The sequence below is a fragment of the Coffea eugenioides genome, chromosome 9 (genome assembly GCF_003713205.1).
Source record: "Coffea eugenioides isolate CCC68of chromosome 9, Ceug_1.0, whole genome shotgun sequence".
NCBI classification, from domain to species: Eukaryota; Viridiplantae; Streptophyta; class Magnoliopsida; order Gentianales; family Rubiaceae; genus Coffea; species Coffea eugenioides.
In genome coordinates, this window is record NC_040043.1 from 34,518,281 (window position 1) to 34,590,369 (window position 72,089).

Sequence of the window (72,089 nt, forward strand, 5' to 3'; positions counted from 1 at the left end):
AATTTTTAGCCACCTTAAAGGAACCTTAAAATATGGATTATGTTATCTTAGATCCCACAATTTTGACTTAGTAGGACATTCGGAATCCGATTTTATCGAATATAGAGTAGTAAAAAAAGTACTCGTAGTATGTATTGTTTTCTTGGTAATTGCCTAAATCCATGATTTAGTAAGAAGCAAGGTTCTATATCTTTGTCTACAGTGGAAACTGAGTACGTTATTGCTGGTGTTTATTGTACTCAATTACTTTGGATGAAACATGCTTTACTTAATTTTGATTTGTTATTTAGTTATATGTTTATTAAATGTGATGGTACTAATGCCATAAATCTTTCAGAAAATTCTATTCATTATTCTAGAACCAAACACATTGATATCTAGCATTACTCATTAGAGAATTGGTTCAAAAAGGAGAAATTTGTCTAAATTTTATTTCTTCAAATGATTGATTTGATCGATATTTTCAGTATACCTCTTCCGAAAGAAAGATTTAAGTTTTAAAAAAATAAATTGGAGGATAGAAAATGATGACATTCTTTAAATGAGTTTGGCTAGGCCAATGTTGTTAAAGTTGATGACATTCTTTATATTGATCTCGTGAAGCAATTTTATGCCAATTTGAAGATAGAAAATGATCAAGTCTTTCCCATTGTTAACAATGTTCACATTACATTCAACTCCACTTGGCCTAATACATTTTTTGGCATATCAAGTAAGGGAAATACCCTTTGCGAACCTAAAACTTCCTCTTCCATTATTGATGAAGATGATTTGAAGATGTCCTTTTTTAGGAATCCTACCAAAACTGGCTTGAGATTCTTTAAAATGAATCACTTCACTCCTAGTCGTAGAGTCCTTTATCATATCATGATGTTCTTGCTCACATTAGTGGTCATAAGACGGATGTCACTCACATTGGGCTCCATCTCTTCTACGGACTTTTATGCAATATTATGATCAATTTTGGAGCATTCATGATTCAATATATGTTATTGTGCAAGGAGGATTCAATCAAAAGACTAGCCTATGGTAGAATCTTGACTAGGATATTTGAGAGGCTGGGGGCCTTTTTTGATGGTTTGGTTGGTAAGCATTCTAGTGATTGTGATTATATTGATCATGATGCATTTACAAGGGTCCACTTAGCTTACATTAGAGATAGATGGTTATTTGTGAAGTGCAAGTTTAAATCCCCCAGTTCTCCCAATTTCTTCCAACCTAACTTCATTATAATGATATGCAACTCAAGAACCTCTTTTACATCCCGGATCTAGTGCTAGCATTTTGCTCAAGAACCCACTTCCCAAGCCAGACCTAGTACTAGCATTCATCTTCGAGAACCTTTCATGTATATTCCTCTGTTTTCAAACTCGGACCGGACCGGCCGGTCCGAGCTAACTTTAAAAACCGGGAAATTAAAAGTTCGGTCAAACCAGGTCAAAACCCGGGTTTGACCCCGTTTGACCGGGAAAAATAAGAACCGGGTTCCACCATGCATCTCAGATCTCACGCAAGGAAAGGAAAGAGAGGGACCCGCATCTCCTTGGCTCCATGTGCCCAGCCCAAAATCCCAAAACGCAACCATTTTTGTAATGGGACATGCATGCACAGTTGATTACTGCTGCAGTGCTGCTACATCCTGGCCACAACTCGCTCGCACGTGTTCATACAACATCCATATCTTCTTGTTGCCCCCTCTCCATGCATGTATGTAGATTCTTTTTTTTCTTGAAGGTCAAAATATTTTTAATATTATATTTTGATCCCTAGGTTATTAAAAATTATTAATATATCTCAAATATTTCATACTTTATAAATATTATCTTAAAATTTGATGTTTTTTTTAATTAAATCCATAATTTTAATTCTAAACTTGTTAATACTCATTAAATAATATAAATTGCTACTTGATTGTTCTAATTTCTTTGTATTTTCTTGTTAAATATATTTGAAACATCAAATATATATGAATATACCTTTATTAATATCAATATATTATTAGATATTATATATATAATATTTTAATTTTTAAATAATTTTTATTTATGACGTCATCCGGTTCGATCCCTATCGACCCCCGGTCGAATCCATTGACCCCTGACCCCTGACCTCGGCCGAGTCGCTATCCGGTCCGGTTCTGAAAACATAGGTATATTCCTCAAAATTCTTGGGAGAGTCACCTTCTTGGAGTTCTTCAAGGGTTACCCAACAAAATTGATTCAGTCTCATTGAAGTTTGACAACATGTCCTCCGATTTCACTCAAGACTCGACAACCTTCAACAAAGGCAACAAAGGCTTGAATATTCACATGAGCTTGTCATGACTGATGAACAATTGGATAGCTTTGAAAGCTACTATCAAATGTGACTTAAAGAGGATAAGTGGCACTTTAAATCTAGACATGACTAGTTTCTAGTAATTTTCTTTTCCTTGTAAACTTGGATTCTAGTTCTTCCCAATTAGGATGTTTTTGCAACTTCATTGCTTGACCAAATCTATGTACTTAATTTGTTTATAGTCCTCGTTGGATTTATGGATGCTTGTTATTTTGAATTGTTATTGTCTAATGGATTCTCGGTTGTCCATTATTGCTTAATGGAGTCCTTGCCGGAATATTGACATGATGAATTCTTGGTTGTTGTTTGCCCTTGTCGAACAATTGGGTTGATTGATTGCTTCTTGGGATAAATGCAAAATATTAGGGGGGGATATGTCAGAATTTTTCTAATTTCCTTCACTTAGCCTAATTTCACTTGTTTTTTTTAATGCTTTCTCTTAGGGGAATCCTAGTTTTGATGATACCAAAAGGGGAAGAAATAATGATAGCTAAAGAATGATGTTTTATGTTTTGTATTTTTGTAGTCATGCTAAAATACTTGTTTTATATTTTTGTATTCATGTGCTAAAATACTTCCTGTTAATATTTACTTAAGCACACATTAATGGGGAGTTAAATAAAATCTATTTATCTGATAGCTCCTCTTCATCATCATTGGTTTGTCATCATAAAAAAGGGGGAGACTGAAGACCTTATGTGATATAGGCAACCCTAGGGGAAGACCCTCCTAGAACCTCCCAACCTTGTAATTATCAGAGTTGGATCTTTTCTCCCAACAGAAATTGAACTCGATTGTTCTCATGAAATCAAGACCTCTGACTCACAAAGGTAATCAGCAACCTTAAGCAAATAAAGATGGATGAAGAGACACCACGATTAGGGAACAAACTAATCGATAAAGTCAGATTTGAATCCTAAGCAATGAACTCAAGAATTCAAGAGTAAGTTCGATTAAGAACTTGAAGGAAAATTCCTCACGATTTCTGGTTGTAATAATCTCTCTTTTACTCTTACAAGAGGTGCCTTTTTATAGGCTAAAACTAGGGCAAAATCCGGCCCACATAAACCTGGAAGAGATTCGGTCCGCATAAAAGAGCTTAAAGAGCTAGCTCTTTAAGGCTTTCCGATAAGGCCCGATAAGTAATAAAATACTCAACGCCTAACAACTACTAAACGGGACAGTCTTAAAACAACTACCAACTAAGCTAACAAGTATGAGATCACTCCTTTACTTCAAACGTACAAGTGAACAAAGTAACTTCATGGTCCATCAAATCTTCAAACTTAGCTTGTTCCTTGCTTGTATGGTGAATGATCAAGGCTCGTAAAGCTTCCTTCACCCTCTTGGATCTTGATCTTGTCATCGGACCGCCAATGTGGATCAAAGGATCCTTGACCCAAGGTTGAAGTTAATTATTGCACACCCGTATCCGCATCATTCTTATGATCCTAAATCATTCAGTTTTAATGATTGACAAACAAATGATGAACTGTACTAATGGTTGGCTTGAGTGTTTTTAACAGTACTCATGTCAAACATACAAAAGGATGGAAGATGTATTCTACGAAAAGTGACTGGTGCACAAGAACGTTGAAAATATGAAGAAGTCGCAAGGCATGTAGGTGTCTGCATAATTAGGAGTGCCACCTTAAAAGGCAATCCATGATTGTGCGCAGTGCAGATGCCATGCAAACATCTGCATCATAAATTTACAAAGTAATGGATAGTTTTTCCTAACACATTTTTTTTAGCATTGGAGAGATTTTTGGGTCAGATTTTCAACATCTATAAACACTTTAAAGTCTAAATCATTCAAGAACTTTTGCCTATATTGAAAACAAGCTTTCTAAATGATTTTGTGTGAGAATACCCTCCCCTTGCATGCTTGTAATATTTATGAGGTTGAAAAGCAAGAGTGTTCTTTATTGTAATTGTGAACAATTCAATTGTAGTTTTAAAAGGTTAGCTTGAGTTGTAAAACCTTTTGACTCAAGAAGAGAGTGACTAGTGTGAGTACATAGTGAGTGTTTTTTTTGTAGAAGTTGGTACTACTTCACCAATATTTGAAGTACTTTGTGGATGAACTCCAAACTTGGTGAAGTTTGGGAGTGGATGTAGGTATCAAAGAGGATATCGAACCACTATAAATCAGTTTGAACTTCTTTTTTACTTTATTGCTTTCTTTTGTTTGCTCAATTGTGTGATTTAATTATTTCATCTTTATTGCTTTCTATTTGCGTAAATATGTCATCACTTGGGTTAATTTGGCTATTGAAAAATAGAGTGAAAGTTTGCCACTATTTGTTTTGATTTTTATCAACATAATTTACTCCCTTTTCTTAGGTTGGTTTGGACCTTACAGTATTTAATGTTCATTAAAAAGAATACGCTCATAATAAGAAATTTTTATTACTTTAATCTAATATTCGTTCTTCCTTTCTTTTTTTTGTTTCTTTTTTCCTTTTCTATTTCTTTCATTTCTATTTTTTTGCCAAAACTCCCACATATCTGCATCCATTATGTTAAATAATTGATTTTAGTTGATTTTTTAATCTCAATTTTGTCTGACTTGTCACTTAGTATTTTTGTCTCTGACTTGTGCAAAAAAACCTTGTAATTTTATAATATGACAATCCAACTTGCATTATAGCATAGTTATAAAATCCGGCCCGACCCAGTGGTCGAACCAATCAACCTGATGAACCAATCATAGGATCGGGATGGGTTGCTAATTAAACCAGTTATGCAACAGACCTGACGATTCAACAGATGAATCGGAAAGAACCTTCGGTTGAACCACCAACTTAAAATTTTTATTATTTTTATAATTAAAAATATATTATTATATTATATAATATAAATATAGTGCAACTTGCGATTGAATCGGTGACCTGATGACTCGATCACCTCTCCAGTTGAGTTTCGGACGGGGTTTGATAACTATGCATTAAGGTTTATATGGTTAGCATCATAGATAAATTTGAGTACTTTACATTGAACAAGAAGCATAGTAAATTTTTTGTGAGTGTTGGAGGCTTGGAGCTAGACAAGAGCATAGGTTGGAAATTCAAGACCTTTTCAGAATTGTCTAGTGTAGGAGACTAAACAAAGGTCTTGTAAAACCAGGCAGTTGGCAATCAAAGATTAGGAAGTGTGAAAGAAGGTGATTTTCACACTATATACATAATTTCATTTTCTTTTCTAGTATAACCAAAAGAATTTTGAGCCAGTGTCAACCTCGTTGGGTCAATTTTGAAGTTTAAATAGAAAATGAGCAAGTTAGACATAACTTTGTGAGGAGCTTTCTACAATTATCATAAATTTCAAAGGTAGTTTGTAAAGTTTTCCTTAACACAAATTACACATTTCAAATTGTAAATGGCAAGTGGGAGAAGTGATGGGTCCAAATAGGATTGAAGAATAAGGTCCTATACCCAAGCATTTTTTTTTTGGTAAATGGAAGTTTTAAATTTAGGATCTCCTACTTATAATTCTCCCCCTATACCCAGGCAATCTCATATTAGTCATGAGACCAATATCGACTAGATCAAATATGGGTTAGTTCCATTTTGATATTGGCCACATACTTAACAAATTTCAAGTTACTTTTTTGTTTGTAAACCCCTTTTCTTGTAAATTGAAATTTCTCCAATTTTTCTTTTTCTTTTTTTTTTTGGCTTGGTTTTTATTTTACTTTTGTTTATTTTGTAAAAGCTCTATTTCTCTCTATTCATCATCCAACAAAATTTTGTTCATTATTTTTCTCGTCTTGTTGAACACATTACGCTGATACAAAAATTTTGATTTGAAAAGCTAATATAAGAAAACCATGCCGAGGTAAAAAAAGGAGAAAAATTTATAATCAACAAAAAATGTAAGCTACTAGTCCGCTCTACTACTATAATTTTCCGTTCTTAGTCGAAATATTAGTTGGTAGTTAACATCGGGAAAGTAATGTATTCATTATTAATTATTCACTGATTAGAAACTAGAAGTGAAGAAAAAAATGAAAACTATTGGCATCATTTTCATTTTTTGAGTATTGCACGTGCAAGTCCTTGTCAAGCCAACATGCTCCAAATTGCAAAGATTTTTAGCACCTTATCTTTTTTTCATTTCTTGCAGGGAATGATCAAAGCTAATTACAAATCTTTACATAAAATGGATGATGACAGACCGCTTGGTCCCCCCAAAAAATTAAAAAGCAACTAAAAAAATGAAAATCTTCTTAATCATTATTATGGATCCCAATAGGCTCCAAAGTAATGCCCAAATATTACTATTTTTTGTTAAATATTTTTGAAATTAATATCATTTGAGACCAAATTCAACCCTTAAACTCATCCTGCGCAAAGTCCCTTTTAGTATAAATCGCCTATTGAAATATGGGATTCAAATACAATCAAATTACTTAAGGTCTAGTCTTGTTGCTGGTAATGTATAATTTTCCACATGAATTGCCATCTTTCAATTCAGTGACTCATTGAAATGACTTTCCCTCGTGTGTGCATCTGCGTTACTACAAGTCGCTGATGTGACCACGCTCATGTCTTAGTACTAGTTTTAAATAGACTTTGATAGTTTTGAGTCGATCCACTAATGTTAAAGGAGTACAAGTTTTTTTTTTTTTTTTTGTCCAACGTTAGAGAAGTACAAGTGGGAACAAAAAAATTGACACTTAGGCAATCCAGCCTTTTGGGTCTACTTAAATGCAGTGGAAAAATTCTTGTACTTCACCTTAGCTCTAGCATACCTTCTTAAAACAATTAAGGTGAGATTAATCCGGATTTGGCTCGAGGAGTGCCTGTAGAGTCCGACTCTTATTCGGGGGTGAAAGTTTGGATCAAAACTTTTTAAGGTGCCACATGCAGGAGTTGAACTTGCGACCTGCCGTTAGCATTACCAACTTGCTTATCACTTGCCCTAAGCTCATGGTTAATTAGTACTACTTTTTACTTTCTCAATTCATCTAATTTAGAAACAAAAGATAGACAACTACATTTCCTACATCTTGATTGGGCTTATGGTGGCATTCTTATACTCGTTTGCAGATTAAAAAAAATCTTTATACTAAAATCTAAGATACCAAGATTTGAATTTTTTTTCCAAATATTATTCTACTTTTATCATAAACACAATTGTCAACTATTTTTTTATTTCATACATATCACGTGATAAAAAGTGCTATAATATTAGGTTACATATAATTTTTACAAATAATTTAACTTTTTTATCATAAATAATTTCGTATTCAAGCATACACAATGATTCATAATGTATGCAAATCTGATTTCGTCTTTTTGCGTATAAAGTGCGAAGTGCTTCATTTTGGTCATTGGAAAAAAAAAAAAAGAAAGAAAAAACCCATTGGCTAAAAGCCTTGTACCTTGTTCTTGTCCAGTGGTACAAAGACCAAAGTAACGGACTTAGACAAAATCATCAGTCAATGCAAAGAAAACGGGAAATTTAATACTATAAAATGTCTTTAAACCAAGGCTTGAAAGCCACCCGCGTGTCAAAGTCTGAGACGAAATCCGATTGTTTTTCTTTTACTTTCCGAAAAGAGCCAAAATCCAGACAGACACTCGTATATGTCAAATAATTCTCTGTTTTAGGAAGAGGAAAAACGAGTGAAAAAGGAGAGAGAGTGATATACTCTCTTGCAGATCTGCTGCAAATTGAAATTCAAAGATACCATCAGCTAAAGAAACCCTTTCCTTGATTCCATTCCATGCCATACCATTCCATACCCCACCCCAACTTAGTTCTTAACGATATTGTATACTTATTATCAGTCTAAATTAGCCTTATTACAAAGTTTGCAAGAACCCCTTTTACCATATTTTGGTAGTATTAGTATTTATACTGTCAGATAGCATATATATACCATACAGGTCTGCAATAGACAGAAGAGATAGAAGGGTTCAGTGCATGAGAGAGAGAGAGAGAGATAGAGATTGGTATAGGTATTGATAGGATAGAGAGAGGGGAAAATGTTTGAATTTGTAGTGGGAAGTTGCTATCCAGATGCTTTGGTCGGAGTTTATGTGGGATTGCTTTCTGTTGATGGACTTCTTGCTGTAATTGCATTTACTCAGGTGAGGTTTCACTTCTTTCTTATCCTTTTCTTTCTTTTAGACAACGTGTAAAAGAGAAAATGTACATTGGGGTATTGATGATTAAAGTAACTGGCTTTCGTTTCTGGGTTTTGTTTAAATGGTTGAATTGTCGATTCTGCTGTACTGAGGTTCTTGGAATGGTGGGGTTTTAGTTTTCTTGTGACTTAGTTGAAACTCGGATGATTGGTGATTTCTGCACTCTTTTGTATGATTGTGTTGGATAAGGTGGCAATGTGACTGTAATCTGATGTGAGTTTCACCTTGGATTAGAAATGTGCTTCAAATTGAGGGATGGGAATGGAATTGCAGAGTCAGTTTATTTTGATATCAAATTGTCTTTCATTTGTATTGATGCAGCTCCTGAGGAAGTGTCAAGGATCTGAAATGTGTTAATGTATATGCCTAATGGGATTTTGTTCCTTCATTTCTCCGTTCCTTCAATTCCTATGTTTTCTTTTTTGTTCTTGTATGATCCTGATGATGCACAATTTGTTATTAGTGACTTTGTTTAAAACTTAAGCTAGGAGACGGGGGAGAAGCCTTAGATCACTAGCTTCATTTTTCCATTAATGCAACTAATAGTCAGAGATGCTATGATTGGGTGTTGATGCAATTGATATCTGAAGACACTAAGTCCTTGCATTATCATTTTCTAGTTCATGCTTTACCTAAAAGCATCTTTTGATAGCTGGCAATTTACATTGATAATTGGGGTAATAGCTGGATTTGTCAGCTAATATACGCTGAGGTATAGAAGCTGCACACAACACACGTTTTACGGGCCATTTTTTATGTAACAGCAGTTTAAGCATTGAAATTGTCGTGCCCACGTGTGATTGGTGCAGTGTCTGTTGTGTGCTTGCAAGAGTGTCATTGCCAGTAGGATTGCCATGTCTGTGTTTCAGTTTAAGTCATTTTTTGGTTCAAGATAGGTATTAATATCAAAAGCCTAAGCCATTACTACTGTAATACACTGAGAAGACAGTGAAGATGTTAAGAAAACTGTGGAATGATTGGAATTTCAGGATGAAAGTTTATTTTGATATCAAGTTGTTTCTGATTTCCATTGATCCAGCTTTTGAGGAACTGTCAGGAGTCTGAACATTTGTGTTTATGCCACGAAAAGGAAATTTTTTTGGCTTCATTTCTGCATTTCTGGAGTTTCTTTTTCTTCTTTTCTATTCCCTTACGATCCTAATAATATATATTTGTTGTTGGTGGTAATGTGTTGAGCACTTAGAAGACTGCAGAGAAGCCTTACATCAATAGCTTCACTTTTATGTTAGTGCAATTATTAGCCTGAGAAACAACTATCGTGTCTTGATGCCGTTAATATCTTGGGATTTGAAGTTGCTTGAACTATTTTTCCTCTAGTTCATGCTTTACCCAAATGCAAGTTCTCATAGGTGGCAATTCACATTGATAATCGGCCGAAGTGCTGGATTTGTCGGCTAGTATGCATACAGGTATAGAAGCTGATGCACAAGACACGTTTCATGGCCCACACTTGTCATGTCATAGTAGTTCAAGCACTGATATTATTGGGCCCAGTACATGTAGTTGTTGCGGAGTCTGTCATTTGTACACATGAGTGTCATTGTCAGTAGGATTGCCATGTATTGGCTTCAGTTTAAGTCATCATTACTACTGTCATGCATTGAGAACACGGAGAAATTGATGTTAGGAGAACTGTGGAGCGATTGGAATTTCACAGTGAGTTTATTTTGACGTCAATTTGTTTCTGATTCCATTGGTGTTAGCTCCCAAGGAACTGTCAGGAATCTGAATAGTATCACTAATGGGATTGTTTTTCCTTCGTTTCTGCATTCCTGGAGTTTTTTTTTCTCTTCCTTTTATATTCCCTTGTAATCCTAATAATATACATTTGTTGCTGGTGGACTGCTTTAGATCAATAGCTTCATTTTTACATTAATGCAATTATTAGCCTGAGCTACTCTTATTTTGTCTTCATACCATTAATATCTTGGGATATTGAAGTTTCTTGAACCATTTTTCTCTAGTTCATGCTTTACCTATAAGCAACTTCTCCTAGCTGGCAATTTACATTGATAATTGGGGTAAGTGCTGGCTTTGCCGGGCACTGTGTATACAGGTATAGAAGCTGATGCACAAGACACATTTCATGGCCCACCTACTTGTGTCATGGTAGTTTAAGCACTGATTATTATGCCCAATACACGTGGTTGGTGTAGTGTCTGTCGTGTACGCATGAGTGTCATTTCTAGTAGGATTGTTATTTATGGACTTCAGTTTAAGTCATGTTGCGGTTAAAGATGGGTATCACGGTCAGAACCTTAAGCCATTACTATTCTCATGCACAGAGATACAGGGAAATTGACATCAATAAAACCTTGAAAACTCTGAAACTTATGATGTCAAAAGAAAGTTCTGCTTTATAACTGCTATTTAGTTCATTTTACCGTAATACAACAACATTGTTTATTATTCAATTCTACTCTAGGAAAAGTTACGGAGCATTAACATTTTTCTACATTAGCTATTTGTTTAGACACATTTTCAATTGCCTTGGGAGTGTGGCCAACTGCTATCTTGTTGGATGAAACATTTGTTAATAGTGTTTGTTGTGCAACTCATCTTGATGCTATGTTTGCACTATTATTTCTGATACTAGTCCTTTTTATGAAGCAAATACCTATAGGTTTTTTTATCCCTCTTTACCTTTTGAATCATCATTTAACCACATTCAAAGCAAATATCCATGCATTTTGATTAAGTTTCAATGTTAAAGGGCCAGCTGTCCAGTTAGGACCTTGTAGGCAATTCTTCCTCTGCCCGCTCTTTTGGAGCAACCTCACCTTTTAGAACCAAAAAGTAAAATATTATAAATTAAAAAATTTCCTTTAACTTGCCTTCCTGATTTAGGGATCATTTTAAAATCTTAATCATCTTGAGAAAATGCAGTGCAGAAGAACTTGCTATAATGTTTTGGGAATTTAAAAGTCAAGTAATTCGGGGGTTACATGCCAGAATACGAGATGTAGAAGGAATGAACCATGATGTCTACTATTATACAAGGCTCTGATATTTATATGGTCATTTGACCAATGATCAGTCTAAGGTAATCATTTCCATTTCCCAAGATACAATAACTATGCTTCTAGAATGTTTTGGGAATTTAAAAGTCAAATCATAATGGAATTGCATGCCAGAATGTGAGTTATAGAAGGAAATGGACCATGATGTCTGCTGTTATAGAAGGCTCTGACATTTATATGGTCATTTGACCAATGATCAGGCAGTGGGAATCAATTTCCATTTCCCAAGATATGATAGCTATATTTTACTTTTACACGAAAAAAATCCTAGCAAGCTTCCAAAATGTTCATTTAAATGCTATTAACTCTGTATAGTAGTTGTGTGACATGGAAGCAGCTGGATTGCTCAATTCCAATAACGTAGGGTTATCCTATTGTAGAGCAGTATGAAGTACTACAAACGTGTAAATGGCCCTTTGCCTTTTTCACATTAAGAGGAAAGAGTAAGGGCTCTACTAGCTTGTCACCAAAAAGTATAGCATCTCAAATACTCCAAATTTTGTAAAACACAATTCCTTGTAACTAGAAGGAGAACAACCAACACCCAGTGCATACTTGCTTCTGGACAGTGAAGAAGCATTAAGGGATAACTTCCTCTGTATAGCACCAATTAGGACCAAGCAGGACAAGTATTTCCTTGTCAAAGATTATGAATGGTAAGAATGCTCTCTAGAGATGCTATAAGCTGAAGGAGCTTCCTCCATGTTTAGTAGTTTTATGCCTATTTTTATTGATATACTTAGTGGGTCTAGATGCAAATGAACATGATTTAAACTAGAATTATTTATTGGTTTAGTTCCTTGTTATAACTATCAACAAATATGCTTTGTCATGCCTCTGTTGTTTCCTTCATTTTTGTTTTCCCTTTTTGTGTATCAGTTATTGAGGATTCATTCAAGAGATTCAAGAATCGGCTGGACTCGTCAGAAAGTAAGCAATCAACAGTTACTTTTATACCTTCATCTACCTCTGTTTAGTGGTATCTTAACTGGATCTGGAGTATCATATCATCAGTCTTGTTCAGATTATTAGAAGTTGAAGTAACAGGCCTGATGACTCGTTGACATTTAATCAAATAATTAATTTTCCTGTCGAAGTGAAATGTTATGTTTATTTTAGGGAAAATTGCACCAATAGCCCCTCACATATGACTGATGTGAAATTTTAGTCCCTCAGAATCAAAATGAGCGATTTTAGTTCGTAACATCCGTTGATATAGCTACGGAAGCTACTAGTTTACAATCACATCCAAACCCTCACTCAAGAAGCTCTAATGTAATCATCTCCAAATTATTGAACCTAATGGCTATGCATTACTTGTTAAAAAAAAAGATTTTTTTTAACTTTGTTGATTCTTGAGGTTTACATGGCTGATTTGAGTTATTGATGCTGTGTATTTCATCTGGGTCATTTTGCAAAAAAATTCAATGAGTTTTTGCGTTGTTTTGACAAAAGAAATGAAAAGAAATCACAACTATTTTTGGCCATTTGGACCATTTTTTGTACAATTTTTGCAAAAATTAATGTTAGAATCGGAATTTATGCAAAAAACCAAGTGGGGAGTAAAAATTTGAGACAAATTGTGAACAGGAGATGGTGGTCTGCGGTGGTGCCGCTACCGAAATGCACTATGGCAGCTCATGTGAGCGTTGTAAGAAAATGGAAGGAAGAAGATGATAGAAAAAGGAAAAAGAAAGAAAGAATAGAGAAAATGGAGTTTTATCAAAACTACGTCATTTTAACTAGTTTGGCATTTAGTGAATAATGGTGGATTAGGAAAGAAATGGGCAATATTAATTGAGTTGTCAAATTTGTCCTTAAAAAACTAATCACGTGACTGGCTCGTGATATATTCTGACAAAAATTTGGCCGGAAAGGTAACAAGGGACCAAAAGTGAACATTTTTTAATTGTTAGAAACTAAAAGCGATCATTTTGATTCTGAGGGACCAAAATTTCACATCAGTCATAAGTGAGGGACTATTGGTCTTGTTAACCCTTTATTTTACCAATTTCCAATATTTGGCCATGGACCTAAAATTTTGGTATTAATTGGCATATTTCAAGGAGCAACTTGTTATAGTGCTCTCAAGGTGATATGTTATGAGCATTTCTTCATCTGAAATGTATCACTAGTTGACTACCATCATTAGTGCTTAATGTTAAGAACTATATACAGAATGCATCTTGGTATTTCCTTAACCATCTGAGATGATCGATATCCAAAATTTTTGCAACTTAAAATTTTGTGATACTTGCCAAACTAAAAGATAACTGTTATAAGTTTCATGGCATCAAAAGATGGGTTTCATTGACTATTTTCCATAGTTGTTATGGTTGCCTTTTGTATTATGGAGTTTTATTAATAAAGCTTCTTCAGTAAAGTGCATCAAAAGTTTCCACAAAGACACATTTATAGATTTGACTCATTTGTTCGACACGGTTAAAGTACCATTTACAAGTTAGAGAATCTTCTTAAAGAAAGAATGCAAGTAAATTGCTAAATTGAAAGTGAAGCCTTTTTTTTGCAAAATTGTTATATTTTCGGAATAAAAAATTAAAAATTAAGAAACAAATAAATTGATCCTAAACAGAGTCTGCTTATAATATCATTTGTGTCAGGGGTTAATATGCATTTGTTGTACTGCATCTTGTAATGGTTGACCTGTTAGAGGAGTGTGATTTTTTAGTAAAAGAATCTTTTACATTTTCCTTCTGTGTGGTTTAATTCTTCTTGAATAGGCCCCAAATGTGCCTACTTTTATAATGGTTGTTGGCACACGTTGACTTCAAGGACCATTGCTTGCTGCTGTGGTGTTATAGTGAATTACTACTTAATTTAAAAACTTAAGCATCATAAAGAGACCATGCCTTCAATGAACATATTAAGTCCCTTGTTGTGCACTTGTGTATTCGTTGTGTACGATGGACTTATGTGGTTCTACCTATTGTTTTCTTTGCTTGTATTGCTTTCTCCTTGAATATTTAGGCTATGGCTAATGAAAGTCAATGTTCAATTGCAGGTTTTTCATCTAATGATTGGGTCCTCTAATGCAGGTAAGGAGCAATGGTTCTATTTAGATGCCTTTGGTTTACAGCGTACTATGTTCTTCTTTTTCATTTTTTTTTGAATATTGACTTATTGCATTTTTTGACAAAAGTCGTATATGATTTACATTCTCGTATTGTAAATGTGTTCACTTGTTTAATACCAATTTGCTTGTGTGTCCTTGTTGCTACTTTCAGGTGTTGGTAATCTTTGAACACAAATATAAATTGCACTTAACTAATTTTGTACGCCACTTGTTATAAGAATTGCGAAAATATAGTCTATATCCAGCAATTTTTTTTCAGGATACAAGATTTTACTCTTCTTTTTGAGAGCCTGGGAATAAGTCAGAAAACATGTACAAGCTGTTGGCTTTATGTATTTTCCCTGAATTAAGAAATAATTGGAAAATAATCTTGGCATTTGTGCTTCACAGTATTAATGGTTCCACTTTATTAAAAGTGGTTTACAGTATGAAGTTAAAAGATACTGATAACACCGACCACAACTCTAACAACTAGTCAAAATATTTTAGAGCATTTGCTCTGTAGCTTTTGCTTTTACTCTTTAATGAAAGAAGTGATGTAATGGGCATGTATTTTTAGTTTTTTCATTGTGAGGTTTCAGAAGTTGAGGTGTTCCACAAAATCATACTGAGGATAGTGGAAGCAGAGAAAAATGAGGGAAAATCATTGGTGACGGATAGTAATTATATAGCAAGGGTTCTAGTGGTGAGAGTTTAGAATCAAGTACAACAGAAAGTTGGAGAAAATTTTTACATATTTTATAGCTTTAGTTATTTAACTAGATTGGTTGATCCATTTAGATTGTAGAATCTATTAGTATAAGGCCTTTTGTTTTTAAAAAAAACTTTTATCATATTGATGATTCTACCAAAAACAGGTTCATATAAATCTTGATATGATCTTTCTTTGCATATAATATAGTGGTTTCAATGGGTATCTTCTTTTTGAGGCTAATGTGACCTTGTTACCGACTGGCAGGTTGTTTTGTTTACATTGTATTGACTCTTGTTGCTGCTTGCAAGGATTGGGCTTGCTGGTCAGATTCATGTGGTTTCATCACTATGGGTAGGTGAATTGCCTCTTTTCTTTACCTATACTTTATGAGGTGCTCAAGATAAGATCATAGCAGCCAGCTAAACTACAAATTCTCATCTGCAGCTTGCCCTCAAATTATATTTTTGGCTGCATTTCTTCTGCTTCTTTCATTCTGGTAAGTTTCTCTTTACTTACAGGATTTTGAAGAAGTTTTCTTGTGAAACTATCTTTACTATGTACTTCAAATTGGCAGTTCTAGCTTCCTCATACTATGAAGTTCACCTGTAGATTTTGTGAAATAAAGATAAAAATCCACCCTTAGCAGTTAGGCCTTATCATTTATCACATAGAAATTAGAAGAACTCATGATTTCTTTAGTATGTGTTCTGATCACCCAATAATTTGGGGATAAGTGTTTGCCACTCTGACTTTTGATCTGCGTGACTATCATGCTTTGTTGGTTTATGATACTTTTCTTGCTTCATTATTTCATTTTGAAGGATCTGCAGTCTGGAATTGTCGTCATAGACTTTCTTATTCCCAATATTTGGATATTACAATCTATTTTGAACCTGACATAATTATATTAAGTGTTTAGTATGCCGACTAGAGAGATGCTACATAGACATGGTGCAAGTGTCAGCTGGAAGTATGTATGTGGGGTGTGATCAAATTGTTCAAGTTTTCATTTGTAGTTGAGAGGATATTAATCAGGTAGAAGCGTCCATTTGAGACATGTAAAAAAAAACAACTAGCCTGGTAAGTTAGAATTAAGGAGAACAATAATAATACCGATGTTACAATCAGGTCAAGTGGTGTTATTTGCACATAGTTTGTATTGAAATGCTTCTATGGTACAAGTTGTGAACATAGGTTTATTTTCTCCTAATTGTGAACTGGAAATATTCTAAAGATCTCATGTATTATTTAGGGCTGCAAGTTAATCAAGGTGGCTCCATCAGAGCTCCAATCAAGCTCAGGTTTTTTGTGAGCCAGCTTGGTTTTACTGTGCTTGAGCTCAAGCTCAAGTCTACTTAGCGAGTTGTCAAGTCAAGCTAGTATAGATATACTCAGTTTGTGGGCTTGTCGGGCTGTCTTGATTCTATATATGTTAACAAATTATTATTAGTAGTGAAATTACATGTACATCTCCAATAATTTTATTATTTATTAAAGCATCTTGTTTATCCATTTAAAAAAATATTACAATTGTTTTTCTTGTTTGAGCATAATTAGGCTCAAACTCTTCTCGATTAGGCTCAAACTGGAGTTTGAGCTTGAGCTTGAGTTTTACATTGGGATCTAGATAAGTACGAGTTCGAGTTTGAGCCTAGTAAAATTGGTTCAAGCTTGGCTTGATTAGGCCAAATCTTGACTCAATTCGGCTTGTTTGCAGCCCTAGTACTATTATTGACCTTGTTAATGATAAGTTGAATTACCATACTCCGTTCGTTCAACCTGCAATCATATCTCAATCTTAAATATATAGCAAAAACTTTATTACCTTTACAACTGGAAATTGGTCAGCATTCTGCTTTGATTTCATATTCGTTCTACAATAGTTATGTGTTTCTTATTCGGATGATTTGCCAGGGTTGACCTATGCCACCAGTCTAACGACGAGGATGACGAAGATGATGGATACAATCCACGGGAAGCTCTGTTGGAAAAGATGAATAAAGAAAATGCAGCTGTTCATAGTGGCAGAAAATGTTGCTCTTTTCGAGCAGTTCATGTTGGTAGCCGCCAAAAAATTGTGATTCTGGTACATTGGGCAAAAATATTCTTCTATGCATGTATTATCTATTTCCTATCATTTATCTCGTGCATTATAATTAACGCATCTTGTTGCTGTGTATTTATGCTGTTGATTCATTTGAAACACTGTTCCTCAGGTCATTGTGCTAATTTTTGTACTAATGGCTGTATCTGCTGTCCTAATATGGATTGGGAAGGGCAAAAATTCTTTAAATTCATCCGTGGTTGCTCGGGTATGGATGTGCATATGCCTTTTTCTTTACTTTTATTCTTGTTATTGGTGATTGCTTGATTTGACTAGGAACTCTAGATCTAATGATCATATGTCTGACCATGTCACCAAATCATGAAGGTGAAAGAATATCTGTTATTCTTTGTGAATCTTGGTTACATTCCAACGGTGCAGTGGAGGTTCTAGGAAATAATGCATTGCAAAGTATCCTCATATCACTACACTGCTATAAGATCATATTTTATACTCTATATAACCCTTCCAACTCCTCCTGACTCACCCCCCAAAAACTAATGGAGACGATAACAAAGCAGAATATTGTTCACCTGATGGAGGTCAAATGAATCATATGCACACCAGCCTACATTTTAGGGAGAAGTAATTTGATAGTCAGGTTATATTTTCTGTAGTTAGATGTTGTTTGCAGTGTGAGATGCATTTTTGCAGAGCTCCTTCTTTCAACTGTATTTCTTAGTGTTGTATCAACTTCCTCCTCCTTTCTATCTTTGGTGCCTTTTCATGCTGCTCATGTATGTTGATTTTTGGAAAAAGTACAACTTTTGAATATTCAAATGCAATTTTTATGTGCCTTAATAATCTTTCAACGCAATACTAGTCTGAGAAGGTTTGCACAGGAAGTGTTTGACTGTTGAAATGAAGCACTTGTTGAAAAATGGATGTAAGGTTGTAATAGCTTAGGAGTATTCCATAGGCTGGGTAAATATCATGACTGTGCCTGTCTGTATTTGTTGAGTAATTTTACAGGTGTGCTTGTGTGCAAAGCGCTTGTATATATATATATATATATATATATATCTCTCTCTCTCTAATTCCTGAGTCATGATGGTGATATTAGTTGTAATGCAGGTCTATGTAGATCTTTTCGCTGTTGCAGTTTTTTCCCTTGGAGGAGCATTGGCATGTTATGGTTGGTTGTCATTATTTAGATTAACTCTGTCTTATTTAGTCATTTCACAATATCTGAGTTGGTTTGATTGGTTTCCATTACATTTTGCTAGTGGCATGCAATGTGCTTGATTGTCAGGCATTAGAGATTTGTTATTTCATCTATTATGATTATTGTCAACGACCCAATTGTCCCTCTAACAATGATTTTAAATATGGATTAGAGTAAACTAAGATAATTCAGTGATTATATCTCTAATAGTTTTATGTCAGGTTACACAATAAGCAGCTAATGGTTTTTGTTTCTTACATTTATTTATCTATCTATTTGTGTTTCATAAATAGTGACTGAATTACTTTATTTTTTTAGGTAGTTTACTTGAACATAAATGAGAAACTAATTACCCTGACAATTTCAAATGCAAGTGAAATTGTAAATTTCTGATACTGAAGATGGTTGGGATGTAATCTCATGTTGGCTTTAAACTCACTTCCAAGTATTTCCTCAGCCTTCATTTGGGTTGATGTCTTTTCGAGTATGCACTTGGTTTCTTTGTTCTTGTAGGCTTCCTCTATACCTGCATGTGTCAGTCTTAGATATTTGTGAGTCTGTGTGAAGAGAATTGAGCTATAGTGTACATCTGTAAACTAGATATTGCAGTTTGAGAAAGGGGTAGCTTGTGTCTATGGCTCAATCGGACTTGTTTATTTTGTTTATATAACAATAGCTAAAATTATACCTCCGCAATAGGAAATTATCATGAGTATACTCTTTTAACTCATTGTATTATAGGCTTAAAGAATCAGAGAACGGGATAGACATAAAATGATACTTATTGGCTCCATAATTGAAAAGCTTTGTGAGAGCCTAGAGAATATTTCATGCTGAACCATCTGAATTTCTGTTCCACTCTTGGGCTAAAATAGTTATGAAATGGCACATTTATTAGAATAATCACATATGCAAAGAAACGTGCTTATGGCTGTGCAAGTATTATCTAAAAATTTTGACCAAATATCTGTTGATTGGTAGCTTCCTTCAGCAAACGCATGTTTTCTCTTTGGTACTCATCAAATAAATTTCCTACTCAGGCCTTGTATTGTTCCTGAAAATGAGCAAAGTTAGATCTGAAAGAGTCGCTTCAGAGAAATGGAAGGTATTTGCTTCATCATCCTACAGTGCAAACTGTGTTAATAAATTAGCTGATAACCTTGCTTTTTTTCTCGTACTTTAGATGATGTCTTCTTGACCTACTATGTAATACTTGCTGTTTAGACTTGGGAGCAAAATGAACTGTCTTTTAATTCTTTCACTAGTCTATAAGCCATTAGGGCCATAAATGATGAATTGTTTTCTTTACATGTATACTTCTACTGATCTCAGAGATTTTTTTTTTTTTTTTTTGCTTTTGTTAATCTTTGACATTTTGATTTTAACCGTCTTAAGTACTATTCTGCTGGGTGCAGGTTGCTGGACTGGCTATTGTCTCTGTTGTATGCTTTACTTCATACGCTCTCGTTGGACTATTTACAAATATACCTGTAGGTTCTATACTGGTTTCTTGAATGATTTCTTTGGTTTCTGTTTTGATTTATTGATGTATCTCTAAGCATCAACATTGCCATTATTGCAGCTTCTTTACAACTGGAATCAAGAGACAATTAGGGGCATTTATACCTCTGTTCTTCTGGTTTTCTATTACTTTTTAGGTACTTGTAGCTTCTTTAAACTATGCTTTTATATTTTGTTTTTCCTTATTGAAAAAAGTACAGTAATTCTTTTACCTCATTTATAAGCACTTCTCAATAAATTATTTTAGGGATTAAAATTCTGATTCAAAATAGCTCGTGAAAAAACACACTAGGTATTCATATATCGACTAACAGGTGCCCAAGAATACACACACACACACACATTGACTAACAAGTATTGGTCTTTACTGTGGACATGTCCCTTTAGGAGAATTACTGTCTCCATGCTCTGAAGCCCTTAAAGTGCACTTGATGTCATCTAAACTAGTTAATTAGGAATAGACTCTTATGACGAATATAGATAGTCTGCATGCATGTGTTGTCATAGACATATGAGCTTTCCACACCTTAAAATATTTAACTCCTATGTATACTGTAAATTTTCGATTTTTAGTTCTAAAATATTTCATTGCTTGAAATATCAACTTGGAAAAACTACTTCCTATTTTCTGTTAGAAGTGAAGTAGCCAAGTAGAATTGGCTGAATTTTGGTGAGGAGCTCCAATGCATGATTCTGTTGGAAGAACTTGGATGCCTCTTTATGTATTTCACCTCCTCGACTTAGCTGGACTAGGCCCTGGCTTTCCAATTCAGCATGATAGTGCAACATCTGATTATTAATGTGCTTGGACAAAAGCTGGGCTAGAATCTAAATTTTCTATGTGCTCATAGTTTGGTAACACTTGACTTTTACATTAGGCTGGGATGTGAATTTGGACTAGGTTGACTTCAATTAGTATTGATATTACCTTGTGCAGTAATGTTCTCGAACTTCTGTTGTGTTTGTTGGTTAGAGAGGTAAACTACGGTGGTTGTGGGTGTGGAGCACACCAATGAATTATTTTATACGCTTCAGTTAGCAGATTATGCAATTTCTCACAAGAAGTTCAAAGAGTGATAGAACTAAGTTAGGATAATTGGGAACTCAGCAGCTTCAAAAACTAACTGATCAATGAAGTTTTGGTGGTGAATGTTGAAGAAAGACTAGTTGAATCTTTCAACTATGGGCTGTTTCCTAGTGAGTTTCATAAACCTAGTGCTCGTTGACTGAGCACAACTGGCAACTTTAGTTTGTTTATCTGCAGAAATTAAGTCAGGGTTTTTACAAATTTTCGAGTCAACAAATCTGAATGTTTGACTAATGGGCAGTTTACAGAAATATCTTACAAACACAATTTCTTTCTTATTTGTCTGATATCCTGATTTTTGTATTATCTGAAGAGTCAAGTTTCAGAAAATAATATAGGGATTCATTGACGGGAAACCGCACATATGAAAAACGAAGTTGGTGAGCTGAATTTGACATGATAACATGCAATCTAGGGCTACATTTCTAATGTGTGCCAGTGGTATCTGATGCGTATGTTTTAAATTTTATATGGTGATTCCATCAAGATAATGCAGGTTGCTTGTTGGTATCTTTCCTCATAACTCCAAGAGTTTATTCCCATTTGTTATATTAGCTGTTATTTTGGTTAGTTAATGCACTCAAAATTCTGGGGAAGCATTCATTTTTAATAGGATATTAACTTAACATCCTGATTAAAGAGTTTTTGCACGTTAATATGCAGAGTCTGCTCCTAAGTTCATGTTTAAGGCTATGAGTTTCAGTCTAATCTCTTGTTGCACACAAACTCCAATACATATATGTTGTCAAATTATCGACACATGGTACCTTTAGTTGATTTGGAAGGGAAAAAAAATTATTGAGATGACCCTTTAAGAGCATAGCTTTTCAGCTAGAGTTTCTTCTTATTACCTTATCTGGAAGAACTGCTCTTAGTTTAACGAGATGAATGAGTAGTAGTCGTCCTCCAGTTGATAATATATCTTCTTGGAAAAAAGTGAGTCGGTTGCAAATCTATTGCTGATGCCTAGCCCTAGTGAAGGAATGAGAGTAATTTGTTGCATTAATTGTGCAACTTTTTTCCCACTTATTTTTCCCGAACAAATGACTGGAGTCCAAATTGATATGTTAGTGACTGCAGGTTCATCTATACCGTCTGCATTTTTATTGTGGATGATGAGAGAGTTACCAGCTCCTCTTGTAATTAATAGAGAGCAAGAATCAAGAATAATTGCTTTCATTAGTGATAGCTCAGTAACAGTGCATCCCCAGCGCTGGACGACGACAGCCAGTTTGCAGAATCAGGTTAGCACCTCTTTATTTTCATTTGCAAATTTTTGTGATGCTATTGATGTTCTTGATGAGTAGCATTTGCATGGGGAGTATCTATCTGTCTCTATATTTGATATTTGATCCTATATGATTCGAGTTTCAATTTGCCATTTCCCTCCATTCAGTCAACAAACATGATGCAAAGTATCTCCTGAATGTATCATGTTTCAAAGACTCTGTTCTTCCAGATTAAGAAAAGAAAAAAATACATGGATAGAGAATGAGAAGATTCAGGAATTGAGGGCAAACTATCCTATCAGCCAAGTAAAGATCACAAACTATTCCTTTCCTGTTTCTTGGAGTATTTGTCTACCTAATACCAAAGATACTGCAGATGGAAAAGATGATAGCTCTACTTTATCCAAGTAGCACAACCACTAACTAAATGATCCCTATACATGTATTAAGTAAGTCCATCATGAACTGTGCACATAGGTTAAGAGCTTGCAATGCTTGCTCCTACCAGAGTCATGGAACTTCTTCAGGATAAACCCATGGTACATCTGCCAAGCTATAATTGAATGCGAATATTAAATCCTATCTGTCCTACCTTCAAAAGATTCACATTAAGAAATAATCAGTTGCCTTCTTTTGACTCCCTGCATGAAAAGATTAGATGCATTAAATTTGAAGCAGACACCTAAGTGACTGATTCCTGTGACAATTGTTAATAATGAGCAGCTAAAAGAAACTTGCACCAGACAGCAACCTAGCGAACAAGGTTGCTAACTTTCTTCCAGCAATATGGATCTACTTAACTGATCCTGGATGACTTGCCTTTTGTCACATTGGTCAAACTGTATGCACAGGCAATTGCTGATTGAAACTCTGATGGATGGAGTCTAAACTAATGGCAGTTTACCACTTACTCTCAACAGGTTCAGTACAAATGTTTGGGAGGGGGAAGTTTGTCTTTTCTTGGTTTCTGTCCATTCTGCTAGTAGTTTTGAGGAGTCATTTGTTCTTAGTTTGACACATTAGTAAATAGTTATCTAGTGATGAGATATAGTTATATTTTGGGTGTGGATTTGACAAGATGCAATTTTTCCTTAAATTAGCTAACATCAAGTCAAGAGAGTATCCTGCTCTGTGAACATCTTTTCTCCTCGTTTATTTCTCTGTTCATTCAGCCTATGATTCTTATCCATTAGTTGCTTTTTGTATATCTTAGAAAGCAAGTTTGGCTAGAGACTGGATTTCATATTTGTTACTTCAGATTCCTAAGGCCAAGGAATCTGTCATACTATTCAGCCTTTTCAGATCTTTTTGTTAGTAATCTCTCTCTCTTCCTTCCTTAGCTCTGAGGCAGCCCTTTTATGATTTGACGAATATTTTGATGCTGCAAGATCTTCGATTGTTCTTAGTTTTGGGTTAACACCTTTTTAAAAAAAAAAAATATATATATATATATTGGGCTTCTTCTAAAACCTACTTTTCCAAAATTGATTATTCAAATGTGATTGTTGAGAATCTGATAAATAATAATATTTAAAGTATGTTCTTGTTTTGCATATTTTGAAAAGCTAAAAGCTACTTTCAAAAGAACCTCTGGTGCCACATCTCAATGTGCTTGTGGCTTTAAAATGAATTTTAAAAAAATTGAGAAGAAAAAATTCTCAGCTGGTTTTAGGTTGTTTATAACCAGGCCATTGCATCGTGAAAAAGTTTCATTAATTGATACTTACAAATCCCTTTTCTAAACAAACCGTGGATGAATAATTGGCTGCCTTGCATGGGAAATAGATTCAGATAAAGCATATATATATATATAGTATATCTCTACCAATAAGGTTGTGGTGCTACCTAGCCCACAAAAGGACTATGCTTGGCCACCATAGGAACATGTGTCAGCTTGTCTTCCTTTTATTTATGTCTGGACAATATAAATGAGTGCCAAAGATCCTGGTGGATAACTTGCAAATGCTGCTTAGGGGATGGGTGCAAGGAAGATGGTTTCAAAGCAAACCCCTTCATGAGGAACACCAGGATTTCATGATCTGTGATGAAACTTGTTAGAGCTAGAATTGATTCAGTACATGAATAAAGTTTCAACCTGTTCTTTCTCATTAGATGCTATGGGCTTGGTTTGGAGACCAATAGCTTTGAACAGTGGCAGAGCTGGGATTTGCCATCAGTGGGACACAGCTAGACAAAGGAACTGAAATTGCACAGCATGCATGTATAGATGACACTTTTCTAAATTATGTAATAAACAAGAATTCCGCTATTCTAATCTCTATTATAACCGTTCTATGTTCTCTCAAGTTGTTAAGATAAAATGGTGTAATTGTGTTTTCACATTGTCGAAAAAGGGAGTCCAGCGTTAGCTTTCCACAACCAATAGGATAATATGAGTTGGAAAAAAAATGTTCATATAGCAAGTAACAATCATACATGCATTTACATTAGCATAATATAAAGTGACATGATAAATTTTCATTTATGAAAAGAAATTTTTTAAAAATTTAATGACTAATAAAGTAAAAGTAGTGAAATTTTGAGAATTTTTTTAGTAGAATCCCACGAATGGAGTACAATTCTTTGAGCTAATATACTTGTAAACTAAAGTCTAATCACCTTTCTTTTGTTTGTTTTATCAACAATTGCTATCATATTACTATAATATCACTTGTACATATAATTTCTTTTTTCATTTAAATCAGTGGGGTCACAAACAAAACATTTTCAAGAATCCATGTCTAAAATGGACATTTTTTTAATTGGCCACTGGGGGCACGTTCTCCCAACAGGTGTGATATGCATCTGCCCCTGGCAGTGTATGAGGTCGCGGCTCTCCATTCACTGCCAATGTGGAGGAATTCTTTTTCCTCCCTTGAACATAATGCAGGGCTGCTGCCAAGATGAATCCAAAAAACTGTAACTTTTTGTTGGATGTCAATGAACTATTAATTACTATTCTCTAGATGACAATTTGGCATTAGAAATTTTTTGATTTTCCCCATTAGCTGTAGACATTTTTCTGTAAAAACTTCATGCATCATTCCTTTTTTGAGTCTATTTTGTCCCCTTGATTTTTAGTCTCAATTATATGCCTTGTCAGCAAATATGGATTCCAGAAGGCAATTTCTTGGATGTTCTACTGAACCAATCTGGAAGTTTATCGAAGGAAACCTTAGGGCATATTGACACCCATGATGTAAGGAATATTAGATTTAGATTTGGTTGGTTTTCCTTATTGTGGTTATGGTTTTCATATCGTGGATCTTCCTGGGTTCTCTTCTGCTTTTCCATTCATGAATAAGAGATGATGAAGCCTGCAAAGGATTGGATGACCTGATTCATTTAGGACCCAACAGGTGCTCCATGTTCTTATACTTACTGTGATCTCTCTGGGCTTCACTTGCTTATGCTTGAATTCCTGCTTGATGCATAGCTTGACCAGAGTTCTCAAGGCCCGCATTTGTGAGAGGAAACTTCAAGCTGGAGAAGAAATCCAACCTAAGAAGTGTACATGGTCATTGCATCTGAAAGTGTCTCTTCACCCAAAAGATAATATAGGTCTTTTTCTGCTGCAATAAAAGTTTTGAAAGGATAATATGGGTCTTTTTGATCATTTGGCTGATTTGTTCTGCTTCATTATAACCTAAAGTAAAATATAAAGTAAACACCTCAGGACTTTATTTAAAATAGTTAATTTTACTCTTCTAGGAAATTTAACATTAGGCTAGAAGAACTGAAAGTGCATTTAGTAAATGGATATAGGGGCTGAAACTATGACCTGTTCATTTTTACTGCTAGCTCGGTAAATGTGTGGAAAGTAGGGTGGCCCCATTTGGTTTATGATAGTACAAGATCCGCACTTATGTGTTACACTTGTCCAGCCATGCAAGCGGACAGAATATAATAGCATGGGTATCACTCCTGCCAGAAAATGGCCTCCCACAGGAGCTGGTTGAAGGCATTTACAAGGATTCATGAGTATGAGACTATGCATGCCAATCTTTTGGTGAATTGCTTAACACCCTTTGTGCACCCCCTAAAGTGTTTTCTGCCACCGATTGCACAAATTCTTCTGAGCAAATTTTAGAAGCATCTTTCATGCATATCGATTTGGAGAGTTCCTGGTAATAGACATCATTACTGAAACATAACTTATTGATCAAGAACTGCTAGTATAGCTCTACCAGACTTAATAGTGATGGTATTCCTCCTTGTAAAATGTGATACCCATGGTTGAGCTTGTTGTACCTTGGATTGGTATCTTGTAGGAAACAAAGATCTTGTCTAAGATATTATACAGCCTTTTTGATCTGTAACAAGCATTTACCACTCGGTGGCACCAAGAATCAAATTTAATATAATTGAGAGATCGTTAGCAACTTTTTTCCCCCATATCTTGGAATTTAGTTAATGTTGCTTTCTTCTAAGTAAAGCGTTTGATAGTTCTAGGCAAGTGTTTCTTCCCGTGCAAATTGTTAATAATACTTTCATGAATGCTTTTCAACTGATCTAATTAATGTTTATCTTTTATTCTTAACCAAATACAGGGGCTGTTGATTATTGAGTACATAAAACCATAGTTGTTGAACTAGCTTTCTTGAGCTTGAGGCTTATGCTTCATTTGATTTGGAAGTTGTTCAGATTTGTGAAACTTTAAGCTTGATGTACTGAGTTCTTAAATTACCTGAATTCCTGGCCCGGGGAGGGCCTTCAAGGTCCTCCCTATCTGCTAGTTCAGGGGTTCGAGCCCCTGGCCTAGCAGATTGGGGTCTGGTAGGGGATTTGGGCGAGGGGAAGATTAAAAGTTTGTATCAGATTTGGGTGATTAGTCTATCTATACTTTCAGTTGCATGTAACCTCCTTCAAATGGTAGGATTGTTCTGATTCGTCTTGTAGTTCCTAAAGTATACGTCACTGTTATCTTGTCCCTTGTTCTCCTTTTCTTCCTTTTAGTAAAGGCCATAAATGGCATTTATGAAGAGGAACTATAAGTACATCTAAGGATTCTGATGAACATTTTGTCTTTTTAATTTTCTTGAGTTCACATGTTGATGGCTTGGAAAATATCAATATTGTTAAGTAATAGGTGTTGAAAATTGACTAGATTAAATAGGTTCGCCTGTTGGGTTTTCATGAATACAGTGCAATTTCCATTACAATATTTTTATGGAAATTAGTCTCTAGAGTGTTGAAAACAATATGTACATTGTCAATTGCAAACACATTGCGGGGGACAATTAGATGGGGGAAGGGTAAGCGAAGAAAGTGGGGGAAATTAAAGCAAATTCTATTTCATTATAGTGCACACTGTAGAGTTTGTCATATGAAGTGATTTTTGTCATTTCTCTTAATGCCTGCCCCAAGGTAAAATAAGGAAAAGACAATGCATTGAAAAGTCAGTGCATCTGGCTAACCACATAGTCTTTTTGTTGAAAATTTTTATAAATTTATTAACCACATAGAGCTTACTGAATCAATTTTTGCAATTGCAGGTATCAAGAGCAAGCCCTATATGATTGCAATTACATCTAGAAAAGAAGGCGCCATCCAAGGAGTTCTACTTGCCGAGAGGAGCGGCTTATCATGCTAGTATTAGATGAAAAGGTGGCCTTAGTGACATCCCATCCTAGGCACTCGGAGTGCAGCCGTAAGACTGCCGATGCCATAGCTTTGACAACTTTAGGCTTCTGTAAATAGCAACAGAACATAGAGGGCCATCTATAGAGATAGGTTTATTGTGAATATGCAAAGGAATTGTCTTCCTGTGTAAATGCGATTTTAATTTTCTTATCAATGACCATTAAAAGTTTACGTTTAAACCTGTTTCGAGCAAATGTTATGCTGGTGTTGGGTGCATACTTTAGTTTGATTGATTGGTCGCTTTCTAGGTACCATGTTCCAGTTTTTCTAGAGATGAGAATGTCTAAATGTCTCACTCCAGCTAAGTCAAGATATTCTTTTGAGACAGGCAAATGTTTAACAGGTAATTTGTTACTACAGCTGATCGTGTTGTGGCTGGGCAGGCTAACCCCTCGCTCAAGGCTCATCATGAAAGTAATTCTTGGGTTGGGAATGCGCACTTTTACTTTCTAAGTATTTCGCTGCAAATTCCCCCTCATAGTTTTCGCTTTATGAAAGCAGTTAGAATGTGAAAGTAGATGAGTTCATTGTTTTGTGACTAAAGCTGCATACAACCTTATGCTGTAACGTTTGGTCGTGACTGCAGGATCGGTTAAATCTGGCTTTTTCATGGCTTCATGCACCAGTTTTGTTTGTAATGTTTGTGAATTCCGTCTTTTTCATGGCTTCATGAATCTGTGTTGGTCATTTGAATCATTTGAAGCTCAGACACCCTTTGCTCTATACGATTTTATTTCCGATACTATTCTTTTTCATTCATTCTGGAATGGAAATTATACGACTGAATCTAGGCAGCAACTCAAGTGGCATTTCGAGTCTGGATCCTCCACGATGCAAATAGCTTCATCTATACAGTTACCAACTATCCATGTGTTACTATCATTTTACCCCCTTAATGTTTAGTGTTACTATTAATTTTTCCCTTGACTTTATTTTTTAGTCATTTTACTCCCAAGACTAACGGTCAAACTTTTATTAATTTAAGTGATAAGACATGTTTAACCTTTAGAATTATTATCACTTTACCTCCATAAATTATAATCTTATTATTAATTTATCCTCTAGAGTTATTTTTTAGGCAATTTATCCCATTATTAAACCAAATTAAGCAAGCTAAAAAATTTTAGAAGATAGTATCCTTTTTTTGTATGATAAAAATAATAAAAGATTTAGAGTGGCTCTTCTTTTTTTTAGTATCAAGAAAAAAAGTCAAAACATTAATTTCTTTCTTCTTGGCAATCTTATTAATATTGAAAAAAATAGAAAAATAGGAGAGGGAGAGAGAAAGAGCTCAATTCTTTTTTTAATATAAATAAGAAAGAATTCAATATTTTTATTATTTTAAAATTATTTTGCTTTTCTGTTTACTACCCAATTCCAATCCTAAGCCCGAGGACATTAAAGTAATATGATAATATTAGATTTTTTCCTTATTTTTTGTCTCTTTCTGTCCTATCTCCTTTTCTTTTCCTAGTATTAATAAGTGTGAAAAAAATTTGAGAAAATTCTTTTATTTTTATCTTTTTGGAATCTTAGAGTGAAAAAAGGATAATTATTTCAACTTTTTTATTTTTAATTATATATAAAAAAAGGTAAATACATTAAAAAAATTTTAACATGCTTTTTAGATTAATGATAGGGTAAAATATATAGAAAATAATGTTAGAGAGTAAAATGATTATATCACTATAATTTATAGAGATAAAGTGATAATAATAATGTAGTAATACTATAAATAAAAGAGTATTTTTGTCAAAAATTCATTAATATGTTGAGTTAAATTATCTATGGGGTGAAGTGATTAGAAAATAACATTAGAGGATAAATTAATAGTACTAATATAGTTTAAAGGGGTAAAGTGACCCTCAAAACGAGTGCTCTCACTATAAAGAGTTAAAAATATGACTATATGTGGGGGTAAAGGCCATAATGATTATGGCACTTGCTGAGAAATTTGGGCACTATGCGTTCTACCATTTCTGAATTTTACGAAAATACTCGAGCTAGAATCTCCAACAATTTCAATGTTATAGCAACAATCCATGTTCATAATAAAAAAAAATTTCAACTAGATTATGCTGCAACAAAGTATCAAATATCAATGCCGATTCTCTAGCAACTTGCAAGCTCAATTACTGCAAATAACTTATTAGCCTAATAAAACCTTCAATCTAGCTTTTTCCTCTAATGAATTATTTGTTAATTGGCTACATACACAAGTATGCCTTTCCCCAGTTGAAAATAATGTTAAGAGAAGGCTCTTTTTTCTAACACATGCGCTTTATTCCAAATCATTACCGAACAGAAAGAACAAGTATTTTCTCCATAGCATGTAAAAGATTCTTGGCAAAGAAATTTGGAGAGAGAAAAGGAAATCTAGAAGTTATTTAACCAAGTACGTTATTTTAAAAATTAAGATACAAATAAGATTAAAAGGGCATTATTGGTATATTAACTTTAGTATTTGGGGTTTTTTTTTTGTTAGCTTTGTTGAGCTGGTCATTGACAAAAGAATAGGTATGGAACAACTATAACATTCATTGAAAAAGATTTTGTATTTACTCCACTAACTCAAGCTGATCAAAGGAAAATGTTGAAACTTACTAAATTTCAGCTAAATCTTATGTATAGTAGCCACTAATTTGTAGAAAATCAAAATATGTACATATGGCCTTAATTAATTTGATAATAATTTCTATTTAGAAAAAACAGTAATCAAATTGTACAGAAGCTTGAGTGATTATCTCAAGGAAAATGGTATCTTTCTTCTCAATGCTAGTAGTAATTTTGCATTTGCGGTTGCCTCAGAATAATTTGAAAAGTTCCAACCCTTCCTTGCAATATATTTTCCCTAGGCTTCTTCAAGAAAGTCACAGCAGAATCTAAGGTTAAAAGATGAATTAGACTGCTCAACACTCAATCGAATTCGTTCATTTGCTAACTAATCAAATTAAATTTGAACAAAATTCTATGTTCCATAAAGCTCGATAAAAAGCTCATTCTTTACGCCCCTAACTGAGCTCAGAAAAATGCAAACCAACGCAGGTCTCATGCTTCTGACTATATGAGCATTCAAATTTTGGAGAATCAGAGCAAACCTTGTCAATCTCGAAGTATAGAGAAATGAGTCTTCAAGTTTTCAGGCATTGGATCCCAACTGTCAAAGATGCATTTGATCGAACACTAATGGTGGCCAAATTCTTCTGCGGCCTTCATGTCACCAATACTTTCCTCTGTACCTGTGCTCTGGTTATTACTACTAAACCAGACTTTCTTTGATCTTTTCAATTGCAGAAAAATCAAGTTAAAATCTTTTGAAGAAAAGTTCAGTTAATTGGTATTTTCTCCTTCGTTGTAGGCTATGGGACCTAGCATGCTACCCACATTGAACCTGACAGGAAGTTTAGTCCTGGTAGAGAGACTATCAATCCGATTTGGGAAAATGGCTTCGGGTGACGTGGTCCTGATTCGGAGCCCTGAAGAACCCCGAAAGGTTGTGATCAAGAGAATAGTTGGTGTTGAAGGTGATGCTGTTGGTAACGAAGAGGCAACTGCTGTTGTAAATATCATTGCGTTAATTTGTTTTTATTGTTTATATGGATTTCTTTTTTTTTTTCCTGGTTTTTATGGATCTGTATTGGACGTTTGGTGATTTTTTTGTTTTTTTGTTTTCCTTTGAGGATAAAGGCTTTGGAGTACTTGATCTTCGATTTAAAATGAGACTCGTATTCTGTTTTCTTTGTGATTAGCATCATTTTTTGTTTTTATTGACGTCATTGATACTACTTTGACTGAGCAGTGGTTTAACAGTTTCTAATGCTATATGTGCTCGAATGCATATACACATCAACCGTACACTTGAATTCAGGCTGTGTATCTGTAATATGTTAATGTGTGTTCTCCTATTTTGTTATTCATGTAATGGCTCTTAAGCTTTCGCAGAAAGTAGTTGTGTTATGTCATCAATGTAAAGAGTGGATTTTTATGAGTAATTTTGTCATGAAACAAAGTGCACTATCTCTCTGTAACTGTAGGTGCCGAAGGGACATATCTGGATAGAGGGAGATAACAAACATAATTCTAGAGATTCAAGGCAATTTGGACCTGTTCCTTATGGGCTCTTAGAGGGCAGAGTTTTCTGGGTGGTACGTGAATTCAACTTAAATAGACTATTTAATGGTATTGTTTCAATTTGTTTTTTTGGTATTTTGAAGGAATGTATTATTGATTGGAGCTACTTGTAGTCATTAAGGCTTTATGCTCAGATTTCAAATATTTTCAATCCCAAAGCTGTTGTGAGAATACTTAACTAGTAAGAAGCCATTTTCTGAATCATTGAGGTTTATCAAGGAATGCTCTATCTTATATCAAAGAGGCGTTGTTCATCAATTTTAGCTCTCCAACTGTTAATTCAAGTTTCTTTGATGGTTGCACCAGTACTTGTGAGGAGATTAGAGCATGGTAAATATTGTTAAAAGTGGATAGGTTGGTGGTGAAAGTTAGAGGAGAAAAATGAGCAGTAAGATGGTGGATGCTGTCAAAATAGATTTTGAATGGTCAGATGCTTACCAGAAATGGTTTGTTAATTGAAGGGAAAAATTGAGTTATGCTTCAATGTTCAGGGAAAGAAGACGAAAAAGTTAGACCCTAAATAAAGATGAAAAAGGATTACCCTGAAAAAGGTATATTGTGTTTTGATTAAAAAAAGAAGTAACAACCGCAACGTTTTGCTGGAAAATATCTTACACCCAACCGAACAGATTCTACATGATGATGGTGTAGCTCAACTCTGCTCAGTGTAAGTTAGGACATCTGCCATGCAGCTTGATGCACAAGGATACTCAAAAACGTAATGCGTGACTCACATGTCACATTGAGACTTCTTCCATGTGGACTTTGATATCAAGGATTTCCTTGTATTCGTAGTAGCTAATTGTTTGCTTTCTAGGGTAGTGATTGCAAATTACAAGTGCTTCAATCTCCATCATCATTAAGCAACAAAAAAGAGAAAAGAAAAAAAAAATTAGTTTCAGTTGATCTTGTTTTCTTCCATAAACTCTTAATTCTTTCCATTCACCACAGCAGGCATAAATCTTCCCTAGTTGCTAAAAGATCCAAGCTCAACTTTTGATTCTTCCCCCACAGCAGGCACTGTTTGTAATCTCCACTGTTAGACTTCTACACAGTCCCAAAGATTTCATTTAAGTGGCTACAGAAATTTTTACATTTGTGAAATCGAAGAATAATGTAATTGAATTTTCAAGTAGAATTTGAGCTTTGATGCATACATTGTTAAAAGTTACCTTCTGGGCAAATCTGAATTATTTGAGTCTAGTATATTAAGCATCGGCTTAGCTATGTGGTAATTGCAGCCCTACTGTCAAAGTCATTGAGTTATTTGGATAATAGGGAGCAGCCTAGGGAGAGGGTACGTGGAAGTGGAAATTGGTTTTGCTGTATGTGGAAGGGAGGAGTTATAGATCTTTTGCATAGGAAAATCTGATTGTGGAGATCAAAGTTCTCAACTTTTTAATTTTTTTTGAACTTTAGTTTGGAGTAGAAAATTTGAATTTCCTGTTTGGAGAGATGGTAGTTGGATGGATTTTGTGAGCGATCTATAAGTGAGTGAGGTTTTTACTTTTAGGTCAGTTTCAATATTGAAGGTCGGACTCCCACTTTCAGCTTTCTACTGAAGCATCCAATATGGATTTATCATATATCAATGAGAGTGAATCATGTAAAGGACACCTATAAATAATAACCAGATGAGCAGTGGCTTGTGCACAAGGTGGTTTACTTTGTACGTGATTGAGAAGTCTGTGACCAACCTATTTCATTTTGTTTGAATCATGTAAACACTTGACAATTTTCTGCAGAACATTTCTTCATCCTGCATTTTGAAAAGGAAAATAACTTTTGGTGCTTTATGTAGATGTGGCCTCCTGAAGATTTTGGATCAGTGGGTAGAAAAGTGGAAAACAACAGCCTAGAAAGGTGTGAGTGTATTTTTGCTTTATTTTCCTTACCTCTTTTCTGGGTAATCAGTTATGGCTTTTCTGGGGAATCAGTTATGGATTTCGGGGCTTGGGCAAATATCTGACCTTTTTCCCCCTACTGTCAGACATGTAGTGAAACCATTATTATGTTGGCTATGATGCTTGTCAAATAAATGGTGAAGTTGGTCTTGTTTTGTATCATACCTGAAACCGATCTCCCTTATTTTTGGTCCTTGCATGTTGTATGTTGATCTCGTGAATTACTCTGGCCATTGCTGTTAACTTGTGTCTTTTTAATACTACAAGATCAAACTGAAGCTGATCAAATATTTGTGGTTTTGGTAAAAATGAGCAATTCAGAATGCATTCTCTCTTTTTAATAGGATTTGCTGCTTGGTCAATCAAGAATCTCTCCGTAATTTATTTACTGAGCACCCATCTCAGATGACATGATGACATAATTCTGCTAAGTATATCTTGACCTATCTAAAAGGTTTGGGGAAGCTACAGTCTTGTGTTACTATCAAGCTAGACTGACATTTTATTATCGAGGGAAGAAAAGAAAATAAAAAGAAGGAATAGCAAAACAAACTTCCTTTCTATGTATTGGGATGCCATAACTGTAGAAAGTCTGGCTAAGCTACATTTTTTTTTGGTAACTATCAAGCAATTCTATTGAATTGGTTTAAATCTAAACTTCATTCTATAATTGAGGGAAGAAAATAAAGGTAAAAGAGGGGTCATCAAAGGCTCTTTTCTTTTTTTTCCCTATTTGTGTGCTAATTGTGAATGGGAGTTATAATAAAGGTACAAGAATATATACATATGCTTGTTGAGAACTTGCATTCTCTAGATAGACTTCTGCAATTAGTCCATGTATCCTTATGAAATGGTGAGAGTTCTGTTTTCCTTGAAAACATGCAAAACCTAAAGATGTTTGATTTCCCAATAAAAACACATTGGTATTACCTTTCATTGCTCTCAGGCCTCTTTGTGCTGCTCTATGACTTCAGACTGTTTCAACAGACAATCAAGATTAGAGGCTTGTTGGATAACTGACGCCTGTAATAAAGTTATATATTACATAATCAAATGGTTTTGGCTGTTTTGTGGCTCACGCCTTTTCTATTTCTAAATTTTGATTTGTTACCTTGAGGTATACTGGATAATTTGAGAAGAAATCTAAGTAAGGTTTGGAATCTGGCTGTTCTTTAAACTGGTAGTGTGTTGAACTTGGCAATATAGACTTAAGCATTACACTTTGAAGAGTTAATGAATTGAGTTACATGATTATTTAGCATTTTCAATGAAGAACAGATATTGAATGATGGTACTAAAAGTCTGCTAGTAATTGAGATGTTAACTGGAATGGGGCACTTGAGCACTAGGAAACTTTACAATTATTATATATGATATTTTTTATTTGAGGGTTGTAACCGTGGTTAAAGTGTTGCCTGTTTTCTTTAAGTTCCAAATTAAGCTTTTGACTGGTTCTGATGTGCAAGTGAATATTGCATTTCTTTGATCCATAATCTGCTATTGTAGGATACTAGCCTATGTGTGTTTAACGGGCTTTGCATATGGCTCGAAAATGATTTGTCTGTGTGCTTATTTCTGCATGAAAGACGAGTAATGTATCACACAGTTAAGCATTAGAGAGCAAATAGAATTGCCTTGTTAGTCAATAGTTGGAACTGGACTGTTGTTTTGTCAATCCAAGAATTGTTGAAAGCATCTCATTTTGTTAAAATGGCCCCTGTTTGCCCAGATCCAAAGAAGGGTTTTCTGTCCATGCACCTCTGAAAAACCAATGGTTTATTTTCACTCAGATACAAATGCAGCTCTTCCTCTGTGCTTGGGATCAGATGTTGTATTAAACCACAGTGCATTAAACCAGATCTATTTGAAACATATGGTGTTTATGCCATCACTGTACAAATATCTTTGTGGTTATAAACTTGGGATCCATTAACTAGCTATGTACAAAGTTCTGTTTTGTTTCTATAGAGATAAATTATGTGGTGGCTCATTCATCAATGCAAACTTTAAAAGGGCATGGGTTACACGTAATGGAGGGTTTGAATGTCTGTTTTATGTTTGGTTGCACGCATGATTGCTAAGTGGGTCCATTTTTAGCAGCGCTGGTTGTCAAAAAACATAAGCGTCAAAAGTTCCAAGGTTGATGATGGAGTGGGCTAGAATCATCCACGAGTTATGGACAGAATAGTAGATGGAGAGTATTGCAGATATCAGTAATCAAATTGGGCAGATGAGACGAGAGAGTTCAAATTTCTGAATTCTTTTATGCTACCTTTGCATGGCAAAACTGCCAAAATATATTTTATTTCTTGATGAATATGTAGAGGTTTCATTAATATTGTTTTTCTTTTTTCTTTTTTTTTTCTCCTCCGTTTCTTTCTGTGATCTTAAGTTTTCAAAACCTGTTCTATTAGTTTTATATTTATTATTATTTCGGTTATCGAACAATTATTTTGGAACCCACTGGGCCAATGGCTCAGTGGCCACTAGGGAGGGGCTTTCTCCCTGCAGCGAAAAAAATCTAAGGGTTGTGCCATAGCACTCTCTTGGTCTAATTGGATCTGTATACCCACTAGCCCCCTACCACAGCCTCCTTAGGCTCCCCCTCCCCCTTAGATTAGGATAGAGTAGGTTATACAAATATATCGTTACTGACAAAAAACAAAATATATCAAACAATTATTTTGGGGGTACTTAAGGAACGCCTTAAATGTGACCTATATTTATCCTGGATGCTATTTTCCTGCTACTTGGACTTTGCTTTCTGCCTTTTTTCCTGCCTTCCTTTCCCTCTCTTCCTCAAGGTGTTGCGTTTTGGCAACTACTTGGGACAGTGAAATCAACTGCTTGAATCTACTATAAATTGAAGCAATTCATCTCATGCTAACCATCCAAGGATTCAGCTGTCAGCAAGTTGTAAAAGAAAGACGCTGCTTCCCATACCATTTGTCTCCTCGTCTATCTAGACATCTTCAAGATGCAAACATTCGCTTTATTACTTCTCTCGTCCCAATGAAAGTGTCGGATTTTCTCTTTTAGTTTGTTTCAAAATTATTATTATTTACCCAAATTGGAAACTAATTTTTACTCCACTTCTCCTTTTCACCCTTATATCTAGAGGCACAAGAGACTTGTATGTAATTATTGTAAGCCCGTCTATTAATAGTCATCAATTGTTTTCCAAGTTCAAAACAGATGCATGAGTTTCAAAACAAGAAATAGTCCTTATGCATGTACATCACAACATGCACACTTAATAATGCATGGAAGCACAAAAGGCCCACCTTTTTTTCTCCTTCTGAAGACTCATAAAACATTTTCAATTGTGACCACTAATTGAAGATAGAGCATTTAGAAGATTGAGCGAATACCTCTCTTCAATGATTATTGTTGATAGAAAGCTCTGTTCCTAAAGTGCAACAAAAATTTTGAGATGGAAGGAGTAATAATTTAAGATTGGACAAAAAATTTTGATGATTTTGAAACTTTACATTTCGTACACTTTTAGTAGTCCAACTAATAACTGTATATTTTTAGTCCTCCAAGTAACAAACATGTATAAAACCATTGAGCTTAGCTCAGTGGCCACCGAGGAGGGACTTAAGTCCTTCCTTGGGCTGTAGGTTGGGAGGTTTCAAACCCCACCTGCAGCAAAAAAAATCCAAAGGTGGTGCTATAGCATCCTCTTGATTTAGTCAGGTTTGCATACCTACTAGCCCCTAATATACACTATTCTACTGTTAAGTTCAACAGAAAACACTTCACCCACTATGCATGCGACAAATTGAAGGGGCACTTTTGTCAACATAGTACAAAGGGATGAGAAAAACTCTTTTCGAATTGCAATTATTCCTCATTTCTCCTTTTCCACACATTTCCAAATATTCCTCCACCTTATATGGCCATTTTCCATATTCTTGAAAGGGTCTTCTATTTTGAAGTACATGCCAAAAGTGCTTTGTGATGGCCTCAAACTCCCTTGAAGCTTAATCTTCCCAAATAAAACTGCTTCTTTCCTTGGCTTTGTTTCAATTGTTGCTAAAGCTACCAGCTTCTTTGAACTCCTTTGAACTCCTTTGAAGCTTAAGCTTCTCAATTGTTAACTATAGGCTACATGTATGTATATCAAGCAATTGAATATTTCTATAAGTTTAAAAAAATAAATGAAAATAAAGATTATGTACTTGTATTTTTTTCTTATTTTTCACCCTTATTATCAAGGATAAGATTCTAAATTGATATTTTACTTACCATTGTGTATTTCAAACCATAGTAAATATTGGATAAATATACTTTCAATGTACTAAATATTTATATATATATATATCTATTCAAGATTGAAAGAATAGCTCATAGATAGATTTTAAAACATTTAAAGGCCAGAACGCAACATTTAAAAGGTCTTGGTTTTCAAAGTCAAATGGCTAAATTGATAGAAAATATGGAATTACATACGAATTTATAACTTTAAAGTGATTTAGAGACAAATGAAAAAAAAGGGGTAAAAATAATATCCATAATGACTATGAACACTTATAAACAATTCGAAATACACTTATAATACTTACAAGCAACTTGGTCACACTTATAACACTTAATAGTATGTGATAGTTAGAGTCAAATGGCCAGTTTGGGAGTTTGGGATTAAAAAGAAAAGGTGGGAAATGTTAAGTTATGAAAGAGAAAAAAAGAAGAGATTAGAGTTTAATGTTGTTTCGGAGTTTAAGAAAGAAATGAAAGGATTTTGAACATATAAATCATTAAAATTTTATTCAATATAAATCTAAGGATAGAAGTGGCATTTATTAAAATTTTAAAGCTTTATTGCTTTCTTTGATTTATGGGCAGAAAGTTTTTCCACTGTAGCAGCAAAACAAATCTCACAGATCTTTTGGTTTGCATGCTTTTCGTCCCCTTACAAACTCCTAAACAATAGAAACCAACTCCTTTCTCTCACTTTCTCTTATTTTCCTATCAAATCTAGCTCCTAAATGGATTGAAAGTTTCAAACTATCAAAGTCAAGATCTATTAGGTTGTGCTCTACTTGGTTTTCTTCCCTCGCTTCTCTCTTCGCCATTTCTTCTTTGTTTCATCCACCATAGTATAACTAAATTCTTTTAAATTTTCTTGATTTCTTTTTCCTTTCTCCTTCCTTCCTATCCAGTTTCTTTATTTTCTCTACCACATTTTTTTCTTCAGTATCTCTATTATTGTATTTTCTTGATTTTTGTCGAATGAATTTTCAAAGTTTTCGACTGTTATTTCTAGATTCCCATTGGCTATTGTTGGATTTTAGGTACTGGAAAGCTTTTTGAGTTATTGGATGTGAGTTGGAATGGGTTGACTTGGATGGTTGTTATTATTGGATGTGAGTTCAAGGTTATTATTGGTTGGCTTGTTTTTTGAGTCTCCAAGTCAAGCAAATTTGATCTAGTCACTAGTGATTCCTGCATCTCCAATGACTAGCGGACTGATGGCGGAAAGGAAAGCCAAGATCCAACGACGAGTCATCTGAGTCATCTCTGACGCGGATGATTCTTTGAATCATTAGTTGAATAGGAGTCATTGTTCCAACTATTTTTCAAACCCTCGGCCCCTGATGTCATCCTTAATTGTAGTAAGGCAACCAATAATTTTGAAACTTTCTCAAATGATGATCAATTTTGTGTCCATCATCAAGGTGAAGAATGATGCTTGCTTTCTTGTTCATTGCCTAATTTTTCTTGTTCAATTAAAATCCCCTTCGCTCAGACGCACAGAAGTAGCTTGCCCCAATTTTGCTAATAATGAGTACAAGATATGTTAGAGATCTAGCTTCAATGAATGCCTGAGCTTCTTAAAAATCTAGATCTATAAAATGATGTCAAGGGAGTTGAGTCATGAATTCAAGAACCACTCTAACTAAGGAACTCCTTCGCTACCTTTTGCTTGCCCATTTTAGCAGAGCATAGAGCTTAGAGTTTAACAACTCTAATAGAGTTTTTATGGATGGTCTATCCCATATCAGATGATTCACCTTTGGTTATTCATTTTAACAAACCATAGAGGTTAAAATTTAACAACTACCAATAAAGATTTTTCGAAGATGACAAAACCTAGGATGACCCTAGAATCTCTTCTTTGTCTCTGTCCTAGAAGTTGCTGGACATAAAGGCCTCCTAAGGTAGCTTTCCTTGATATGCAGTGGGAATAAAGACAATATTGGTAGCAGCTACTATGCCCTTTCGTGAAATCAATCTCATACTCCTTTAGAGGGAAGAGGAGATATTTCTCCACTCCAAAGGGCATTCTCAATGGTAGAAGTACTGGAATTAAATCCAAACCAGTAAGTAAACATGATCAATTTTTGGTTTCAATTTTTTGGTTTCAACTAGATAAACAAATTTTTATTTATTGTAAAATGAGTAAAATATGAATAAGACTCCTATTACAAATCGAGAAAAAAAAAATTCTATGGACAGATCAACCATCTGGGTTTTGGCTGGTTTTATTTATTTATTTTTAATAATCGAACGAATGCCATGATCAGTCACAGAGTGAAAGGTCAAATAGGCTGATCAAGTTCAAAAACTCATTAGGTATTTTTAGGGTACTTATGTGGATTTTTCTATCCTAGAGGGACCCATCCCAATTGGCTATCCCTACCCTCCACTTGCACGTGCCACGTCCCTTGCACTATCCAACATTCTCTTCATCCAATGACACTCTTTCCAACCCTTTGTCCCTTATCCTTTCACCTCTCTCCTACTTGCCCTTTTCTTCTCCCACTCTTCAAATTCGATGGTTTTTTAAACGTGTTTGATATGATGTTCTTCAAGGCATGTTGATTACACTTACGGAATTAACAGATAGTGGAGATTTCATTTCCATACTCTTAACAACTAACCCTTATCCTCTCCTACATCTTTTCTCCTATACTGAACTCTTCTTAACCTACTTTCTTTTTTCGTCAACTGTCCTTACCTTTGTGCGCATTGAATATTAACGCCTCTTTCACTTTCCATCTACACTTACCATTTTCTTTTCCTAGCTCAACCCTAGCCTTCACCTTACTTGGCCCGTCCCCTTACTCTTTCTGTGTGCCCATATTCTCTCTCGATTTATCCTTTCCAACTTTACTTCACTTCTCCCTTTGCTTTCTCTTACCTAACGGAACCCTGCCTAACAAATCAGAACTCACTCCCTATCAGCTGTCCATATCCTCTTCTCTTCTTAAGTCTTTATTCTCTTCTCTTTCTATTTCCACTGGATGCCTAATCAAACCCTCTTTGACCTACTCACGTCATTCTTCCCTTCCCTTAACCTCTGCCTCTATCTCCTTACTATCCAGGTCTCCTTCTTCCACTTGCCTGCAACTTTCTTCCCTTGCATTACCTCAGCACCTTTCTTTTTTTGACTGTCTTCCCTTCCTTTCCATCTTTTTCAATGACTTTCCACCCTTTCTTGTAGTTTTAACTCTTCCCTCCTATCTTGTATACTCTCATATTTAAAGAGCCCACCTAGACATGTCGTTTCCATAATCTATTTACACCAGCCACGTCTTTCACCTATCTTTCATCCAATAATACTCTTTTCAACCTTTTTTCTCTCCTTGAACTTCACCCTTCTCTTGCTCATTCCCTTTTCTTCCCTCTTTCTAAAATTCAAATAATTTAGTTATACGGATGTGGTTATTTAAAAGTACTTGATTTGATTTCTTTGAGGTATGTTGAAGATAATTATGGAATGAATGGATAGTAGTGGGTTCCATTTCCATATTCCTAAGTAGGCAATCCTTATCCTTTCTCATCTCAACCATGCCCACCTCTTTTCTCCTATCCTAAACCCTCCTTAGCCTATTCCCGCCTACCCCTGCGACTATGTCTACTAAATTTTAAGGCCTCTTGTGCCTTTTAGTTGAATTTGTCACCTTCCTTTTCTTACCCTACCCCAACTCTCACCTCACCTAGCCTCTCCTCTCCCCCTTTCTACGTGTCCTACTCTCTCTTGATTTATCCCATATCTAATTTTTGCAATTTTAATCCCTTTTTCCCTCCCTCACTTTTGTCATTTTCTCTCACTTATTCCAAAGGGACTCTTCACAACCTACCACAACTTTACTCTACTAGCACTTGCCATCTTTCTCACCTCACCTTCTCTTGCACCCCTTGCCCATTTCTCCTTTCCCTAACCATCTAACCCTCTCATCCAAGCACTATTTCTTCCTCCTCTCTTTACACCTACTATAGTGCTCATCCTCCACCTATTCCAATCCTTACCCTCTATCTTCTCTCTACTCGCTCACCCTCTTCAATACCAATAACAATCTACCCAAACTATTTCTCCACTTGAATATCTCAAGTTCTTTTTACCTTACCTGACCTCCTATCTCTGCCCATACTCCTATGAAGACGCATCCCAATTGCCAGTGCTTTATTTTTTCTCTTCTTATATATGCCTTCCTTTACCTACCACATGCTTCTACCTCTCATCCTAGTAACCTTTAACCATGCCCTCTTCTCCTATTTTTGCCTACTGCTACCCCTTTATCCCTCCTATCTCATGCCCTATCTCTTTTGTGAAAACACATCCAAGACCCTCCAAAATCCTCTAACTTTTTTTTATCATAGCTACCTTCGCCTACTACCTCCTTTTACCTAACTTCTTACTTCCTCTTACTAATGATCGATTTTCTCATTCCTTCATCGAACCACTTCATCCTTCCCCTCTCGTTCCTCCCAAGTTTATCCGATCGTGTCTTGTCATTCTCTCTAATTTTAGGGACCTTTTCCTTCTACTTCCAACCTCTCTCATTACTTTTCAAGGAAAAACCTCTCTTATCAGCCTATTTAAAGGTGTTGGGATGGCCAATTGATTAGGTAAGAAAGAATGGAGAAATGGATGCAACCAATAAGGATAAAGTTAGAAAAGAGAAAGAATGGTCTATAGAGAAGTAAAGGGTATGAATGGGAGAATGTGATGGAATGGAAGGGCAAATGGTTGCATATTATGGGAAAGGGATGGTCATGGGTAGGAAGCCACGTACAATTAAAGTAACAGATCAAACTCTAAATGCAAGAATTTATAAGATGAAATCTGTGACAACCCCACCTCCCCATAGGGCGTACCCTAGGGTTTAGCGAGCTGCCTGCCCACCTCTCATCAGGACTCACTCACGTAAAGCTAGCGAAAATAACTTGCAAACGTAGAAAAATAAAGAACACAATCCCTTCAACTTAATACATATACAACAGTACTCAGATTCAACCACAAGGTTCATACATGTCCAAATACATTAACGGGTTTACAATTCAAGTACACACAACCCTAGTCGGGTGCTAGCGTGGGTATAATTCAAAATTCAAAATAACTAGACTACGCTAGTCTGTACACGCCTCACACTTCGCTCGTACCCCTGTAAGGAAAACAAAACTAATAGAGTGAGCTAAAACTCAGTGATGTTCCAAATATCAAATTGTCCATCAAATAAAGTAAAGTAGCATAATAGTGAAATAGCGAGCAAAACAAGTCAAGAAATGAGTAACAACACTTCATATAGCCAAACAATAAATTTTTCGCATTTCATATATAAGGATACAGTTGCTCATATATCGGCTCCACCATAGCTTGATCGATTGGTAGTTGACACTCCATCAACTTTCAAGTAAGAAACTAGTCCAGTAGAATCCCATTTAACTCTAATCTCCGTCCACCGACCAAACCCCTTATCGGGCCCGAACTCCACAATAAACACTGGTGGTAATACTCGAGTATACCGATTAGTCGAGAAGATAACACTCCACTCGACATTACTAACTACCCAGGGTTAGCTATCTAATCGATCAGACCCTTGCCGGCTCGACTCGACTAACTAGCCACCGGATTTCTGGAATTCCAGGCAAGATACAGTTCATATGCATGTATAGCAAGTTAATTGCAATCGATGAACAAGAACACATCACATTAGGGCAAGTGCAATAAAGTACACTCTTGCCCTATCAATTCACTTATATATATCATGTAATCACATTGGACAAGTGTTACACATCAATGTCAAGTTCAATCAGATATTTGGAAGCACTTACTAAAATGTAGTGTCTCAGTGATCACGTCTGGGTTGTACTCCGGGTTTGGAGTCCAAATCTGCGATAAAACTTTGTTTAAGAACTTGAAAAAGCGACTAAGGTTCGAAACTTATACGTTTCGTTCAATAAGAATCAAGTAATTGAAATTTGTTTGGAGAATATTCGTGAAACACTTGCTTGCTTTTCAAACTGGGAAAATTTGTAGCAATGATACTTGGAAATATCATTTGAGTCAAAAGAACGAGGAAGACGTATTTTTAGTAGTTGTTATTTCATTTCCCAATGGTACAACTTCGGCCAATTCTAACTTATATATCTCGATAAAAGAAGACACAAATATCCTAGATAGTTCAGGCGATATTCACTCTCAAACCTTACTCAATTCGCAAGTATATCTCCCTAGCTCTTGAGCGTAAATTTGGGCAGCACGCCCTTTTGTATTTACCTATTTTTCAGCCATTTATGGCTTCATTCTTTTCCTCAGTCAGTCCCAAAGTCACACACAAAATCATCTCATTTCAATAGCCGTTCAATAGGCTCAAAGTCATACAAGTACAAAATCAAACTAGGAAAATATCCGGAAATGAAGTTTAAGTCCTAAAACAAAAGATAGATTTGCCGTCGCTTAGCTTAACGGGCACAACCGAAGCTACGCTTAACAGATTGGGGTAAAATTTATACCGTTTCGAAGCTAAGATAAAGGCCTATAACTTTGATGAAGACCACTCAATCCAGTTCGTGGTGTATCCAAGTCAAAATTTCAAATTACAGAACCAGAGTCTCACATTCGGGCTAGTTAACCGTACTATGCGTAAACGACAATAACTCAGGCTACCGAAATCCGATTAAGGCGTTTTCAAGGCCGTTGAAAAGCTAAGACATAGCACTATAACTTCTATGTTTTGGTCAAATGCTAATTCAGTATGGATCAGGGTGAACAGATGCGGCCAGATTGGTGAAATGTCAAAACTGACCACAAAGCTCTACCTATGGCAGTCAGGGGTATTTTTGTCTTTTGGCATGCTACAGTACTCAGATTGAGTTGAAATTTTATAGACAGATATAAAATATCATTCTCTACAACTTTTATGTTTTGTGCTAAGCCTAATTCAGCCTCCCTCATGGTCAAACAGAACCGGCCAGAACAAGGCAGTGAAGAGTTTCATTTCTGGAATTTAAGGAGTTCAAGGTATAACTTCACCTTACTAGCTTAAATCACTACTTCACCTCCTTGTCTACACTTATTCACAGCATATACTATCTAAACAAGAAGAAATATGGCTAAACATTACAAAACCCTAACTTACCAATTCTCCAAAAATCATCACAACTACTTTTGTAGCTATCAATCAACCAAAAATATGAATTATATAGCAACTTAAGCAAGATTAAAGGAACTAAAGATGATGGACAGCCAATATACCTCTCAAAGATGCTTGTAAGAGTTATCCACCACCTCTCCTTGTAAACCTTTTGCACACCAAGCTTTCTAAGTGCTCAAAGAAAGATTTAATCGGTTTATTTTTCTTGTTTTCTCACTCAATCAAGCAAAACTCAAGATGGAATTGAAGTTCTTTCTCTCCTAGGTTTGGCCACAAGCTGAAGAAAATGAAGAAGAATGAAGCTCCAAGATGGTTTTAAGGCTTAGTCAGAGTTTGGGTCAAAGGTTCTTGGATTAGTGCCACTTGTCCACACAAGATCATATCTCAATTTTTTTCTTTTCCTTGGGTTTTTAGGGTAAAAAATTTCGGCCACTTAGATCAGATTTAGGACTGATATTTAGGCTCTAATAACAATGACATTAACTTGATAAAAATGCTGGTCAAATGGTGAGTTCAATCGGTAGTGAACGGTACCCGTCTGTTCGAACCGATTTTCCTTAAATCGCGTATACTAGGGTTTTAACTTTTAATTCACTAACTTATTATTCTCACTTCTAATCACACACTTAATATCATCTAAAACTCACTCTTAATCACCAAATTTGATCCACCCTCCGTACCGAATGGTAACACTTCGGATAGGCGTAAAAATCCTAATTCGCGCTAACTTGAAAACGAAAAGGGAAAACCCTTAATTCTATGTTCATTTACACTTATTGTGGGGTGATTGGGTAGTAAGGCTAATATAAAGTAATCATTTCCAAATAAAAGGATATTTTTACGAAAAATATAAGGAATTTTGCAAGTCCTCACACTCTCTCCCCCTTAAGAGAATTTCGATCTCGAAATTCATACCTTTAGCTGTAAATAGGTCTGGATACTTCTCTCAAATGTTCTTCTCTAGCTCCCAGGTGGCTTCCTCCACTTCATGGTATTTCCATAGAACCTTTACTAGTGGAATCTGCTTGTTCCTCAAGTCCTTCACCTTCCTGTCTAATATTCGAATGGGTCGTTCCTCATAGGCTAATGACTCGTCCAGTTCAATATCCTCTAGCGGCAAAATGTGTGTCGGATCCGGGTGATATTTCTTAAGCAAAAAAACATGAAAAACATCATGGATCCGAGACAAGCTAGCTGGTAGCTCTAGTCGATAAGCCACCTTTCCTATTCGCTGGAGTATATTAAAAGGTCCTATATATCTTGGTTGCAATTTTTTCCCTTTTCCTGCCTTAATCTTTCCTTTCAAGGGAGTAATCCTAAAAAACACTTTATTTCCTATCTCGAATTCCAAATCCTTCCTCCGATGATCGGCATAACTCTTTTGTCCGCTTTGGGCTGTTTAAAGCCTCTGACGAATCACCTTTACCCTTTCGTAGGCTTCCTCAACCCACGGTATTGTAGCCGGATCAATAATCTTTCTCTCTCCTACTTCATCCCAATGGATTGGCGATCGAAACCTTCGTCCATTCAACGCTTCATATGGGGCCATTTGAATAGAAGAGTGATAGCTACTGTTATACGCGAACTCAACCAAGGTTAAATATTGGCTCAAACTCCCCCAAAAATCTACAATACAGGCTCTCAGCATATCTTCAAGAGTTTGAATGGTTCTCTCAGATTGTCCATCGATTTGAGAATGATACGCTGTACTATAGTTCAACTTAGTCCCTAGAGCCTCTTGCAATTTTTGCCAGAATCGAGACACAAATCTAGGGTCTCTATCAGATACGATACTCACTGGTACCCCATGTAGTCTCACCACTTTATCCATATAGAGTTTGGCAAGTTTTTCCAAAAAATATTTCATATTTACTGGCAAGAAATGTGCGGTCTTAGTTAATCGGTCCACTATCACCCAGATCGCATCATGACCTTTTTGAATTCTTGGTAACTCCGATACGAAATCCATCGTTATATGCTCCCACTTCCGTTCAGGAATCTCTAAAGGCTGTAACAGACCTAACGGCTTTTTATGTTCAGCCTTCACTTGTTGGCACGTAAGACACTTTTGTACAAACTGAGTAATCTTCGCTTTCATATTATCCCACCAATACAGACTTTTGAGATCCTGGTACATTTTACCACTACCTGGATGCACCATATACCTAGAACAGTGGGATTCTTCCAAAATCTCCCTCTTTAATTCTTCATCCCTAGGTACAACGACGCGATTTCGAAACTTTAAAATTTCATCAGAACCTAGGTTAAAGTTGGGCAACTCTCCCTTCTTCACTCTTTCTACCCACTTCTGCACCGTTGGTTCTTTCATTTGGCACTTTTTAATCTGATCCAACAGTGTCGATTTCACCTCAATATTTCCAAAAATAACTTTCTGTGGCTCCAGACGCGGGTTCCATTCACATACATTCTCTAACAAGCTCCACTCTCCCACCATTGAACTTGCTAGTTGAGCCTTGCGACTTAAAGCATCTGCTACAACGTTGGCTTTTCCTGGATGGTAGTTAATCGTACAATCATAGTCTTCTAAGAACTCCACCCATCGACGTTGTCTTAGATTTAGCTCCTTCTGGGAAAATAAGTACTTAAGTCTCTTATGATCTGTGAATACCTCAAATGTCACGCCGTATAAATAATGCCGCCACTTCTTCAAAGCAAACACGACCGTTGCAAGCTCCAAGTCATGGGTTGGATAATTTTGCTCATGAGGCTTTAACTTCCGAGATGCGTAGGCAATCACATTCCTATCTTGCATCAAAACACACCCTAACCCCTCTCTTGAAGCATCGGTATTGTAGACACCAAATTTTGATTTTTAGACTTATTTGATTCAATTTTAGGTTTTTATTTTATTTTATTTTGTTTTATTTTATTTTGTTTATGTTTCGTGTCTCTCATTTTATTTTAATCGATTTAAGAGCATTTTACACTAAATTTTAGGAAAAAAAAAAGGAAAAAAGAAAAAAGGAAAAAGGAAAAAAAAAAGGAGCAAGCTCACGGACCATGAGATGCATAGGATCCGAACCTCTCCTCATTTCATCCGCAAAAATGCAGATGCAAAATGGCAGTTTTCTTTCTTTTTTTCCACTGGTTTTTCTTTCATTTTTTGGGCTCCATTTGAACATTACACTTGGCTCTCATCCGGAAAACTAAGAGTGGTAGAGGGGAAGCTAATCTAAGGGCTCGAAGGAGAAGTTGGAGTGGGAGGTTTAATGATAACCATTGAGATCAGGGTTTAAGGGTTATCGGATATAAAAGGAGGAGGCTAGTGACGGCTGGGAGGTGGAGGGAATAGAGTAAACAGCGGCTAGGTTTTGATAGAGAAAGAAACCAGAGAGAGGGGAGGCGGCTGATTAAGAAAAGGGAAGAGGAAAACCAGGGAGCGACCGAGAGAGAGTTGAGAAAAGAAAAGAGTAGAACAAGAGGGAGTGTGTGTGTGACGGAAGAAAGAAAAACCAGCAAGGGAAGGAGAGCTAGAGGGAGAGTTGATCCGAAAACAGAAGGGATGATGGCCATAGAAAAGGATCTGGTCGACAGCTAAGAGAGAGGGCTTATTGACGACTGAGTAAGAAAAACTAGGGAAGAAAAGAACGAGGAGAAGGACAGGGGTAGTTGGGACTGCTGATCTTCACGTCTGTCACCATTTTAGCCCTCCGTCAGCGCCGACAGATCATCACCGAGGTATATCAGTCTAGAACTCATGCCAAGTTTTTGGATTTTTTTTTCTGTTGTTCCTGTTTTGGTTTATGATTGAGGAACACATGGGGTTTTGACCTGGGATTGTTAGGGACAGTAGTTTGGGCTCCTCGGTGATGGTTATAAAGAATTTAAGATGTTTTTGTGTGGTGTTGATGGCTTATGTTATGATAAATAAGCCCAGCAAAGCGAAGATCTTTTCTCCCTGTTATTTAGATTTGCATGACCTGTCATGTTTGCTATCATGTGTGAATTCAGGAGTATAGCCAAGGGTCAAGAGAGATAGTTTATTTCTGCTATTCCCTTACGTCTTCGTGCATTTCATATGCCAAAGATGATCCCTTTTCGTAGTTTATCGGTCTACTTTTGTATCGCCTTGTTTGATGATCTTGTTTCCTGGGATCAGATTATCTTGGGTTGAAGTTTGTATATAAGAATCCGCTACTGCAACAAGCTCGAGGTTCTCGGTTTATTGCAGCAGCATGGACAGTTTTGTCTCTCATTGGTTGCTGGAATTTGTTTTAGTTGTTTGGAGTGTTTGGATTGCTGGTTATTTGACGGAGTACCATGTGCATGCTTGCCGTAGATCCCTTTCTTTACATCTTTCCTGCATTTTTCATATTTGGTCGTACTTTGAATATGTCTGGAAATCGAAGAATAATTTCTGCTGCAACACGCTTGTAGTTTTCGACTTGTTGCCGTCATCTTTGTCACGGGAAATGTCGATCTTTTGGGTTGTTGTAACGAAAGTTTCATGCTCATTGACAGTAGCTCTAGGTGTAATTCCATTATGAATGTGCACAGCCTATCCCTTTCCTTTCACTTCAAAGTTCAATATGCTGGTGCGAGTATGCTTGTTTGTGTTAGAATATTGTTCCTTGATCAGAATTTCGAAAAGAATCAGAAGTTTTGAAGCTCCCTTATTCGTTCCACGTTTTCTGTACATTCTTGGGCATTGTACTTAAAGTTTGTGATTTGAATCTTTTAATTGGGAACTCATGTATAAAGTCTATCAATTTTTTTTTTTTTAAAAAAAACCCCCACAGGTCTTGTGTTTCATTCTGTCGCTTGTTTCATGCTTTGGTTTTGGGTTGGAGTAGTTCAGAATTTTTTTTATATCATTCAGTTGAGTTGTTTTCCTTTTTACCTCTCCTTAGTTCCATGCTCCTATGGTTGGTAGTTGAGCGAATAAACTAGAATTTGTTTGAGTTGGGGCGCATGAATGTAGCTAGGCTGGGAAAAGCAGGAACGACATTAGAATGGTTACCGAAAGCATGCAAGCTTTATTGCCGAAAGCTCCTCCATAACTTTGCATGAAAAAGCTGCATTTCGTTTCACATGTTTTGCCAATTTTCCTTTGCCCAGTAGCGGCCCAAAAGCTGGTTTTCCTTACCTTGTTTGTGATGATCACCATAGGTTTTGTTTATAACTTTGGCCATTTTTCTGGGTTGCTACAAGCTATGAACTTGCAGCAGAAATAGCAGAAGTAAAGAAAGCTTGGCATTCGTTGCATGCATACAAAATTTCAGAAAAAGTTACATTCTAACCATTCAAGTTCCCTTTTGTTCTATTGTGGCCCAACTAATCACATAAATTAATCAATTTCGTCCATTTCAAGTTTTAACTTTCTTAGTATGTTTTAATATGATGGTTGGGATAGATTATTCATAAGTTTAGAATGAATTTGTAGGTTTTAATAACTTTTTATAGACTTATAGCTTTGATTTGAATTTTTAGTGGAATGTTTGAATTTTTGTCGTTTAATTGTAAAAATGGGGTTTTTATTCATTTCTTATGAATTTTATCATTCGATTGGTAGGTTTCACCTTAGGTCCCTAATTTTAATTTATTTCCTTTTAGACCCTTAATTCTTGTAATGATAATAAATAGACCCCTCAAAATTCTTTAATTTTTGCAATCAAAATTTCTTGAACGTGATACTTTGAGTGATTCAATTTCCTGTTTATTACCATTTCATGTGATTATTTGTTAATTAAAGTGATGCCTTGACCTTTTCTTTGTTTTTGGAGGGTAAATAAGTAATTTCATTCCATTAGGGCCCCAACTCAAGGGAGGTACACTCTATCCCTTATTTTTTACTTTATTTGACCCTATGTGTACTTATGTGATTTATGTGTTTAATTGCATGCCTTTTGAATGTTTTCATTTTATTTATTTATTCGCTTTAGTCGTCTTAATTACGTATATTTATTTTAGCTTCATTTTGGTTATTTAAAAGGCATTTAAATGCCAAGTTGTAATAGTTAGGTTTATTTTATTTTATTTATTTTCATTTCCCCTCTTAGATTGTAGTAGGCTTCCCCCGAATGTAATAGTTAGGGCTTTATTTGTTTTACTTGCCTTATGTGTGTTTTGCATGTCTATGTGCTATGTGTTACCGCTTTCTTAGGGTCTTGCATCTAGATATCATGCTCGTGTGTTATGTGCTATATGTGATTTATGTGTTCATGTGCTTTTATTAGGTCTTAGATGATTTATTTGGTTGTAATAAATGCATGTCGTCACCACACTAGTTCAACGCTAGTTGTGGCCGCCGTTCCCGAATCCGCACTAGTCCAATGCTAGTTGTGGCTCTTTGTTCGATTTCTCATTAGTCCAACGCTAGTGAGAAAGTATAAATATGGGCTAGTCCAACGCTAGACCCTTAGGAGCCCCTTCGCGCGATAGATCATGATTGTGTGATAAAATCACTCCATCTCATGCATATTTTACTTTCTAGGGTCTTTTATCATTTTGTATGATATACCCCTTATACATATGGCCCTTATCCCTAATTTTCCTATATATATATCCCCCCTATGTATGATACATAACATTAGAATTGCATTTCATTCTGGAAATAGGATTAGGGTAGTGCATTTGCTTGATTAGATTAGGGAAAGCCCCTTGGATATGGGATATGGACGAGTTTGGCTTTTCTAGCCTTAGCACGCTCGTATTCCCTCTATTAAAAGGGAAAATTGAGTCACGAACATTTAATTAAGTTCGTATAGTAGTATTGCACAATTCGTGACTTCTTCGAAATAATCACTTTAGACATTGCAAGTAATGCGATTTGCATCAATTAAAATTCGAAGAGATATTTTGACCCCTCGATACCCTCTTAGGTCTAGGGTTTGCATCCATATAATACATCCAAATGTGATAAATTTTTTAGGTTAAATTAAGAAAATCTTTGACTAAATCACGCAACTAGCCTTGGCTAGGTTGAAAGGATGCCTTGGATTTTTATCCTTGCCTTCCCTTTCTTCAAATGTGACTCCCGAATCTTTTTCTCTGATTTTCGTAGATTTGGAGTCATTTAAAAAGGGTTTTTCTATTTTTTTTCTTTAAAAAATTCATTTTTAGGTGACTTGGTACACCTTAACTCAATACCAAGTGGCGACTCCGATTTTGTTTTAAAAACCCTTTTTAAACTATTATTTTGGGTCAAATCGTCGCATTTTCAAGTCCCATTTAGACCTACATTTTTTCATTTTCTTTTTAAATCAAAATTCATTTTTCAATCAAAAATTGAATCAAAAGCCATTTTTTCTAAACTCGTTATTTTTCTTATTAAAAAAATGGGGCGCGACAGGTATAAACCGTATAGCTATCTGTCCCATTGGGCAAAGCTAACGCTGGAGCCATGGTCAATTGCCTCTTAAGCTCTTGAAAACCATTCTCGCACTTAGCATCCCAAATGTACTTTCCTTGTTTCTTTGTCAAGTTCGTTAGGGGTCCCCCAAATTCTTGAGAAATTCTTTATAAATCGGCAGTAATACCCCGTTAGGCCCAAAAAGCTTCGTACTTCCGTAGGATTCTCTGGCCGTTTCTATTTGGCTATAACTTCCACTTTGGCCGGATCCACAGTAAGTCCATCCTTTGAAATTATATGGTCTAGGAACGCCACTTTCTCTAGCCAAAATTCACACTTGCTAAATTTCGCAAACAACTGGTGCTCTTTGAGGGTTTGTAATACTATCCTCAAATGTTGCTCATGCTCCTCCCTTGTCTTCGAATAGACTAGGATATCATCAATAAATGCCACCACAAACTTATCCAAGTAGGGTTTAAACACTCGATGCATTAAATCCATGAATGCCGCTGGGGCATTAGTTAAGCCAAAAGGTATTACTGCAAACTCGAAATGCCCATATTGAGTATTAAAGGCTGTTTTTGGCACATCCTCCTTTCTGATTCTCAATTGATAATACCCTTGTCGAAGATCCAACTTATAGAACACCACCGCCCCTTGTAATTGATCAAACAACTTATCGATGTGGGGCAAAGGATATTTATTCTTAACGGTTACTGTATTCAAACCTCGATAGTCAATGCATAACTTTAAACTCCCATTCTTTTTTTTAACAAATAACACTGAACCTCCCCACGGTGACTCGCTCTCATATAGGAACCCCCGTTCTAGCAAGTCTTGCAATTGAACTTTTAACTCCTTAAGTTCAACGGGTGCCATTCGATAAGGGGTTTTCAAAATGAGAGTAAGTTTCAGGTGCTAGATCAACCTTAAATTCAATTTCTCTTTCGGGTGGCAATGACCCCAATTCCTCCGAAAATACGTCCGGATACTCACTAATCACCGGCATGTCCTCCAATTTAACCTTTTCTCCTGTGGTGTTAACTAGAAAAGTTAAATAACAGCGTGTCCCATGACTAAGCAATTTCCTAACCCTTATTCCCGAAATGAGCGCAGATGAGGCTAACATACCCCTCACGTCTAGCTTTAAAGTTGCCTCACCTGGTATGCAAAACTTAACCACCTTCAACCTACAATCTATCCGGACATGATAATGAGCTAGCCAATCCATGCCTAGAATAACATTGTACCCCTTAATGGTTAGACTTATGAGGTCGACTACTAATTTCCACTCACCAATCCAAATATCACAATTTCTATACACTTCATTTGTAAGTAAAGTTTGATTACCCGTAGGTGTTCTTACTTCTAAATCATAAGGTAGCCTTTCAACTTTCATGTCAATTCCAAGCATAAGTGTAGGACTAACAAAAGAATGAGTGGCACCAGGGTCTATCAGAATTTTGGCTAAACGATGGAAAACAGGAATCGTACCTTCCACGACCTCCGTCGACTCAGGTACCGATTACTGGTCCAACAAATACACCCTGGTCGGTACCCTCGACCTGGTCCCTCCTACGGTGGTCAGTTTCCGGTTCGATTTTCCAACCGACTGAGCATCGCTGATTAGCGGGCAATTAGCGATCTGGTGCTCCGTGCTTCCACACCTTAGGCACTTCCGGGCCTTTCTCCATCAATTATCCTCGGTATGGTTTGATTTTCCACAATATCCACACGTCACTCGGGGAGTGGAGGTCTGGGCCCCATGTGGACCACCTCTCCCCTGTCCTCTTCCACCTTGGCCTCCCCTCAGCGTACCTCCCCTCGAAGTACCCGTCAACCTTCCACCCCCAGCTCCACGACCAGCTTTAGGGGGTGGTATGCTTCGATCACTCTGTACCGGCCTTTGACTTCCACTAGGTGCCCCTTTTCATTTTGCGTGAAAACTTCTCACTTGCGCCCTGACAATCTCAATTCTCTGAGCCTCCTCCCAAACCTCAGTAAAAGTATTGATCTGAGCTGCCGCCAAGGCCTCCTGTATTTTCACATTGAGCCCTTGAACAAACCTCCTTTGCTCCGTAGCTATCAATTCAGGAGCAAATTTAGACAACTTCGTAAACTGGGTTTCATACTCAGAGACACTCAAAGTTCCCTGCCGGAGTTTAATAAAATCGTCCTCTCTCTTCTCCTGGACGATAGGTGGAAGGTATTTTTCGTTAAACTCCCGCACGAAGTTCAACCAGGTCCATGCAGTTCCCTCTCTTTCCCACTTAACTCTAACCACATTCCACCAAGCCCTGGCCGAATCTTCGAACTGAAAAACGGTGAATTGCACTTGCCTATCCTCCGCATAGTTCAAAGCGGCAAAGATATTGATCATGGTCTCTAACCATCTCTCGGCTCCCTCAGGGTCCGGTCCTCCCAGGAACTTAGGAGGAGAGAACTTTTGAAATCTCTCGAGGGCTCTATCTTGTCCCATATCGGGATTCTTAGGTTGGTTCACAGGGGTTTGACCCTGTTGCTCTACTAAACGAGCAAGAATATTCGTCATTTGCTGGATCGTCGTCGCCACCTGATCCCCCCTTCCACTCAGGGTCCAGGTTGCGGCTCCGCCATTCCACTTCTTTCCCCTCTTGGTTCTTGCACTGGTTCTTGGGCCTATCTACCCCCTCGCCCACGAGTAGAGCCACGTCCTCGAGTAGCTCCCTGATCCTGACTCCTTCTACCTTCCATGATTCTTGACTAACCAACTATATAAATATAAGCAAAATAATGTATGATTTGGATAAAACATTTTCAAATCATAAAGCAGAGACAGTAAAACACATTCAAAATAAACATGGCCTTTATATACATAGCAAAATAATGCACATAACAAGTTAAAAGTACTATACATGTCAACCTGGTCAAGTCAAAGGCTTATACTAACCAAGGGACATAGAACAAAACAACCCTAATTACATCCACCTTAACACGTCACATTCAAAAATAAAAGAGAACGTGTCATCCCACTATGTCCCTATCTACCTCACAAAAATCTCCCAAACCCTGAATTAGGAGTCTAGCTAGGTGCCGACCCAACCGACTCAGTAGGTGCGGCAGACTCCTCATCTGGGCCATCCTCGGGATCCTCCTCGGGATCACCAGGAATCGCAGGCGCTTGACCCTCCCCGGCCAAGTCCTGAGCCACATCCTCCACTAAAGCCCCGCACTCAGTCAGGATGCGGTCGGTCCGGTCTCGGACATCGCCAACTACTCGAGCAAGGTGACCAATAGTCGCCTGAGCCTGCTCTCTAAAGGCATCAGTCCGCTGTTGCTCCTCCAGAACCGAAGCCTCAAACTCTCGAATCCTGGCACTGTGTACTCGGAAGGCTGCCTAGAGACACTCTATCTCTATCTGGCACCGACGATTGGCGCTACCCAATCGCCTCCGCTCATCATCCACTGCAAGGACTATCCGATCAGCGTAGGAATAGGTCTTCCAGCAGTCGCAGCACCGGATCTTGTGCGGCGGGGACCACCGACACACGGGCCCACCGGGCTCTCCTGATAGGTCAGCACACGACATGCGGGCCCCTCAAGATATATCTCATCAGTAGGTACGGGCTGAGATGGCCCAGCACCCCCAGTAGCATCTGTACCCGCCATCGCCTATTCTCAAGTAACATTGCAAGAAGAGGCAAGTTAGACATATAAATCGAGGCAAATGGCCTATTCTCAAGTGTGAAACCCTAACCTATCATAACCAAGCTATAACCAGGGCATGGCAAGTATAAATCACTCAATCTACCCAGATCAATTCAAATCTATGCTCTGATACCCCACCTGTGACGACCCCACCTCCCCCTAGGGCGTACCCTAGGGTTTAGCGAGTCGCCTGTCCAACTCTCGCTAGGACTCACTCACGTAAAGCTCGCGAAAATAACTTGCAAACATAGAAAATAAAGAACACAATCCCTTCAGCTTAATATATATACAACAGTACTCAGATCCAACCACAAGGTTCATACATGTCCAAATACATTAACGGGTTTATAATTCAAGTACACACAACCCTAGTTGAGTGCTAGCGTGAGTACAATTCAAAATTTAAAATAACTAGACTACGCTAGTCTGTACACGCCTCACGCTTCGCTCGTACCCCTGTAAGGAAAATAAAACTAATAGAGTGAGCTAAATCTCAGTGATGTTCCAAATATCAAATTGTCCATCAAATAAAGTAAAGTAGCATAATAGTGAAATAGCGAGCAAAACAAGTCAAGTGTGAGGACCCGTAAATTTTTCTTATTTTATTTTCTTACATGCATTTTATTCCCTATACCCTATGATATTGATTTTTCTAGAGATTTTATAAGTGAATAGAGTTTTTAAATCATTTTTCTGATATAAGTTAATTCACGTTAAATTTGAAGTGTATTATAGGCGTGGGACCCGCTAGTGCGCTCAGTGAGAGAAATTCGGCCAATTAGATTAAGTTTTGCATAAAGGGAGTTAATTACTAGGTGTTAGAAAATAATTAGAGGTTACCTAGATGGATTAACCATTGGGAGACAAGAAGATAACTTTAAGCAAAAACAAAGTGCCAAGTGTCACTTTCCTATTCAAGTTGGACTTGCCTAACTTTCTTACCTTTACTAAAAGATCAATTTTGACCCAAATCATTTTCATTTTGTACCCTTCTCGGCCAAAGCTCTTAAGGAGAGAAAAGAGAGTGAGCTTCAACTTTTGGCTTCCAATTCTTGCTTATATCTTGAAATCCAACCAATTAAATCTTGAATTTGTCCACAAAAGTGACTTGTTAAGGAAGATTGAAGGTCTTGGTGGAGTTGTTTTGGAGGAGAAACCCCTAAGCTACTACCCTTCTTGAGGAGTTAATGTATTTTGCTTGGAAACTCACTCTTTGTTCCTAATCATGGTAAATTAGTGATTTATGGTGGCTAAACAGGTTGTTTTATGAAAGATTTCATGGATTAAAATGAAGTTAGCTAAATTTTTGATTTTTTGGGGGATTTTTCTGTTTTCATATGATGATTATGGTTGTCCTTGGATTGATGGCTTGATATGGTGTAAAATGAAGTTTTTATATGTTAGTTGTGGTTGTTTGCAGAAAATTTCAGTTTTGTGCGAAAATTTTCGTTTTAGGGTTCCAATCTGCCCTGTTCTGATCGGCTTTATTCGTGCATATTAGAGGCCGAATCAGGCTTAGGTTAAAACATGAAAGTTGTATAAAATAGTGTTAACTAGCTGCCTACAAAATTTCAGCTTGATCCGAGCACTGTATCATGTGAAATGACCGAAATACCCTTGACTGCCCATGAGCCCTGTTTCGCGGACAGATTTCTGTTTTCGTGGGGATTTCCATTTGTGATCATGAAAATGCATGATTTGGCTTTGGAGGTCTTCATAAAAAATGTAGGTATATGTTTTGGTTTCGAAATTCCATAAGATTCGTTTCAATCCGATAAGTGTAGCTTCAGTTGTGCTTATTGTGCCGAAAGGTATATTTTGTAGTCTATGATGTGTATGTGGTTAATTTGAGATGAGTTGGTGTTGCTTGTAGGATGGAAAAATAAGAAAATGTAGGGGATATGCTATCCAAATTTTGGGAGTGTTGGATTTCTTCGAGTTTGGTTTGGTTTGGGATATAGATATGAAGGGCTTTCGGGTCGTTCAAGCCCTAGGTCCTTTCGTTACCTTTTTCGTTCCAAATCACGCTTTTGCACCATTGCATTTGTAGTTTGTTTGGTTAGGCATACGACTCATAGTTGAGTTTCATTTGTGAATGTCGTTCCAATAGGAACCATAATTATTTTACTTTGATCATTTTAGGACGTGCTGGTGATCTAGGAAGTATTTCGGGAGGGAACGTTTGAATTTGTTTTACTTGAACTGGTGAGTGTACCACTCCCCTCATTTGTTGCGTATCTTGGCTCCTGTACATACAATTTGTGATTTGAATGACTGTACTATCCGTTTATTTTGTTTGAGACGAGGGTGTACTTTATCACACTCGTTCTCGTATCTGTATGCCTATTTACTGTGTACAATTGACTCTGTTATCTGTGCTTAATCTGTTGTCGTTTGGAGAGTTGAGTCTAACGACTATTCTGTGACCTCTGAGCTCAAATCCTGTGGCTAGTTACTCGAGTCGAGCCGGCAAGGGTCTGGTCGATTAGATAACGAATCACGGTAGTCCGTTTTTGGGAATTTTTGGGTATTGAGACTCTTGATTCCGGTATACTCGAGTATTACCACTTCTGTTTCTGTTGAGGTGTTCGGGCCCCCGTAAGGGATAAGTTTGGTGGACGGAATTTGGTGTAAAGTGGGGGTCTACGGACATGATTGTTCTTCATACGTTGACGGAGAGTTAACAGGTTTGGATCAAGTACTGTAACCGGAAATTTTGGGCTCCTGAGAGCCACCCGTATCCTTTCTATCTATGGTGTTTGTTCATTTCTTTATTTGATTTGCATATGTGACTAATTGAATATGAAGTTCCATGATTCTTAATTGCTATTCTTTTGATACCTCATTGAGCGTAAACTCACCCCCTTCCCGTTATCTTTGTTTTCCTTACAGGGAACCACACTTTGAACCGTGATTTTGAGAAAAGGGTTGAGCTAGTGTAAACGTTCTTTTATTAGCTCTTGTGTAATCAAAACCCTAACTGTCTTTTAATTAAGTATCACGCTTTTAATTGTAAAGTTTTCAATGTATGTATATAAGTGTTTATCATGTACATTAAGTGTATTCATTTGAGAGGGTACCTTTGCGTTTGTTGAGATGCTACTTGTAACCATTGGACGATCGGACGAGCGCAGCATTTGAACAAGGAAAGAAAATTCTGGCGGGAACCGTTCACCAAATCCGACCGTATCTTGGTCGGATTGTGATGCATCCACTTTCCATTTGCATTTTCGTCTTCATTTTCGTTTCCGTTGCGGCATTTAATCGAAGTACCATGGTACCTTACGGTGTAGAACTCATGTTTCTCAACTTAGTAGGTTTCGATTGATTGTTCTCTTGGGGATTCGTTTGTGCGCTATATCGGGTTTGTGTGATTTGACTTCGTAGTCCTGGCGAGAGTTGGGCAGGCGGTCCACCGAACCCTTTGATTCGCCTTAGGGTGAGGTGGGGCCGTCACATCAAGAAATGAGTAACAACACTTCATATAACCAAACAATAAATTTTTTGCATTTCACATATAAGATACAGTTGCTCATATATCGGCTCCACCATAGCTTGATCGATTGGTAGTTGACACTCCGTCAATTTAAAAGTAAGAAACTAGTCCAGTAGAACCCCATTTAACTCCAATCTCCGTCCACCGATCAAACCCCTTACCGGGTCCGAACTCCACAATAAACACTGGTGGTAATATTCGAGTATACCGATTAGTCGAGGAGATAACACTCCACTCGACATCACTAACTACCCAGGGTTCGTTATCTAATTGACCAGACCCTTGCCAGCTCGACTCGACTAACTAGCCACCGGATTTCTGGAATTCCAGGCAAGATACAGTTCATATGCATGTATAGCAAGTTAATTGCAATCGATGAACAAGAACACATCACATTAGGGCAAGTGCGATAAAGTACACTCTTGCCCTATCAATTCACTTATATATATATATCATGTAATCACATTGGACAAGTGTTACACACCAATGTCAAGTTCAATCAGATATTTGGAAGCACTCACCAAAATGTAGTGCCTCAGTGATCACGTCTGGGTTGTACTCCAAGTTTGGAGTCCAAATCTGCGATAAAACTTTGTTTAAAAACTTGAAAAAACGACTAAGGTTCGAAACTTATACGTTTCGTTCAATAAGAATCAAATAATTGAAATTTGTTTGGAGAATATTCGTGAAACACTTGCTCGTTTTTCAAACTGGGAAAATTTGTAGCAATGATACTTGGAAATATCATTTGAGTCAAAAGAACGAGGAAGACGTATTTTTAGTAGTCGTTATTTTATTTCCCAAGGGTATAAGTTCGGCCAAATTCTAACTTATATACCTCGATAAAAGAAGAAACAAATATCCGAGATGGTTCAAGTGGTATTCGCTCTCAAACCTTACTCAAGTCGCAAGTATATCTCCCTAACTCTTGAACGTAAATTTGGGCAGCACGCTCTTTTGTATTTACCTATTTTTCAGCCATTTATGGCTTCATTCTTTTCCTCAATCAGTTCCAAAGTTACACACAAAATCATCTCATTTCAATAGCCGTTCCATAGGCTCAAAAGTCATACAAGTACAAAATCAAACTAGGAAAATGTCCGGAAATGAAGTTTAAGTCCTAAAACAAAAGACAGATTTGTCGTTGCTTAGCGTAACGGGCACAACCGAAGCTACGCTTATCGGATTGGGGGTGCAATTTATACCGTTTCGAAACTAAGATAAAGGCCTACAACTTTGATGAAGACCACTCAGTCCAGTTCATGGTGTATCCAAGTCAAAATTTCAAATTACAGAACCAGAATCTCACATTCGGGCTAGTTAACCACACTATGCGTAAACGACAATAACTCAGGCTACCGAAGTCCGATGAAGGCATTTTCAGGGCCGTTGGAAAGCTAAGACATAGCACTATACTTCTGTATTTTGGCCAAATGCTAATTCAATATGGAGTAGGGTGAACAGACGCTGTCAGATTGATGAAATGTCAAAACTGGCCACAAAGCTCTACCTATAGCAGTCAGGGGTATTTTGATCTTTTCACATGATACAGTGCTCAGATCGAGTTGAAATTTTACAGGAAAATATAAAATATCATTCTCTACAATTTTTATGTTTTGAGCTAAGCCTAATTCATCCTCCCTCATGGTCAAACAGAACCGGCCAGAACAGGGCAGTGAAGAGAGTTTCATTTCTGGAATTTAAGGAGTTCAAGGTATAACTTCACCTTACTAGCTTAAATCACTACTTCACCTCCTTGTCTACACTTATTCACAGCATATACCATCTAAACAAGAAGAAATATGGATAAACACTACAAAACCCTAACTTACCAATTCTCCAAAAATCATCACAACTACTTTTATAGCTATCAATCAACCAAAAATATGAATTGTATAGCAATTTAAGCAAGATTAAAGGAACTAAAGATGATGGACAGCCAATATACCTCTCAAAGATGCTTGTAAGAGTTATCCACCACCTTTCCTTGTAAACCTTTCGCACACCAAGCTTTCTAAGTGCCCAAAGAAAGATTTTATCGGTTTAGTTTTCTTGTTTTCTCACTCAATCAAGCAAAATCCAAGATGGAATTGAAGTTCTTTCTCTCCCTTTTTTTCTCTCCTAGGTTCGGCCACAAGCTAAAGAAGATGAAGAAGAATGAAGCTCCAAGATGGTTTTAAGGCTTAGTCATAGTTTGGGTCAAAGGTTCTTGGATTAGTGCCACTTGTCCACACAAGATCACATCTCAATTTTTTTCTTTTCCTTGGGTTTTTAGGGTCAAAATTTCGGCCACTTGGATCAGATTTAGGGCTGATATTTAGGCTCTAATAACAATGAGATTAACTTGATAAAAATGGTGGTCAAATGGTGGGTTCAATCGGTAGTGAACGGTACCCGTCGGTTCGAGCCGATTTTTCTTAAATCGCGTATATTAGGGTTTTAACTTATAATTCACTAACTTATTATTCTCACTTCTAATCACACACTTAATATCATCTAAAACTCACTCTTAATCACCCAATTTGATCCACCCTCCGTACCGGATAGTAACACTACGGATAGGCGTAAAAATCCTAATTCGGCTAACTTGAAAACGAAAAGGGAAAACCCTTAATTCTATATTCCTTTGCACTTATTGTGGGGTGATTGGGTAGTAAGGCTAATATAAAGTAATCATTTCGAAATAAAAGGGCATTTTTACGAAAAATATAAGAAATTTTGCAAGTCCTCACAAAATCAATATTAACGATCATTTCTATTGTTTTCAAACTGTGGTATTATAAGCATGAACATGTCAACTTTTCATTCTAAGCTTTGTATTTGTAGATTAAGAGCATTTTCTAAGTTTTTTTATTTTACTGATTTGAGCATATAAAGTTTCCCTACGAAGAGACTTGACCCTCTATTTAACCATTTCAAAGTGAGGCAAGTGAGCAACCTAAGAAATTAGTGTAAGGCCCAAAGCAATCTAAGAGAGGGGACGTGAATTAAGTTGATTAAAATTTTTTACCCAATTTTTACTAACCAAATTAACCTAAGTGATTACACATTTAAGCAAATGAAAAACTATGAAGATAAAACAATTAATTCACACAATAAAGCAGTTAAAAGAAAGTAATAAAGTAGAAGGGAAGGTAAAGTGATTTATAGTGGCTAGGTACCCTCTTTGGCATCTACGTCCACTCCCAAGCTTTTCCAAACTTGAAATTTAATCCATTAAGAGCTTTTTCCAATGTTCGTGAAGCAAACCAACTTGTACAAAAAAGAGTCCACCCTTTATTCATACTAAGTTTGCCTACTCTAGCCAAGCCAAAGGATTTTACAACTTTTCCTAATTAACCCTCTCTAAACTATAATTGAATGTCCACCTAACCAAAAGAACTCTTACACTTTTCAACCTCACAAAGAGTACAAGTACATACACAAAGTATTTTCCCTCAAAATCACTCCTACAAAACTTGTAGTCTATGTAGGTTAAAGTTCTTAACTATTGCAAATTTCATGGCTTTTATAAGCGCTGAAAATTTGGTCCAAAAACTCTCCAACAGCTCTACATTAATTGTAAAAAAAACTAGCTATTCGATAGTTCGGCTGGTCTAAGTCTTTGGTTAGTGGTCAATGTGGCATCAAACTCTAGTTTCTTATGTTGAGTAACATCACTTTGGATGGCCAAAGCCTTCATGTAGTGGCCGAATCCTACATGCAGTGGCTGAAGCTATGGCAGAAGAGAAGTTAGTAGTTTCTGCATTTTGTGCCACTCTTCAGAAGGCTGAATGTATGATCGAATAGGTGGCCAAATATTCAAGGTTGATTTCTTGTGAACTTAGTCTCTTCAGATGGCCGAAGGAAGTAGAAAGTGCTCGAAGTGGTGGCTAAAGATGTTCAACCAGCTGATGGTTGTCCTCAGGTGCCCAAACATGTTAATTCCTTCGCATTCCCCCAACTTTTGTGACAATTTCACTACACCATTTTGTAAACTCACTTTGCATCTAGTTTAAGTAACTTTACCTCATTTCAAAGACTTAGAACATCTACATGGTACTTCATGAACATCATTAGATAGTAATCATTGTTTTGTTATCATCAATACTAGGGAACCAAGTCATATTGAGTATCATTTTCCCCCTTTTTTATGATGGCAAATCAATGATATTCAAGAAAGGATAAATCATAATATCAAACAAGCACAATTTTCTACTCCCTCTTTTGACATCATCAAAACTGGAGGTGATGACATACATAAGTAAAGATATCAAAATTCAAAAAGTTGATAGCGCATACATAAGGAGGACATACAGTATAGCACATATAAGTAAGGGCAGCATAGATATAGCACATATATTAACTTTCCAAGAAGATAAGATTACTTTGAGAATGTAAGAAATAGCAAGGATAAAGGTCACTTAGAGAACACATATGAACTTAAAGCACATAACGTAAGCATTAGTATTAACAAGTAGGAAAAAAGTATTTACTAGTGACCAATTGCTATTTTTGTCTTTTGAAAAGAAATATACAAAATTCTAAAACTCCTAAAGCTAGATACTAAACTTGCTTGCATTTGTAAAGGATGGGAGTCTTGAAGGACACGTCGGGGTTGGATTCTTTTGTAGGATTAGCTGACAATATTTCCTTGGAATCCATTTGGATTGATTGTTCAACTTCTTTTGTAATACTTTCAACCTAAGTGATGGCTTTTTCTTCATGAGTGACACCTCCAAGAGTGGCTTCATGAGTTGCCACTTCGGGTTCCCCAAGTGTTGGGGCAGGAGCAGTTTGAATAGCCATTTCACCCTCAATTTGCACTTGCTACTGATCAATTTCATGTTCATCCTCAATATCATCCATTTGATTAGACTCATTTGAATCATCCTCACTCACAGAACCCTCAGGGATTCTTGTTTATAATCTAAGTATTGTGATTGAGTCCCAAAAGACATATTCAATAGTTGGAAATACAATCTATTCTCTTTTTTAGTCTTTTAAACATTTTCAACTGCCTCCTTTCATATTTAGCCTACCTTTTCTCTATTTTCTCCATTCATAGGTCAATTTTATGGAGATAGAAAAGTACTTGACCAAGAGTGTCTTGGGAAGAAGAAAGAGATGGTGGATGTGATGGAATACTAGAAAAGAGAATATGAGAAGAGGAAATAGATGTAGGAGCATTGGAGAAAGAAGGATTTGGTTACTGAGTATGAGAGAGGGATTGTGAAGGAGTTTTATGAACAAGGAACTCAACTTTGGTCAACCTCGGTTCTTTGTAGAACTTAACATGAAGAGATTCAAAATAACTTTTGGAAAAAACTGTATTTGTGATAGCTTTACTTGTGAGAGCAGTGACAGAGCTAGGATTTTTTTTCATCGGGAGAGGGGGGGAAAGGGGCCAAAATTTTTTTCTAACAAATTATCTTAATATGTTATATTCAAAATAATTTTCATCTATTTAAATATATGACATCTAAAAATATCAAATATTAATTTTAATTATAAAAGTATGTCTATTTCATAAATATGCAGTATAGTCTATCAATTAAAACAAAAGATGACCTTTGATTAAATATTTTATAACATCACAAATCACCCAATTTACACATTAAAAGATGCTCCAATATGTCACTTGTGCAAGAAAATATATATATAACTGTGTAATATAATTATAACTATTTTCAATTAAAAAAGATAAAAGTTATATTAATATATTTTGAAATTTCAACCTCTTTTCTTAAAAGTAAATTGAGTTCTACGCTCTTTCATAGAACTAAATTCATTTATGATTGAATCAGTGCTAAATTTTTCAGCAACTTCCTTTTCTATATACACAGTTAGGCAATCATTCAAGAAATCATCTTCCATCTTGTTTTGGAGTTTTGTCTTGATTATCTTCATAATTGAAAATATCCGTTCTATAGTTGCAGTTGATATAGAAATAGTGAGAATGAGTCTAATCAATCTATCAATAAGAGGATATATCACTGATTTTCTTGTCTTCACAATCCTTGACATAACTCATGAATACCAGATAATTCTTGCAATTTAGGATGATTTGGAATGTCAAGCTCGAAATGTTGAAATTCTATTCTTAGACGTACTAGTTCTTGCTCCATAAAATCATTAGGATAGAACTTCTCTGCAAGTTTTCAAATATCATCAATCTTGAACAACATAGATCCATTTTTAGGATCTAAAGCTGTGCTCAAAACAAGTAATTCTACAGTATGATCATTAAACCTGCTATGTAACTCTTGCAATTGATAATCAATTGTTGCAAGAAATATATCCACTCGATTATAATGTTCCACTCTAATCTCATCATGATGACTTTGAGATACACCATGCCTTGCAATATATTAAGGATTCACATCCAGGATATCAATTTGATGTTGCTCACAAAATAATTTAATTTTCACCAAGAAATCGTCCCATCCCAAATCTCGAAAATTCTTTAGTAGCTTTGTTGTGCTTGAGACAAGATGCATAGTATTCAAAATATCTTGAGATTTACGTTGCAATGCTATACAAAGAAGACGAGTAATTTTCTTAATGTCTTTCATAAGATACAAAATAAAAACAAACTCAAATGATAAAAACTGATTCAAAGCAAAATTTACATCTCCACGTTTTCATCTGCTGTAATGTTACTTAAAACCACACAAGTAGTATTGAATATTTCTAGTAAACTAGAAATAGAATCCAAATGAGAACCCTAACGAGTATCTCCAACTCGTTTTAAAGTGCCAATTTGGTTAAGCCCCCTTCCAGATTCAAGTTCACCATTAGCGATCTTAGTAGCAACTTCAATAGATTGAGCCTTTTTTAATTCATCATTACGTTTGCTAAATATAGTAATGATGTTGATAATAATAACTAAATTGAAGAAGAATTGGTGAACAGAAACTACTTCTCTAGAAGTTCCAACAAAAGCTAGTTGAAACCTATGGGCCAAATAATGAACATAGTAGGCATATGGACATTCATGACAAATTAAAGCTTGCAAGGTATTCCATTCACCTTTCATATTACTAGCTCCATCATATCCTTGTCCACGAATGTTATGAATAGCCAAATTATGTTGAGAGATAGTAGAAAAAAAACCTTCCTTCAAATTTATAGCCATAGTATCATGGACACGAATAACACTAAAAAACCATTCACGAATGCATCCTTCCTTATCTATATATCTCAAAACAAGAGCCATTTGCTCTTTTTTTGGACTCATCACGAGCTTCATTTACTATGATGCAATATTTTGAGTTTCCAATCTTACGGCAAATTTGTGAGAACCCTCACTTAAAAATATAAATTTCTCCTAAATCACTTGCATTGCCCTAAAACTAAATAAATTGTAACATTTCCTTGCATTGCATTGCATTGCATTGCCTTTCTACATGAATTGTAACATCCCCTTAAATTGGCATCATTTTATTTCACTGTATACACTAGGACCAAATACCTTTTAATTGTGTTTGAAACCTTATGTGAAAGTTTAAGGGTACTAATTAGACATTTGAAGCACTTGGAGGGAAGAAACATTATTTGGCAAAGTTTAATGGAAGGATTGGCCAAGATAGGGCCAAGTGTCAATGTCCTAACCACTCAAACCAATTGACCAAGGAAATTAGCAAAATTTAAAGCTTTTTGGATCCATTTTTTTCTTTGCTTGGCCGGCCCTCTTGAGCTCCAAAGAGAAGAAGAAAATTTTCATTTTTTTGCTTGAAACCCTAGCTTGGACTTTGAGGAAAACCAAAAAGAGAATGAACCTTAAATAGTTTGAGTAAACTATCTTCAAGATTTGCTTGTGATTCAAGCTTGGAACTCTTGTTTTGAAGGACTTTTGGGTGGTTCAAACTTCATTTACGAGAGGTAATTGATCCTTAAACCCTAGCTTTATTGTTTAATATCAAGTGTTTAAGGTATTGATGACAAACTAGAAGTTGGGTTGATGTTGTTTGTGGTTAAATTCTTTGAGTTAAGTAAGTGAAAGTAAGGTCGGATGTATGGTATGCCATGTGTTTGATTCTTTACCTAAGCTTTGTTTCTGATTTTCCTTAATGTATTAGCATGTTAATGAACCCTCTTAAAGTTAGAAATAACTCTTGGAATGTTGGTTAAGTTAAAAATAATGAAAGGATGGAGTTTGGTGGTGAATGTGAACTTGAGACTGTTCTCTGTTCTCCTTGCTGGCCGGCCATGGATTGGAGGTTTTTCCTTGATCTTTGTAATTTGTTGAACCTTAATTAAACTTAAGAAACTTGGCTAAACATTGGTTTAAACTTGTGTGTGAATTGAGCCGAAATGGAGCAAGTAAATTGGTTGATTTTGTCAAAGTCCTGAGTTGATCAGAACAGGAAAATCAGTCAACTTCCCTGGACTTCTGGTATTGATAGGAGAGGAACTAGAGTTTGCATTTTATACTGTTGGAAAGCCTTTCGAGTCTAGTTTTCAACGCCACCAACAGCGCCTGATTCTGATTTTTCTACAGTGAGATATGACCATTTTCCTTAGAGAAAACCCTTTTGAACTTGAATGAAATTTTGCTTTTGCTCAACTTTCTTGCACTTGTCAAACTCATTTTCTTATGACCTTTTCCTACATTTTTTGTCTAACTTGTATGGTAAATTGAGTCGATTAACGACTCACTTGGTCACCTAATGAACTTATGTTTGGGTTGGAAAACGAATCAAGAATACTAATCACTTTTACTCATTGCCTAAGGATGGGAAAACGAAGGTGAGGGTAACCACGGGACTTGACGGACAAACTTTGCATTTCTTAACAAGTGAGTGTTCCACTGCTTGTTACCTGTCTATGTGAAATATCTAAATATTTGGCCTGTGATTGTTTGATCTAAACATTTGATTTGACAAACTTGAGATGAGCGCGTACTTTATCACACTCGACCTCCTTCGATTCTACTGAGACTCTGTATACTGATAATTTAAGATGTGATTTTCTCTATATTTGACTATACGTCGTTTGGGTAATATCTCATCGACTACTGTAACTGTTTGGGTACCCAACCTCGTAGGTCAGTCGGTTGTATCGAGCCAGCAAGGGTTTGGTTGAAAAGGGTAATATCTCATCGACTACTGTAACTGTTTGGATACCCAACCCTGGGGACTATTTATTGAAATCCGAAAACTGGTATACTCGAGTATTACCTAATTATATTGTTTGAGGTGTTCGGACCCGGTAAGGGGGTGACTGGTGGACAGAATTTGGAGAAAGTGGTGTTCTACGGACATTAAATTCTTTAAATGCAAACGTTGATAGAGAGTCAACGGATTCTCGATACGATCAAGCTTAAGTGGATTTGGCTTTTGGAAGCCACTCGTATCCTTAAATTGAATTGTGATTAAATTGTTCCAGTATTATACTGTGTTTACTTGTTTATATTATGCCTCTAATTGGTTATGTGCCTACATGTTTATTTGGAACCTCACTGAGTTTTAGCTCATCCCACTCCCTTTGTTTTACATAACAGATCTGTGATGGGACTGTTGTCAAGAACCTGCGTAGCCTTAAATCTTATTTTGAACTTATATTTTGGTTTGTAATCCTTTTGTTTAGAAGACTTTATCTTTGACATTCGTAAGCTTGAATTTGTAAATTTGGCACTCATTATGTAAATTAAGTTTGGGATTGTAACTTTGACATTTATCTCTATATTCTAAGTTTGGGAAGTTGGTGTGACAATTATATTTCCATTATGGTTTGTAACCGTTACTTCGAAGATATTTCGTTAGTTTTCTTGTATTGCTAGTTCATTAGTTGACTAATTCCCGGCGAGAGCTGGGCATGCAGTTCGCTAATCCTTAGGGTTCGCCCTGGGTAGAGGTGGGGCTGTCACAAAATTTCTTTTCTGACCTTATTAGAAAATATATAAAGAATCCTCTTTTGAATATCAGGAGATGTATAGGAGGCATTGAATGGAGCATTTTCTTCAACAACATTTGCAACCTATCTGTCAATAGAGCATAGTTATAAAGATAATAACTAAATAGAAGCATATTATAAATAAAAAAAAGATTTCTTTCAAGCATGGATATTATATGAATTCAAGAAAGAATGCATAGTTGGAAGAAAATCATTCTTACCTTAACATTATAAAAAGCCAACAACTTAATAAGTTGATTAAAGTTTCCACAATTAAGAGATTTTTCACTCTCATCTCGTCCTCGAAAGGCACAAGCTTGAAATGCAAGCCATCACACTACATCGATTGAAACTTGAACCCTTAATCGATTAATCTCAACTTGCTCAAAACTTTGTCTTTCAATGAAAGTTCCAATGTGTTGAGAAGCATTCATCAAATCATTGCATGCTTGCACCGCAATTCTATGAGATGAGTTAGGACTTTTCCCCACATGTTGTAAGAAACCACAATTATCTCCATTATTGAACTTTTTCCAATTCTTAAAGCCACTGAGAACAAATACACTTCATTCAACTCATCCATTCAGCTTACTAAATAGATAGCAAGGAAGACAAAAAGTAGCATCAATTGATGGAGAATATTCTAGCAAAGATGGAAACAATTCAAACCAAGAGCTACAAAAATGATGAAGATGTTTCTTTGAACCACATAAAGGGTAATTTTCAAACTTAACTTGATATGACCCCTAATTGATATAAGCTCGACAAATTTCATCTTGTTGATTAAAAGGATAGCTCCATATGGGTGGACGTTTTCCGGGATCATGCTCCAAAGAAGCAATATCAATCTTTTCAATTTCAACTCTTTGAACCTTTTTGGGAGATTCAACAACCAAATTCGCATTAAGAATAGATGATGAAGTAGTATCACCCTCCCTACGCTCTTGATCCTAAATGCATTTTCTTTTAAAAAAATGCAGCAATTATTGTTGACTTATCCATGGAGAATAAATTTCAAACCTGAATTTAAATCTGTAAGCCCCGAAGACAACCTAAGAAGGGGGTGAATTAGGTTGATTATAAAACTAATCAAGTTATGGGCACTTTTTACTCAATATGAAATTTATCCTCTTTTCTTAAGTGATCACACAATGAATCAATCAATGAAGGAACAATATCACTTGAGAGAAATAGAAGATATAAACAATTTAAAGATCACACGATAATAATAAGTAACTAAGAAGGGAAGAATTACAAACCAATTGACTACCAAGCTTCTCTTGAGTTTGTAGGTCAATTCAAACAACCTTTTTCAAATTAATGAAATACAACCAATCTTGTGTACAAAGGAAGGCTCACTTCCTCCTTGCCCCAAGTCTCACTCGGTCAAGTTAGAAAGTTTTACTATTCCTCAGGACAACCCTCTCAGAGCTACACTATTGAAGTATTCACTCACAAATGAAAAGCTTACAATGAACTTCACACCACCAAGATTACAAATCTTCTTTGGTGAGTATTTTCTTACTAAAACTACTCTAGATCTTTAGTATCTTCAGTGTGCAAAAGTTGTTTGAAGTTTCTGACCATGCTCTATTTATAGGAGACCAAGAAAGTGCTTCATTAATGCTTCCAACGGATAGAAAGTAGCTGAAGAGTCAACTAGCCGTTGGGAGTGTCGGACATCTATTTTTTAGCCGCTGAAAGTAGCTGAAAGTAGAAAGTAACTAAGAAAGTGCTCTGTTTTTTACGTCCGATAGCAGGCAGTAAATTTGAGAAATTTTCTTCAATTCTATCGGACGTCTGATGCTTGCGTCCGAAAGTAGACAATGAGTTAGAAGGAATATCACAATTCTATCGAACGTCCGGTATTGTCTTTGTGAGCGTCCGATAGCTTTCGTTGAGTTTGAAGGATCCTATCGAACGTCCGATGCTTGCGTCCGATCGAGATCAGTGAGTTAGGGGAAATGTCTTATTTCCTTCGGACGTCCGACGATGGAGTTCTTCATGCATTCGAAGTTACGCAATGAGTATCGGACGTCCGATCCTGTCTTCACAAGCGTCCGACAACTTTCAGCAACCTTTGTTTCTTTCAATTGCATTGATCTTTGAATCTGATTTACTTCATAACTGAAAGTATATCTTGAAGAGATATTAGTATCATCCATTTATTTTGTAAACATCAAAAGTTAGGGACTAAGATCGACAATCTCCCCCTTTTTGATG

The 72,089-nt window shown here is 36.2% G+C and overlaps 2 protein-coding genes across 4 annotated transcripts; both read left to right on the forward strand.

Annotated features, from left to right (window-relative positions):
- The first annotated feature begins 7,894 nt into the window (after nt 1-7,894).
- LOC113783421 (tobamovirus multiplication protein 1-like) lies at nt 7,895-28,252 on the forward strand. The gene is made up of 13 exons (XM_027329551.1): nt 7,895-8,438; nt 12,416-12,466; nt 14,559-14,592; nt 15,589-15,675; nt 15,769-15,820; nt 17,239-17,410; nt 17,541-17,636; nt 18,503-18,563; nt 19,634-19,698; nt 20,009-20,083; nt 20,176-20,251; nt 22,282-22,445; nt 27,926-28,252. Exons 1-13 carry the CDS (start codon nt 8,334-8,336, stop codon nt 27,947-27,949), a joined length of 1,062 nt encoding a protein of 353 aa, XP_027185352.1. The 5' UTR covers nt 7,895-8,333; the 3' UTR covers nt 27,950-28,252.
- A 2,781-nt stretch (nt 28,253-31,033) lies between these two features.
- LOC113783656 (mitochondrial inner membrane protease subunit 1-like) lies at nt 31,034-36,426 on the forward strand. Of its 3 annotated transcripts, none has more exons than XM_027329854.1 (5): nt 31,034-31,322; nt 31,432-31,632; nt 32,108-32,218; nt 34,006-34,067; nt 36,206-36,426. In XM_027329854.1, the coding sequence occupies exons 1-5, from the start codon at nt 31,197-31,199 to the stop codon at nt 36,228-36,230; spliced, it is 525 nt and encodes a 174-aa protein (XP_027185655.1). In that variant the 5' UTR covers nt 31,034-31,196; the 3' UTR covers nt 36,231-36,426. The 3 variants fall into 3 exon arrangements, with proteins under 3 accessions (XP_027185655.1, XP_027185656.1, XP_027185654.1); XM_027329855.1 differs by having other exon boundaries at nt 36,209-36,426; XM_027329853.1 differs by lacking the exon at nt 36,206-36,426 and adding an exon at nt 35,838-36,182.
- Nucleotides 36,427-72,089: the final 35,663 nt, after the last annotated feature.

Bases quoted from the DNA above. Each gene is read 5' to 3' on its own strand.
- LOC113783421 (XM_027329551.1), top strand. From the start codon at position 8,334: ATGTTTGAATTTGTAGTGGGAAGTTGCTATCCAGATGCTTTGGTCGGA. The intron at 17,411-17,540 runs GTACATTGGGCA...ACTGTTCCTCAG, and splicing joins GCCAAAAAATTGTGATTCTG to GTCATTGTGCTAATTTTTGT. The intron at 20,252-22,281 runs GTACTTGTAGCT...TAGTGACTGCAG, and splicing joins GGTTTTCTATTACTTTTTAG to GTTCATCTATACCGTCTGCA.
- LOC113783656 (XM_027329853.1), top strand. From the start codon at position 31,197: ATGAGTCTTCAAGTTTTCAGGCATTGGATCCCAACTGTCAAAGATGCA. The intron at 31,323-31,431 runs GTTATTACTACT...CCTTCGTTGTAG, and splicing joins TCCTCTGTACCTGTGCTCTG to GCTATGGGACCTAGCATGCT. The intron at 32,219-34,005 runs GTACGTGAATTC...TGCTTTATGTAG, and splicing joins AGGGCAGAGTTTTCTGGGTG to ATGTGGCCTCCTGAAGATTT.